The 72,089-nt window shown below is 37.0% G+C and overlaps 1 protein-coding gene and 2 long non-coding RNA genes across 3 annotated transcripts; all 3 read right to left on the bottom strand.

Moving 5' to 3' along the window:
• Positions 1-6,300: 6,300 nt before the first annotated feature.
• LOC148849379 (F-box/RNI-like superfamily protein) lies at positions 6,301-13,468 on the bottom strand. The gene is made up of 4 exons (XM_088952432.1): positions 13,054-13,468; positions 12,719-12,924; positions 11,590-11,683; positions 6,301-8,064 (listed from the first exon to the last, which is right to left on the bottom strand). The coding sequence occupies exons 1-4, from the start codon at positions 13,225-13,227 to the stop codon at positions 6,619-6,621; spliced, it is 1,920 nt and encodes a 639-aa protein (XP_088808558.1). The 5' UTR covers positions 13,228-13,468; the 3' UTR covers positions 6,301-6,618.
• Positions 13,469-52,453: 38,985 nt separating this feature from the next.
• Positions 52,454-53,156, bottom strand: LOC148849378 (uncharacterized). The gene is made up of 2 exons (XR_016101262.1): positions 53,017-53,156; positions 52,454-52,876 (listed from the first exon to the last, which is right to left on the bottom strand). It is a non-coding gene; the product is annotated as an uncharacterized LOC148849378 (long non-coding RNA).
• Positions 53,157-64,338: 11,182 nt separating this feature from the next.
• Positions 64,339-65,324, bottom strand: LOC148849377 (uncharacterized). Its single transcript, XR_016101044.1, has 3 exons — positions 65,044-65,324; positions 64,822-64,916; positions 64,339-64,618 (listed from the first exon to the last, which is right to left on the bottom strand). It is a non-coding gene; the product is annotated as an uncharacterized LOC148849377 (long non-coding RNA).
• Positions 65,325-72,089: the final 6,765 nt, after the last annotated feature.

Here is a 72,089-nt window from a genome sequence, read left to right as displayed (position 1 = left end):
ATAGATTTTTTTTAGTTTTTTAATAATGTAATCATGTATTTTCAATTTGTAACTATATTGTATTTTTTTTATATTTTATTAATTTATTCCATTTTCTTATTTCATTCATCCAAGTATCCAATGATCCAATCATTGTATTTGTAGTTTGTATCATTCAAATTTAAATGAAATAAAATTCCTATTTTTCTTCCAATTTGTTATTACATCATTCTTATTTCAATTTGGTTAAGTATTTTTTTCATTTATGTGTTAAATAACTTAGATAATTAGATTTCTCAATATTTCTTAAATTTTCAAATAGTTCCCAAAGTTCAAATGAAAGTTAAATATTTTAATTTTACACTTTTACTTAGAAAAGAAAATAAAAAGTTTCAAAAAAAAAAGTCAAAAAAATTAGTCTAGCCCGGTTTGGCCCAGGCCCAAGGTCCACCTTGTAGACCAACCTGGCACGACCCAAGCCCACGGCCCGGCCTAGGCCCGTAGCACGACACGACACAACATGAGCCTGCACAGGCCTGGGCTGTGGGCCGTGCTGGGCCGACTCCCAAAATTTTCACCGGAGAGGGCGGCGCGGCCCACACTTTGCACGGGCCGCCCACAGGCTATGTCATGCTGACCCGGTAAGGCCCACTTTACACCTCCACTTGCATTGCTTTTGGTGGCTTAAAGGTTGTCTACATTAATTTAAAGAACAAGAACCAAATTAGGTATGTATTCCAGCAACACAAGAAAATGCATATGAATGGTCTAGTAGTAAACAAAATTCAGTGGCATACATAGTTTTTCATTCTCAAAATTTTAATTGTTTTGGGATTAATGGCCACTCATTGGCATTTCCTACTAATAAATGTAGATAAGGGTGCCGTGCTAGTCCCTTGTGACAAATCTATTATGAATTGCTGAAAGAAAAATACCAACGTGACACCTTTATCTTCTCTAAGTAAATTACCTTATTGCTACAATTGGAATTAGAAAAAAACTTGCTCCTCAGAATAACTTGCCAAAATATAATAAACAGAAACAAAGAGCAAAAACGTTCATAACATTTGGAATTTTGCATCAAAAGTGTACTCAAATTTATGAAATTCCCCACGAACCCATCATAACATTTGGAATTTTGCATCACACGAATACCCCAATACAGGAAGCATCAAAAGTGGATCCTAACTCAATAATCAGAGTCTATATCCCAATAAATTAGTAAATATATAATCACGCTTATCCAAAATATCACTATAATCCATGTCCTATACCACTATCCGAAATTTGATTTCTGATCAAAACCACTTCTAGAAATCTTGAGCCAGGAGCTACATATCCATAGCCCAAACTTTCACAGGTTACTAACAATACTCAGCTTTTGCAATAAAATCCAATTGGAAGGAGAAACAGTAAAGAGGAGGAAATATCCCAAGATAAAAGAAAAAGAATAGAAACCAAAGCCAAATCCTCAGGGTTTTAGAGGCAAGCCTATGAGCAATACAGTGAGAATCATGAAGAATGACACCGATTTGAGGAGTCAAACTCTTCTTCACGAACGTGCAGATGTTCTCCTCAACATCCTGAGTGGAGATCTTCAACCAAGAGGGTGGAGTTCTCTTGTACGGCAGAACCGATGAAGATATACCCTTACCACGGCCGTGTATATGACCCATGGTGACAATGTTGACGATGTTGGAGTTGCGGCTCCCTCTTACCCCTTTCACTCTCTTTTGAAATGAGCAGAAATTATGGGTGATCATTTCAGCCTGGCCCAGTTTGGAAATTCCGGGTTTGGGCCTGGGTTTTGTAGTCAGGCCTGGGCCCACATCAGGCCTGTAAATTTTAGGGCCTGGCTTGGGTTTAATACTTCAAGCCCGACCTGCATATATTTAAACTTATACATTTTATGTATAATGTATATATATATATATATATATATATATATGTTATTTTATATTATATTATATATTTTATATAAAAATATTATAATATACATGTATAATTATATGCATGTTATGTCATTTAATATATACATATGTAATGTTTTATATACGAGTGACATTGGCCCGGAATCAAACCCGGCCCGGCCTATGATCACCCCTAACAGAAGGCTTGGAGTAGAAACCCCTAACCGAGGAAATTTGGCTTTCGCACGTGATGGTTGATGGTTTTGGGTGTCAATCCTTAAAATGAATTTTAAAATGGCTTCACTCCGGTTCAAATGTATGAATTGCCACCTTATGCCCACTTTGTCTTCCGGGTGGTGGTCTCTTTTAAACCGAAACCTTAATTCTCTTTATTGGCGGCGGTCTTTGTGACTGTCGCCTTAGATCGTTTTTCTGGTAATGTATGTGGCATGTGGTGGATCACATTTTATTTTGTTTTGCCAAGATTGGGGTGTTTTTTGTTTATATTCCTAATAGGAACTAATTGGCCCATGAAACGACTAAGAAGGCCCAAAGTGGGGAGAGAGGTGGAGTATTTTGATAATCCTCCCTCTTTTCTGAACTCTTTCTATATAAATATTTTGCTGGAATGGTAATATTTAGTTTTATCAAAAAAAAAAAAAAAAGCTTGAGTCTATTACAACTTTTTCTAAAGCAAATTTTTTATTTTTTTATATTTTGGGAATTGGAGGAGGTTCCTTAACATTTTGGTGGGGCTGGAGGGAAGGACCCACTTTATTATAGGGATGTTTATAACAAGACCCAAATCGACCAAACTGACCAACCCGGTCCGATCCAACCTGAGTTGGTCGGTTTTTCTTCATGACTGGTTGGTTTCGAGTTACAAAAAAATATAAACCAATGGTTTGGTTTGGTTTTGGTTTTCATGTGTGAAAATTGAAACCGAACCGACTTAGATATATATTATATATATTTCAGTTTTAATATATATTTCAGCTTTATTTCAGAAATATACATATTATATATAAAATATCAGTTTTAATCCATCAAATCATTTTTAATTTCCAAGCACCCAGACTTTGCTTTCTTAGACTTGAATCCATTACCATTCACACCGAGAGAATCATTCACAAAACCAATCCAAACCGATTCAAACCAATCAGATCAGTTTTACTTAATACTGGGTCAGTTTCGATTTCATTTCTAGGTAAACTGACCAGGTCGCGTCAGTTGAAAAAACGTCAGTAACCCGACCCATGAACAGCCCTACTTTATTATATTTTCGGCTCTGCCTCCAGTTCTGGCTTATTGGCTATATAAATGATGGTTTTGTGGGACGGACCCCACCCATATTGGCTCCGCCCCTGGCCTTAATTGGAGCTATACAATTGAGTAGCCAAGTCTGAACCCAACCCATCTAGCCCAAAGTTCAAAGTACCACCAGCGTGAATAGCTCAATTTTGAGCCTAGAGCATATTGGTTCTCTAATTTCCAATTTGTTATAACTATGTTGAGGGTAGAGGATTTATGGAAGATAAGATGTTTTCCAACCACTTATTTAAAGTCCGATAAGAGTGAATTCGTTAGGTGTTCAAAGAAATATCATCAACAATACAATCCCTCATGAAAGAAAGAGTTGTAGACCAAGTGTACGTTGAGAAGATAGCAAGAGCATGACAAGCGACCCTGTGTGCAGCCTTGTTTGCTGATCCAGGGGTAAACACAAATTAGAACTAACGGAACAGAGAGCAGAAAGCTCTGCAATCGGCCACAATCGAACGGACTTGCCAATGAGGAATGTAACTCTCATTCGAAAGAACTTGTATGATGGTTAATGAATCTCCCTCAAAAACTACATTCGAAAGCCAAAGCTCTAGAGAAAATTTGACACCATCTAGGACAGTCAAGGCTTCAGCTTCCAAAGAAGAACAATGAACAAACTTTTTTGCTCTACAAAATAAAAGCAAACTGTAATGGTTATGAATCAAATGCCAACTCCAATATTCGAGCTAGAGGTGGCACCGTCAAAATTCACCTTTAATTGGTTAGCTAGAATAGCCTACACTACTGTATGTGTTGGGACGTGCCTATGATTCTCTTCAATATGATATTGTGAGTCAACAACTTTACACTTCAAATAAACTATTTTGCATCGGTCTTCAATGAACAATCACCCATTGCATCGAGCCGTAGGCTGAAAGAGCAACCAAACCAAACCGCTCTAGAATGTGGACAAGAAATAAAGAGGAGGTGATCAATTGTTTCAGAGGAATGTAGGCATCGTGGGTAGATATCATCAATTTTATTGGATCGTCGTGATAACTCTGTTTTTACTGGAATGGCTTATTGAATGCATCTCGAGAGGAAGGCATGCTCTCTTGGAGGAATATGTTTCACACACCAAGGGGGTGTTCTTTTTTCGGATTTTGAGATGGGGGAAAGTTGGTCAATGGGATTTTGGTTTCCATTGACCAAGAATCACATGTTCTTTTTTCAGATTTTTGTAGGGACCGGGAAAAGTTAATTTTCCCAGGTACCACTTAAGTGATACCCACCTCTTAGTGGATAAATAACTTTCCCAACTATGAGAAAAGTTGCTAACACTTGAATGGGACAAAAATGCCCTTTTTAATAATGAATTTTTATGGCTAAATTGGTAATTGTTTTATTTACATGACAAATAAAAGAATATGGGTAAATACACTTACATGGGTAAGTGTTTCCCAAGAAAAATTTATCCAGGTAACTGCATTTATTCAGGTAAATAACTTACCAAAAAGCAAAGAGGCACAAAAAGTTTTCCAAGACACGTTCCCAAATGCCAGTGATATGGTGGAGGGTTGGACTTCTCTATTTCTTAAAAATCGATAGGCTCCTGACATTGTCAAAATCCTTTGAGGGCTGTGTATCCAGAATAAGTGATCTGTTGCAGTCAATAAGTGTAATGGAATGCGAATATCAAGTATGGATTGTACCTGATCCTCAGTAAAAATCTGTTGCAAACCATTAACTCTCTATGATCTAGTATCAACATCAATAAACTGCCCCACCTGATAAGAAGGCTTGTTATGGAATGCTTCCATCCTCCAAAGAATTTTGAATTGAAGAATCCAAGGATCGTTGAGCAAATCAATGTTCCATCCTATCCCTACAAGCCATAAGAGGCCAGATTCGAGGAGTTCAGCTTCTATCAGGGCAAGTCGGTGCTTGCACCCTTCGAGCAGTCCTTTGCAACCTTGCATTAGGAATATCTCCCATAAAATAAATCACATAACTAGGGAGACATTCCCAACACAAGGCGCTGTAAAGTCTGTTGAAACGGACTTTGCCCTGACAGAAGCTGGACTCGGATCCGAGAACATTTCTACATTTGAGCATATTAACCCAACAACTAGAGCTATCGGTTGAAGATACGTTCCAGAATGGTTTTCCATTAGGCAAATATTTAGAATGTAACAGTGAGGACCATAGTGAATTGTCAGATGTTAGGAATCTCCAACATAATCTTAATTGGGCTTTATTTCTGAGTGTAGCATCAGGAATTACAAGCCGACCCTCTTCTTTTATTTTAGTCATGGTTGACGTAGACAAAGTAATTGGGGATTGTTGAAACTGTGCTCTTTAGCATGACTATTCTTCTTGCATGAGAGAGGTATCTACCTTTCCAACTCGAGAGTCGATTTTGAATTTTATCCATCAAGAAGTCACTGGATTCTTGACTATAGCAGCCAAGGTATTTTTCATGTGATGACATCAAATGTACAATTAATAAACGTAGGATATGGAATCTGTCTCTCATCAAAGTATTGTTACTGAATAGTATGGAAAACTTTTCAAAATTAACCATCTGTCCCAACCATAAGCCAAATCGTGTGAGAATAGACTATAACTGAATAGTTTTACAAGTATCACTACGACAAAAAAGGAGAGTATCATCAGCAAAGATCAAATGATTTATTTTGAAGCTACCAAAGAGGATCCCATAGTGATCCCCATCCATGGCCAAAATGTAGTGTGCAATGCAATGAAATCGAGTTAGCACATGCACATCACAACCCAACATTTTTTCTTTTGTAAATAATCCTTTTTTATTTTGAGGTCTGAAGAATTTTGCTGACCAGGTCACCACTGCTATAAACATAAGAAGATTCATAGATCATAGAATCTTATAAAGGATACTGGAACTGGCTTTCTAATTGGCAATCTGGCATCTACACTCGTACAAATGCTACTCATGAATTCATTGTATGGTTGTAACTACTTCCTGAAATGACTTGTTTGGTTGCATATAAAAACGAAGGAAAACGAATCTTTTTCAGAAAAATGATTTCCTATGATGCTTCGATGTATGCTAAATGACTGGGAAATAGGTTATACATTGGCATGGTTTTTGTTTAGTCAAGAAAGCCGGTTATTCGAAGTCATAACTTAACAATAATGAAATACTACAATCAGTAGCTCCATCATACACCGATACAAATACAGATAAAAGAGAGAGAAATACAGCAATATCCTATCTTACAAACTACGTTAATCAGGAGGCATTCTACGTTTGGTCAACAACATTCCCCCTGACTTCTACATTGGCATGGTCTCTTTCTGTCAATAAAACAGGTTATCATCGAAGTTGAAAATAATGAACCATAATGTTACAATCAGTAGCTCCACCATACACTGATACAAATACAGATCCCGGGGATAGGAATACAGAAATATCTCATCTTACAAATTACCCTTCCATCTCATTATCATTTTCATCATCCTCTCTCTCTTCTCCACCACTCTCCTCCACTTCCAGCAACCACTGTTCAAGTTCATCTACTTCTTCTTCGTCATGGCCATACAAACCATCTGAACTATCCCAATGGTCGCTTCCCAGCTCCTCACCACGACATGCCATGTGCAAAAATGGCCGACTCCTTGCTAAAGCATCAACCATGTCCCTGTTCACGCTTCCTGTCAGTCCCAACCATCTTAACCTTGGAAAGTAAGGCTTCTTCAACCATCGGATTGCAAGCTGTGTAATGCCCCTGCAGTCATAAAGATCCAGCAAACGTAAGATGCTCCCATGCCACCCACCATCACCAATTTGCATTGAAGCTAATGCCATGATAGAAGTGTCACCAATCAATGGGCACTCCCGCAACCGGAGTTCAGTAAGCATAACCCTACTCTTAGCTAGTAGCAGAATTGCATTGTCTGAGAGATTAGGAATGTTAGAAAGGTCCAAATCTTGCAACTCCTGCCCAGAAGAACTATAAAATATAGCCGAAATGCACTTATCTGTCAGTCTTTTGCAGCCTCTAATAGATAATGAGACTAGTGATTTCATTACCCCATGTCTCAAGTATGATAAACCAATATCAGTGATATCAGAGCCATCCAAGAGCAAGGTCTTCAACTTAGGTAGAGTGCTGACGGCTTGCAATGCTTCATCCCCAAGGTTTCGACAAACTCTCAAGTCCAGATAGCTGAGATCCATGTTGGATACCAAGCGTACAACTGCTAGGTTGGTTATGAGGTTGCACCATCTTAAGCTTACACTAGTCAAAGAAAGGGAAGTGGCAGTAATGTCATGAAACACCAGATCAGTAAGTTGGGTCCCATGAAACACCCTAAAGTTGTGTAAGCTTGAACATGAATGCAAGATTGCCCTGAATCCTGCATCTGTAACACGGCAGAAACCTCCAAGATGGATACTTTCGATGTTCGAGCACTTGTCTGCCATTAAGAGGACACCGAGATCATTAACTCGCCTGAAGTATGTGGAAATGAATTCCTGGCTTCGAATTAAGCACAGGTGCTTCAATTTCCCATGCTGATTGATCTGTTGAAGGCCTGGGTTGGTGAGGTCAAATGTCACTGTTGGTTCTATCATGGGTGCATCACGAAGATCCAAATGGGTCAATAATACAAGACCTTTTGATATCGTGCCAACTAAAGTGTCAGTGATATAGTCTACAGAAAGACATAACTTCTGAATATGTGGTAAAATAGGTGATTGCACATAATTGGGACACGGATAAGATCCCACAGTTGGGCTAAGCAGTTCAGTCACCATTACTGAAGAAATATAACCAATCTCAAGTGCAGAAAGTTTTTCTGAAGCCATTGCCCAGACTCGACCAAAATTATGACGTAGAAATATTGAAACATCGAACATCAGGCTCAGTGACTAGAAAATAACGAAGGCTGGTATTAGTTAACACTTTACAGTCAAACATTTGCATATTTGTATGTCAGAATTATGATTAAAGTGTTCTAATTATGGAGTTTACAACAAATATGCATGATTGTTTCAAGTAATACAACACAAATACTATTTGCAAAATTAGGAAAAAATAAACAAGGCCATTACTTCCTAGCTATCTGGGTCTTGGGACGGGTAGACTGGTAACAAATAAATTCTTTAAGAAGACCCAGAAACGATTATTAACACAAGAAAAATGCATCAACCTCGAAAAAATAATAATATACACAAGGCTAGTTTTTACAGTTGTTGCCAACACAACATAGAAAGCTTTGAACAACACAAGAAAGATAATAGATATATAAATACTTATTTATAGTGTAATCATCAGTTTCATCCAAGTAACTGCTTTACCTGGCTCAGAACCATGGTTCCTGCCTCAGTAACTAGAGTGTTAAGACAAAATATTAAAGTGGATTTTCCCTCATGCTTAATATAGTTTCACTTCATTATTGCTAAAAAATAAACGTCCAACCCATCTATTTCTTAGGGACCGTTCGATAACAGCTGGAGCAGCTGACTTGAATAACCTTATTTTGATTGGTAAAATTTTAACTAAATAACTTATTGCTTTGTCCTTCAGTGCATAAATTATTAAGGAGGATGTGAGCTCCTTAATGGCTGAAGCTGAAGTTCATTACTATACCTGTTAATATATCGTCATTTAAAAGGAAAAAAATAATACAAACGGAATACAATGAGAGTGTTCAGAAAATACTCTGACAATTACCAGTAAAGACAAAATCTCTTCAAATAGAACATGAGTTAATTCCCTCTCATCACAACTTGAACCCTCTCCTTTGAGGGTAACAATGACTGGTAATTCCAAAATGAGTATTGTGATATTAAAAAGTATATTTATGAAAGTTTGCAACACAGTAAACAGCTAACTAATATATGAAGGTTTATGAGAGAATATTTTAGCATAGAAATGCATTGAAGCTATGCATATACCATCACAATGCTTAATTTGTGGGAAGAAGCCTTAGGAAATTGTAAAATAAGCATCAATTTGGATTGATTATGAAACCAAAAATAGGAAAAGAAAAGAAAAAATAGTTAGGATAGTGAGTTTTCATCAGTGATGACCAAACAGTGAAACACACTTGCATATACCTGACACCGGAAAATTTGCACAAACATAATTTATTGGACAAAAGCACAGCCCTAGAAGTAATGCATGCTCCAATAGCCAAAGAAATAATCTGCACATATATGTGTATATGTTTAAAAGAGATTTCCTAATTTATCATATTAGTAAATTGCAGTTTTCTCATTATGTTTGTTATCTCTATCAGCAGTAGTAACTTAGCATTTAAGGTCAATAATAACACAACATGTAATTAATGCACATTGCTACTAAACATGCATTGCACACAGTTAATCTGGGGCATTGTATCATTGCATGGGTACCACATGACAATATTCTACATCAACTTTATGAGATGAGTGGTTGGTGGGAACATGCACTGATTACATGTTTCCTAGTTTTTTATTGATAACAGAAAATTTTATTACTGAATAAAAATAAAAATTGGTACATAGAGGTGCAGAATGTGGTTAAACTTGGCTAACGACCCAATATATGAAAATTGCAATTATAACTCCCTTTGATAAACCAAACTCCAACACATTTACTCTCTGCCCATCCCTTGCCTTGTCAGCCATCTGCTAGTCCTTTTGCAGCTCTATTACCCAATTTACAATTTCTCCCAACCTTTGAATTAGCTGCTACATGTTTCCTAAGACAGTACATTTATACAAGTACAATAGATTTATATGAACTCAAGTGAAACTGGAGACTCTCTTCCACCACCTTTGACCCTTCACTGCTGGAATTCCAAAACTGGTGAACTACAATGGCCTAACCCCTTACCGGAGGGTATGTAGGCATCCCCTCTGGGGGTTTGGCCAATCCCTTTACTTCCGTCCTTCTCCCCCTCCTGGTTTGCTGCCTTCCTCAGATCTTCGGAGTTTCACCATGATTGCCAATTCCACCCACTTAGGTGCTTGCAGTATATAATTTAGTAATTAATTGAAAATGCAAACATCTTAAAGTTATATTTGAATTAAAAGGGCCATTACCCAATATAGGTCCCAACTATCTCTGTATAATACCAATTTATCGGATATCTCCGAAGAGATAAGTCCCAGATATCTGGGGTCTTGGGTTGCAAGGGGTCATGGACTGGATATGGACCTAGCCTTTGGCACTTTTTTGCACAACATGGCAGCTCTCAAACTTGAACCCACATTCTCTAGCTTGCCATCCCAAGACCATTGTACCAAGAAATGGGCTTGTTAAATATATTTGATATTTTGAACTATTTATTTATATCTGACCTACCTATTCATCCTTACTATATAATGCCAGTACTTGCCTTGGCTTCACATACAGATGACCATGCTGGTACATTTATTTTCCTCTCTACTCTACTCTAATCTAATCTATTCATCTCTCTCTAACCAAATTGCAAGTTGCCTATTTGCTGACTCTAGAGCACAGAAGAGTTAAAATTTTATGAGATTAAATGGATTTTAATGACTGGAAAATTTGAAAAAGATTTAAACAGTCAAATGCAGACTGCTTGAACAACAGAAAAATGACTAGAAAGAAAACTAAGAACTTAAGCAAAGAACTAATAATTAGAGTTGGGGTTTTAAAAATGCAAAATATCAAATTTAAGGGTAATGAGTTTTGTGCAATATAACCTTCATAGTTCCAATTTATTATCTTTCTTTCTGGACTAACTCTTGTGTTTGATAAATACATATATTTCTTCGTACCATCTAGTATTTGTCCATATTTCCTCTATAATAAGCTTCCTACAAACAATTTGATAAAACCCAAAGTAGGGGGAGCCTTTACCACAAGAGAAAAGAAAATATGATGTTTCGGGATGCTTTTTTTCTGTCCATATTTCCTCAATGTAACCTTTATATTTCCAATTTATTATCTTTCTTTCTGGACTAACTCCTGTGTTTGATAAATACATATAAATTCTGCCTACCATCTAGTATTTCTCCATATTTCCTCAATAATAAGTTTCTTGTTGACGATTTCGTAAAACCCAAAGTAGGGGGAGATTTTAACCCAAAGAAAAAAAGAAAATGTGATGTTTCAGGAGGCATTTTTGTCAGCACTATCAAGTTTCCTGTCAATGGTATGCCACATAAATGCCCAAGGTGTTTTGGAAGTTAGTTAACTGGAAATTGGGATTTTTTTTTTGAAAAAAGGTAAGGTATTGTATTAAAAGAAAACAGTATGCACCTCTTTCCACCATAGAAAGATGCTGTGACAAGTTTACATAAGCACCCTTTACATCAATGTGTTGTTTGTTAATATGGATTTTATATGAATCAGGTCTCTGCAACCTTATCAGACAAACAATAAAAGTAGCAGTGGGATGTGACTCCTCTGTCTATACTAAATTCAGAGTTTCATCTTACTTCTAATTGAGTACAACCACCAAGTAACTCCTCTAGATCAGAAATGTGGATTGCTCGTCCCCTTTTTTCAGCTACTGAACCCAAGTAGAGAGTCCTGGAGAGAAATGGAAATGAACAACAACATTGCTGTAAATATGAGAGAAATACTAAATACAGTAATAATAAGAATATTTATTTCTACTTCTTTTTAAATAATACAATGAACTGAAAGAAAAGTTTCAGGTTAGATAGTATATGATTTCCTGTCTACACATTTACAAATAACTTGACAAAGCAGATAATTTATCCATATAAAAACTAGGATTTGCATTCCAAAAACATGAATTTCATTAAGAATATAAATGCTTAAAAAAATGTATAGATAGATAGATAGATAGAGAGAGAGAGGCCCACATAGAGGAAGGCCAATCTAAAGAGTCCATCCTACGGCAGAAGATTTTGCCCTCCAATGGATGCTGAATATGATAGAGACGTTGAGTTTAAAAGCGAAAATTGAGGATATTAACAGAAGCTTTAATAATATATGCACCTTTCCAGCAAACTACGGGACGGCTATCTAAGTAAGAACGTTGACAAAGATAATTTCCACGGTTATAAGAACATAGAAAAAAATTAATTAATCAAACAGACCATCCAGGGGAAACCTTGCTTCAGCTTTATTGAGGTCATTAATCGAATAGCTATAGAGAAGTTCTGCTTCGGTCCTTATTTGCCCCTTGTCCCACACGATCACTCTTTTTTTTTTTGGATATTAGATAAAAACACAATCCCTCATTTAAGGAGTACAAAATATAATCACGGAATCATCCAGAATAAGCCTGTCATTCTTCAATTTCATTCCACTCCCCCCCCCCCCCCCCCCCAATACACACAGTACACGGACCAAGGAAATAACGGAAGTAAAAGGAAACTAGGAAACAGAACACATTGAGTGGACTTATGTATTCAATGATGCATAGTTGCATCACTTTTGATCTTTTACAGTTCGAGGTGGCGAAAAAAAACAGCCCTAAGCACTCAAGCATTGTTAGAAGATACACGCATTGAATATCCGAGATTACGCCGCTCAATTATGAAATAATTAAATAAGTAGAAAGAATTCAATGGGGGATCGAGTGAAAGAGTACACCTTAGGTCTTTGCATCGACCTCCAACCTCCGAGAGCAGCTTTCCGCTAAAATCCTGGCAATTATGAAGGCAAAGTTCATTCAGATAAGGCCGGACCAGATGCTCGATAGAGGAATCACTGAGTTGGCTACAATCAACTTTAAGGCTGCGAAGGTAAGGATTCGGCGGCAACAAAGGCCTCAACAAATCGATCGATGGAGCTATATCCTGAAATAGGGATCCGTATTTAAGAAATAAATGAACGAACAAATAAATAGGGTAGTTTCTTATTAAGCTCTGGAACAAAAAGTTTGCAGATATCGATGCCTTTCCATGATGAAGGATTATATTACTTACGAGCAGATGGAAACAAGGGAGGAATGAGAGGACTTGAGAAGCGCAGCCGTTGAAGGTCTTACATGTGGCTGCAACGGAGCAGATCGATGCAACATCGAGCTTCGCCATTATGGTTGCGAGGATAGCAGAGGGCAAAAGCTCTAGATTCTCTCCTTCTGGTATGCAGTTCTCCATCTCTTTCTCTCTCACCTGCCCGCCCGATCGCTCGCCCACCTTCCTTCCCTCCCCGAAATGAAAGGCTTCGTGATCGTGACCAGATTCGGAGGCTTTTGCAATGATCTGGTTTGGACTCTGTAGTTTGGACAATTCCGTTTACTACGAAGAAAAGAAATAGAAAAAAGGAAATAAACAAAAGACTATGACGTAGGTCCTATTGTCATAGGAAAACATTATCCATGTTCCCCGGTCCGACTCCGGATCTGTGGGAGGGAGGGTTGGGCCGGGTTTCAATTAAGCCCAACAAGTTCGAATTATTCAACCCGGCCCGATCTGAACTAAAATTTGATATACTCGGTTGGCGAGTTGGGCTCGAGGTGGTCAAGCAGTTCACGTTAAAATTTAATATAGAGAATTCAGAGTGGTTAACCTGGTGTGGTCACTCCGATGCTTAAGTCATTGGTTGTGTGAACAAACTAATACTCGAATGCAAGAGAGTTGGTAAGCACAAATTGCACGTACCTTTCTGAAGTTGGAGGTGAGGCCTATATATATAGGCGTTGTTTGGTGTGGGTTTCACGCATCATGTCCAAGATCTCTAGGAGGTCGTGCCTAAACGGTCCAAAGTCCTCAGAGGCAGCTGTGCACATAGACCAATCTTCACGCCTTGTTCGATTTCCTCCAGAACATTTGGCACGGGGGCCAACTTCCAAGAAAATCGGGAGTGATGTGTCATGCATGCAAAATTGGTCGGCAAGCATGTCTCGCAGGTCGCCACCTAGACCTCAATTAGGTCGACAAGCCCTCGAGGGAGGTTGTTCCTCATATCGAGGTCACTTTGGCTAGTGACGAGGTGCTACAGGTCGGCCCTGGGCGAGGTGCTGCAAGCCGCCCTAAGTTATGGTTGAGGTTGCCAGGTCGGTGGAGGAGGCAAGTCGGTAGGTCGGCGGCAGAGACAGGTCACCAAGTCAGTGGCGAAGATGAATCACGATATGGAATTTCATCACTTTGGTTAGGGCAAGTCATCGCCTAGGTGGTGCCTGGGTGTCATCCTATTGTTCCGAGATGCCATGTGTCATGATGTCACTGGAGGGACAAATCCACCTTCATCAATAACCTATACCAAATCTTAGAAATTTAGGTATGATGTATTTTTTGCTACATGCCGACTGTTTTTGTTTTCAAAAACAAAACCAACTATGTTGTCACACACACCCTACCCAACCCATCCAAGAGATGACCTTGTTCCAATTAGGGGTATTCATTGTTCGGTTTAAACTATAAAACCGAACTGAACTAAAATTGTGGTTTGGTTCAGTTTAATAATTTTGAAAAATACGGTTTACAATTTCAGTTTGGTTTATTAAATTTTATAAACCAAACCAAACCGTAAACCGTATTAATATAATATATAATTATATATGTCAAATATTCTAGAATTTAAGTTATAAATATATAATAAAAGATAAATAAATATATAAATATTTGAAAAAGATTAAAGATTAAAGACTTATGCTTTTAATTTTAACTTTCTCTCTCTTCTCTTAGATGCCCTACTTATAGCCCCTTTCTTTCTCATTTCTTTCTCAAAGAACACTGAAGAGAAGACAACCCTCTATATACATCGCCATCTCATCGATGTCACTCCATCGACTACTATTTTCGATTTGTTATTGCCGATCGCCAGTCACTCCTTAACCGCTCTCTCTCTCACACATGTTTTCGTCTCTCTTCCAACCCTTACAAAAAGCCCTATCATAGGAAAACCTCTTCCTTTGTTCAATCGAACCATATCCGCTATAGTTTCAGCTTGAGACTATTTTACAAGGCTTGAGTTCAAGGCTCTGGCTTGAATCAAGCTCGAGCCTTGTAAAATAGTCTTAAGCTGAGCTTAAGCCTGGTACTATTCGGCTCAGCTCGGCTCAAATCCATCCCTACTCTAATTTATGTTCAACTGTGGACATGAGGAACTAGAACTCTAGAATTGGAAGTACAAGAACAAGAACTTGAATTCGGACTTGGGAGACAAGTAAAATATCAACCATTTTTATAATTTTGGAAAAAATTATGATTTATTTATTTGTTATTATATGTTTATATATGCATGTTTTTAGGAGTAGAATGCTCAATTATATGTTTTGCATGAGAATGTTTTTATTCATATTTTATTTTTTACTGTATCTATTTAATTGATTATTTTACATTATTCTTAAGATTTTTGGTTTTGTTATACATTGTATATATTTAAATTGTCAACAATAAACTGATTTATTTTTATTGCAAATTTATTAGCATATGTATATAAAATATATTTCATTGTTCTTTGTTCAAATGTTCCTAATTTCATACTTGTTCGGGTCATACTTATTAATATATTCCATTATTAACATATTTACATACTTGTTTGGGTCAAATTAAATATGAAAAAAAAGATATATGATTTATTAATTAATGAATTCTATAATGGCTTACATATGTTATTCTCCAATTGACATTTACATCTATGTTATTCATGTTTAGTTAATTAATTTTTTTTCCATACTAGTCCATTAGTCCAATCATAGAAGGGTACAAAGTCCCCGAACCATATTAGAAATTGCACCAAATTGTAATAAAATGGTTTGGTTTTGGTTTCTATGTCAAAATGGTTTGGTTTGTTCTGATAAAGTAAGAATTTCTCAAACCGTAATTTACTGGTTTGGTCTGAGATATTCTCCAAACCGCACCAAACTGTATCGCAAACACCCCTATTTCCAACACAAAATTTTGAAAGAATTGAGCTTGAGTAGCCAATGTTTGATCCAACCCAACCCAACACGGCTCAACCTATGGATGGATGCACATATATGTATATGTATGGTGTTACAAGTAAAATGCAGTATATACAATAGGATGATATATTGTCACAAATGTGGTTTCATTAGATGTATAACTTGCTAAGGTGGCCTTTGGAGGACCGAAATCCTGATCTCTCAGGTCTAAATAGATCTTATTGGAAAAAACTACTTTTTTTTTACGTTTAAGGCAGTGTTCGGAATTGCATAAATCTCGTGGACAACAGGATTTGGTCACATTCAGCTGGGTGTGGACAGGACCGGTAACATATAGCGTGGATAGGTCCCGTCCACACCCCAATATAGTGTGGATAGGTCTCGTCCACACCTCAATTTCTCATCTACAGTAAAATCTCATGGTTAGGGACTGTCCACACTTGATTTTTGATCCCCTACTTCACACTTTCCCTAAAAGGCTACCTATTGTCTGTTTCACATTTTAATATTTTTATCAATAAAATATTATTTATTTTATTTAAAATTTTAATTTCTTAAAATTTTAATGTTTCATCAATAAAATTATATTTAAAATACATTTTTTAAATTTTTAATTATTTTACTATTGTTTTTATAAAAAATTAATATTTATTAGTTAAATATTAATTCATTGATACATTTTTCAATATATTTATCATATAAAATGCAAAAAATAGATATTTACGATTAACTGTGTAGATCAAGGTTTTCAAACTATTGTTGACCCAGAAGGTCAAACCATTTAGCCCAGGAACCGTCCATGCAAGTGGTTCCGTTTTACTCCAAACCTAGTTTTAATCAACATTTTTTGGCCCAATAATGGTTTTTAGGTGAAATGGAACTGGTAACCAGCTCCTATGTCAACCGATCTGACCATCCAATTTAGTCTGATTTTCAAAACCATGGTCTTTGATTTAATTTAATTGGTAGGGTGGAGTTGTTGATTATAGCGATTGTTGTAGGACAGTCTGTGATACGTTGATAGGGTTGTGCCCAACAATGCTCCACATCGGTGCCCCACGGGGTGTGCCCAACAATGCTCCACAAGCACGGGATGTGTTCTCAATGCATGCTGAGATGTGCATGCGGGGCACTGATGTGATCTTGTTGATAGGTGGCAGGTAGTCCATTTTTTCATTAAAAAAAATAGGTGACAAGTGGTGAAATCAAAGTTAATTTTCATATGGAAATAACCACTAACAAGATGAAATCGGATTTGCTAATCACAAAATGCACCCCACACCAACCTCACAATGCATCACAATGGTGCATTAAGAACATCTTCCTTAGTTGATGTTAATCATGAGAAGATGATCCCAATCGCTCTATGAGGTTGGTGTGAGGCGCATTCTTTAAGGAGCAAATCTGAATTCTAACCAGACAAGTCCAGATCTGCTACTCACTGAGTGCTCTAGCACTTGTGTGTTGTTGATATCTATATCTGTATAAAATGCAATGTGCCAAGTTGGCACATTCCTAGTCTATGGTTTATTCTGAAAGTCACTCATCTCTTTTCTGGTTTCTTGTCAAATGTACCTATGCTTTTTTTTTGAATTTTAAAATTGAACAAAAAAACTCAAGTGACCAATCACTTTTACGAGTTATAACACTCCTCATTAAAATACCATTAATTCTCTCTCTCTCTCTCTCTCTCTCTCTCTCTCTCTCTCTCTCGCTATATATATATATATATATATATATATATCTTCTTTCCCATTAACTCTTTTAATAATCTCTCCTTATTAAATATGCTATTAATTCTCTCCTTCATAACTCATGCCACTAATCCTCTCTCATCTCCATTACGCCATTAAATTGCATAAAATTCATTATCTTTATCTCCATTACTCCATTAATTCATGCCACTAATTCTCTCTTGTCTCCACAATGAAGGTAACCAACAAATATCTTGGTAGCCCATTGCCTTTGGGAAGAGCTAAAGTCAAGGAGTGGAGATACTTAGTTGACATAATTAAGTCCAAACTAGCGGAATGGAAAAAGCGTAATCTGTCCCATGCCGATAGGTCAGTTCTCATTAAGCCAACTCTCCAAGCAATTTCTCAATACATCATGCATACTTACCTTTTTCCTAAATAGACTTGCACTGAGCTTAACAACATCTTCTAAAATTTCTGGTGGTCTGAATCTGAGTCGAATGGTTTGCATCTAAGAAAGTGGTCCTTGTTCTATCAACCTAAAGCTTACAGTGGGCTTGGTTTTCGTGACATGGAGGCGACCGACAAAGCCCATATCATGAAGCTGGGTTGGAGGTTGCTCAAGTCCCCCTCATCCTTGTGGGTGAAGATTTTACGTGCAAAATACTTCAGAAACTCTAATTTTTGGAGTGTAAATCCAAAATCGGGAGATTCCTATATTTGACGTGGTATCCTTGCATGCAAATCTCACCTTCGCATTGGCTACCGCTGGGTTGTTGGCAATGGGTGGTGTATTGACGCTCTCTCAGACCCATGGCTGTCACATGACGTGACTCCTTCTCTTTTGTATCAATGAGTTCCACCCATTGAAAGTGGTGGAACTCATCAATCAAAACTTCATGACTTGGAACCATGGACTGGCGAATCAAATTTTTTCACCTCAGTCAACTCAAGCAATTCTATCCTTAGATCTCCCGTTGAATTGAAATGTTATGGAGGACCACCTTGTTTGGACCCTTACTCCTCATGGGCAATTTACCATTTCATCAGTTCATCAACTTCTGTTTTTGGAACTCCCTATCTCTTCAAATGCAACTTTCTTGTTTTGGGGGCTATCAATGGTCCAATTTTTGGAAACTCAAGTGGACCTATCCCAAAATTATGATTTTCATCTGGAAGGTCTTAAATGATACCCTGCCCACAAAGAATAGACTCAACCTGTGGAAAAACAAATTTGATTTTGGTTTCCCTTTTTGTATGATTGAGGAGGAATCGATTGACCATTTATTCCTTAAGTGCCCAATTGCAAAAATGGTGTGGTTTGGCTTTGAGATGGGTGTCCGGATTGAGCTTTTTCATTCTCTTCCAAAATGGGTATCCTTTTGGATATCCTTTTGGATATCCCTCTTATTCATCCCCACATCTTCCTTACCTCTTGGTCTTCTCCATCATTTGGCATCTTTGGTTGGCTCAAAATGCAATTATATTTTGGGGGAAGGTTTGGTCTCCTGATCTGAACATTGGTAAGGCCCGGGACTTTGTTGCTTGATCTCTTTTTGGTGCTCTTCCTAATTATCAAGTTTCGCCTACTGCTTTAGTTCCTCCTCCCCCTTGCAATTGGTGTAAGCCTCCTATTGAAATGGTTAAGATTAACTTTGATGGAGCCACATCTCCAGTTCGGGCTGCTTCTGGATGTATGCTCGAGCTGTACCATTTTGTACATGCTCTGCCTTGGAATCTGAGGCTTGTGCTTTGCTTGAAAGTCTTTAATTTGTTGTATCTTGTGGTATTTCCAAGGCAATTTTTGAAGGTGGCTGTGCTACTCTCATTAAATTCTTGTTGAAAGATTCTGGTAATCCTCCGTGGAGTGTATTTACACTCATTCACAATTGCAAGAATATACTGAATCACCACCTTGATTTCTCAGTAGTGTTTTCATCGAGATATCGACTAACAAGGCGGCTCATTCCTTTGCTAGGTTTGGCTTGACTTGTAACTCTGCTTGTACCTAGTCATCGGTTCCAATTTTCTTGAGAAAAATTGTAAATGATGAGTCTACTAAGATTTTTAATGAAAGTTAGGCTTTGGGCCTTTTTCTTCTCGAAAAAAATAAAAAACTAAACTTTAATTATCACTAAAGATTAATTATATGAAAATTGATATATTTAAGGATATATTATTGCACTAAATAATCTACTTCCATTTAAAATTATAATCCATTTATATTCCATTAGAAAATAATAAAAATAAGTTAGTAAGTTATTTAAATAAAATAAAAATTATTATTAATTATTTTATTGATAAAAATATTTTTTATTAATATAATAAAAATAATTTAATTAAAAGAAAGAATAAGATAAATTAAAAATGAATATTAATTTAACATTAATATAAAACTAATACAAAATTATCTAATAATTATTAGTTTTATAATTGAATTCTATTAATTTAAAACCAACTTAAGTTCCACTAAAAAATAAAAATTTATATAGTTAATTAAATTTCATAAGGAATTTAAATTTAATAAAAACTTAATATACTTAAATAAATTCAATTTTTACAGTCCTATGAAACTCCCCAGTGTTTTAAGCTTAACAAAAACTTACCTGTTATTTTGAAAAAAAGTGCAAATACCTTCCTTTAGTCATCATTCCAAATAAAAAATGTTGATGTAATGCATTAATTTTAATTCACTTAAGCCTTTTTATATTTGTCCAAGGAGACTACGAATAATTATTCTTTGAAAGTTGTCTAGCAAAATAGATTAGTGGACGATAAAGTTGAAACTTTAAATTATGTATGATAATGCGTTAACAATGATAAGGGTATTTTGGTAACTTTAATGTCTTTGCTACCAAAGAGCCAATGGAAAGGAGGTATTTGCACTTTTTCTCAAAACTATAGGGGAGGTCTTTGTTAGGGTCAAAACACAAAAGTGGTTTATAGAATTGTTATAAGAGGAATTCTTTTATAATTTGACCTAAAAATAATAATAAACCAATAAATTTTTATAATAAAAAAGCCTTTTTTCAAAAAAATTAATAAAAAATAGCATTAAAATATAAAAAATAATACAAATTTATCTAGAGAAAAGAAAATTGATCACTCTCACTAAATTGCAACTTAGATTGTAATCGGATAAACTAGACATAACCCCAAAAAATAATACTTGAATTGAACTTAGATGGACACCATTTAATTGGAAATGTCATATAGCCCCATCTTCAATTTTGCTGATAAATAAAACTCATGCATCGCATGGGTCCTTACTAGTTTATGAGGGATTCCCAATAGACATACTGTGAGGAGCGCTATTTGAGGAGCAAATCACATACATCCAAATGGAGGTAACCATTATTGCCAAAAATAAAATGGGGGTTACCACTTATTATTCATTAAATAGTTAAATGTACTCATGTAATAACACCTTTTGTACTTGCCATTAAGACCAAAAGCACCTCCAAATATCGTTTGATGAAAAAGTAGTAATGGTCTTTTTCCACGGAAAAGTCCATTAGGCCGTGTTGGTTGAAGTTAATAGTACAAATGCATGAGAGTGCAAATGTAAAACATGCAATTTTTTGTTTAATTTTCTTTTGGATTTTATTTTATTCTGTTTCATGTTTTAATTTACTTTATTTATACTGCAACCAAACAAAATAAGTTAAAATTTGAAACAAAAATAGGTCAGAATTTACACTCAGATCATTTGCGCTGCCATGGTTTTGCATCAGTGCAAATTTATTTGCATTGCAACCAAAAACGGCCTTAAGGAAAAAAAAAAAACAGTTGATGGGTGACTTTTGCCTTTTTATGTTTTTAAGAAATGCTTCTTATTATTTTTTATCCCGATTTTGCCTTTTGGCTACCCGACCTAGAGGGGGGACGGATTGGATATGGGGTTTGGAGTCACCACCTAAATTTTTTGAATTGGAAATTTAGGAAAACTCGAGATTTTTCAAGAAAAACATTTTACTTTCTTGGTGACTCGTTGACTAATGGGGATTAGATTCTTAGGGTCCGGGGACCAAGGTATGGTGTGGGAAGATGTTAGGCACCCCATACGCATTCGGTTAAACCGGCCTCTACTTTACCAATTTCCAAGGAAATTTTAATAATTTTTTTTGGAAATTAAAAAAAATTAAATAAAACTAACACACATTGAAGAAATCCACAAGACATACTCTAACCTCTAACCACATTCAAGAGATAAACACTAACTAGGTCATTCATGCAAATGGACCCAATAAAAGAGATGACTTAACCGAACAGTGAATTTAATGTTACTCAATGATTAAAAGGATGATTGACAAGTAACTTAAACTAGATGTTTAAAGAAATGAAAGTTCTAGGACACAAAATGATTGACACGAAATGACTGATGATCTTAATTTCCTATGGACTTACGCATGGTGATGCTTATGTAGTCATTTAAGAAAAAGATGAAGAATGAACGTAGGAGGGTTGACTTTGTTAAAAGAAATTGATTAAAGAAGAGAAATAATATTGAAATAAAAGAAGAAAACATTAAAGGATTAAAAAAGTAAGATTAAAACAAAGGAGCAAATGGATCATACTAATGTATCTTAGAATTACCTAAGTGTATGAATGAAATTTGGTAAATCATGTGAGTTAAAAAAAAAAAATCCACACGTTGGCATGAGTTAAGAGTATTCATTGTCGAATTGTTAAACAAATAAAAAAAAAAAAGAAAGAAAAGGGGCAATTAAGAAAAGAAGCTTTATTTCTAGCGAGGAGAAGCACACAAAATGATTTTAGACGTTACCCCATTAAGTTAATAAAAGAAAAGCACAAAATCTAAATAAGTAATAAAAAAATGAAAAAAGTGAATGTTATTTGGAGAAATTAACAAATTTTTGTTCATCTTCGGGCAACCGGTGGCTAAACTTATGCGAATACTTAGGCCCCGTTCACTTTTCGGTAAGTTACTTACCCAGGTAAACGCAGTTACCTGGGTAAGTGCATTTACTCATGTTCTTTTATTTCTCATGTAAATAAGGCAATGGTCATTTTAGCCATATAAATTCATTATTAAAAGGGGCATTTTTGTTCCATTGGCAACTTCCCCCCTAGGTGGGAAAGTTACTTACCTACCTAGGAGATGGATATACAAGAAAATAATCTTTCCATGGTCCCCACATAAATTTGAAAAAAGAACATTGGATTCTTGGTCAATGGGAACCAAAATCCCATTGACCAACTTTCCTCTCTCTCAAAATCCACAAAAAGAGCGCCCCCTTAGAGTTAAAAAAATTAAACTATCTAATGAGAGAAACTAAGATTGTAGCATGTGATTAAGAGGAACCCAGAAACAACATACCTGATGAAGGGATTCAACAAGAAAAATCGGCTTAGTAGAGCAATTCAAACATTAGGTATTGTGCTTGTTAAGCTCTTCTTTGGGATGCTTTGTTCTCCTTGAGTGATCCCCAAGCTTTAGAATGAACTTTGATTCATTTTGGTGGACCAAGGATGTTGGTTATGTAGCCCAAATGGTGTGTAATGACTGCTGAATGCTTGTAAATTTCTACTACAATGATATTGCTTCAAGAAGGCTTCATACTTCTTTTCTTGAATTAGGGCACGACCCAAGGGTGTTCTTTGGCTTCAAACTGATATGAAGGGACTCTAGGGTTGCTGGAGAGTGAGTTGGGAGGTTTTGGGACGTGGGTAATGGCTGTGGGAGTTGAATTCTCTCCCTAAACTAGCTTGTGTCTAGGTTAGATTGTGTGTCAAGGATGTGAGAAAGGGGTGGTATTTATAGATTTTTGGTGAAGATTCTAGAAGGGAATGAAGGGTTGAGATTGGGAGACTATGAAGATCAATGGCTGAAGTTTAAAGAGTTTTTGGAGGGAGATTGATTGAGAGAATGGGCTGTCAAGACAACTTTGGGAGAGATCCTCTCAATTAATCAAAACAAAGAGTGGAAGATTTCACCAATTTACCTAAATTGGACATTTTAAGTTTAGGTGATTGGCTTGATTGATTGGAAAATCTACTTGGTCAAGTCTTAGATTTTTAAGATGTTTCTAGAGGATGAGAGGATGTTTTGGTCGTGGAATGCCCTAGGTTCGAAGCAATTGTGAAGAGGATTTTAAACGGAGGGCCCGAATCGAGTCTAACTTCAGGTCTCAAGATGGAGGGGCTAATAGTGTCAGAATTGGACGATCTCGGTACCGTTGGACTCAAATTTTTGATCTCTATCCATCTGCAGGGTTGGATTTCAGATATTCTTGGGGATAGGATTTAGGATCAGAGATGATCCTGATCAGACGATCGAAATTGGTTCCGGCTTCAGGTCTTCAGATGAAGGGGTAAGTTGTTAGATTTGGGTGATCTTGGTGTTGTCGGACTTGGATTTTTGGGCTCTACATACCTATGGTGTTAGGTTTCTGATTTTCTCGGGGGTAGGATTTAGGTTCAGAGATGATCCCGATCGGAAGATCAAAATCAGTTCCAATTTCGGGTCTTGAGATGAAAGGGTAAACGGTGTCAGATTTGGGTGTTCTTGGTGTTTTCGGACTTGGATTTTTTGGCTATACGTACCTATGGTGTTGGATTTCTGATTTGATGTGAAATGAGATTTAGGATCAAAATGACTCTGATCGGATGATCAGAATCGGTTCCACGGGTCTTAGGATGATGGGGTAAACGGTGTCAGACTCGAGTGATATTGGTGTCATTGGATTTGGATTTTTGGGCTCTACATACCTATCATCTTGGATTTTGGATTTGATGTGAAATGAGGTTCATGATCAAAATGACTCTGATCGAACGATCGGAATCGGTTTCGACTTTGAGTCTTAGGATGAAGGGGTAAAATGTATCAGATTTGGGTGACCTTGGTGTCATTGGGTTTGGGTTTCTAGACTCTACATACCTATGGTTTTGGATCCTTGAGACCCCAACTTTTGTAAAATTCCAAAAATACCCCCGAGTTGGCTGAGAAGTTAGTTGAAACATCCTTGAAGCTCAAAGTGCTACAAAAAGACTAAGGAGCGCAAAGATGGAGTGTCTACATGCCTATTTATTTATTTTTTTAATTTCTAGAATGTCCCTGTTGACTCTAAAACTATCGCCCCATCTTTTTCTTCACTTTTCTTTCCATTTTCACTTCTCACCACTTGCAGAAGCGGTAGAATCAGGTCCAATTTCCAACCATTTTTTCTATTTTTCCTTAAAAAATTGATCAAATATTGACTTCCACCACTCCATCTCATCCCTTTAGTTTTTTTTTACTGTTGTTTGTTTTGAATCAAACACCTCTAATAGTGGTTTTTGCAACAATCCAGGTAAGATTCATATGTTTTCTCATTTTATTCATATAATGGGCATGGATTGATTAAAACCCCCCTTATCATTGGCTTGTTTTCAACCAAAAAATGTTGTACATGTTTTTTTTTATGTTTATATACAATGGAGGGTAATATTGTCTTTATATTGGCAAAAACCCTTTTTGAGCCAAGCAATGTTAAATAAACATTTTTTTCATTAGGAAAAAACACCCCAAAAAAGCACTTTACTTAAGTGTGTTTTTAGAAGCGTTTATCGAAAAACTGCATCTAAAAAAGCCCATTTAGAGGCAAGAAACCCTACCAAACACAACTTAAATTGTCAAAAGTAACATTTTTCTTTTTTTAACTTTTAGAGTACTAGTAGAATGGCCCATGCGATGCAAAGGAAAAACCAGTGAAAGATTAACCATAACCAGGTATAGAACTTACCAACATGTTATGCCTGAATTTGAATATTTTTAATGCATTAAAGGCCTATGATGAATGGTGAATCTGTTTATTTTTGCTCTCATATCAATAAGCACACATGGAGTAGATTCATGCAATTATGTCAAGAACATTAAGCATACCTTCCCATATATCAATGGTCTTGGTTGGGAAAAGAACAAGTTGGTTGTAGAGTTGAGAGGCAACAGTAGTTTCTTTAGGCATGCAGTTAATGTAAAGACTTGAGTCCAATACAAATGTCCAAGCACCAGAAAATAAATAAATAAAAAAAAACCTGAAATCAAGAATCATTCATAAAACAGTTCTTCTAGTTTAGAAACCTCAAAATATCTCAGAATACCAAATGAAAAGTAAATTGTACATAAAAAATGGGAAAAACTACAGAATTAATTCAAATGCCAACAAATCCATATTATCCAAGTATCAACCAAAATCTTTTGTAACTGAAATCAACCCATCCAATACCAAACAGATGGAACGGGATATGCTCATCAAACTTGGGCGCCTCACTTGCACATCCATCGTGCATTGGGAACATCTCCCATGAATAATAACTTAAAAGTATGGAAAATGTTCCTAATGCATGGTAGGATGTGCGTGTGAGGCGCCTTATGTGAGGAGTAGATCCGGTCTCCAAACAGATGTGAAAACCAACCGGCATAGAAACTCCAATTTACCAAGGGGGAAATGGATAAAGAATATCAGATTAATGACGTTTCTAACAGGACACCTATGGCAGATAAAAAGATCAATTTGTAATTGTAATTCATGACCTGAAACTAAAGAAGGAGAAATAGTTTTTTGTCTGAGCGTTCTTCCTTTATTAAGAAAACCAGGAACAAAATGATGAGTTGAGTGGTGCAATTAAGCAAGGAAACAATAATGATGTGGGGAGGCAAGAGATGAGTTGAGTGGTGCCTCTTGCCATTGGAATATGCTGGTGGTATTCTAGTTGTGTGACACATGAGTACTACCTTTGGAAAATTTCAGTTTAATGGAGTGGGCTAGGTTGGGTTTTAAGTAGGGCTGTTCATAAGAAGGCCCAACCCGACCAAACCGATCAACCTGGACCGACCCAACCCGAGTCGATCGGGTTTTCATCAGCATCGGTCGGTTTCGGATTGTACAAATTCATAAATTGATGGTTCGGATCGGTTTCGGTTTTCTTGTGTGAAAACTGAAATCGACCCGATTTAGCTCCTACTTAACTAAAAACTGAAATATCTGAAAATATATATTCCAATATCCATATCTAAAAAATATATATTATGAAATATGTTAGATATATATTTCCAAAAATATATATATTTGTATGTATATTTTTGTTTATATATATATATATATATTTATTTATTTATTTATTTATATATTTCTATCAATATCTAAAAAATATATATTATGAAATATGTCAGATATATATTTCCAAAAAATATATATTTGTATGTATATTTTTGTTTATATATATATATATATATATATATATATATATATATATATATATATATTTTTTTTTTTTTTTTCTAAAATACATATTTCAGTTTTAAATATATTTCTAGAAAACTAGGTTGCCATGGAGGGAATGGATGAACTTAGAGCCGAAACCGATCCAAACTGACCCAACCCAACTCAAACCGACCAGGTCGGTTTTGCTTAACACTGGGTCAATTTTGGTTTCCATCTCAGGTAACCCGATCAGGTCGGGTCGGTTGGAAAAAACTTAGTAAACCGACCCAACCCGACCCGTGAACAACCCTAGTTTTAAGCTCAACCAAGGCCCAAGTGTGACCCGAGCCCATGGTGGTATTCCTGGTGTAGTATATTCCCATAAAAAATGTAATGGAAATTGTTCTTGTGGAAGACCAAATTTCTTTGGACAACCTTAGGAGTTTAAGGCCGAAAAAAGAGCTTTTTGCAGCAATCTTTCTAAGAGACAGGGGACAAGCACGGATTATTGGCCTTATGGCGAAATGAAATTTATATCTCACCAATCACCACTACATGTTGCTCAGTAACCGTACAATATGGCCTTATCAAAATTTTTAGTGTGGAAGGGGCATGTTTAGGTCGGTATTAGGAAGGAAAATCATCATCAATATAATTTTGCAATAGAAAATACAAATTGAATTGTGGAAATGTTAAAATTAAACAAAATTGACATCAAGCACTTCATAGTAGCTTCTCGTGTTGCAATGATAAAAAACTTAAAAGAGAGTTTCAATTATGGAAATGGTTTCCAAACTATTTATAGAATCTGAAAGAAACATTAATGGTGGATAGGTGGTTTGAGTCACAACCGTGGACATAAAGTGAGGAAAATATGCGGAATAAGTAGTGAGTGTTATTATCTTGATCTTAGATAACATCTTTTACATGTTTTCCTGTCTATTAAGAAGGAATATATTCCACGTGAATTCTTGTTTTTTTTTTTTTGGGCCCTTTTTTTTCAAAATTTTCACAACTCTCTCTTAGGCAAAACAAAGAAAAAAATGACTTTCATAAAACCGTTGTATAAACCTTAAATATGGTGCTGCATTTTGTATTCTTCTTGGATCTCTAACATCCCGTTCATTAGAAAAGAGCTGAATGACAAAGGGTATTGGTGGTACCTGCCCAAGTTTTAGCCATATCTTCTATTGGTAACTATCAAGGATGCCAATGAAAGTCATGAATTGGCCCATTAATATGCCAAATGAAGAGATTTTTACACATGAGAAATGAAATAAACTACATGCAGGTTAAGAAAATGTACATTAAAAATGACATTAAGAAAATCGAGGCCCTAATCAATTCTCTGTGTTAGGTATGGGTTTATGCAGAGACATGTATAAAGATGTTCGAAGAAGTTTGTAAAGCTAAATGGGAATTGAATTTTAGGATTGCCTTAACCCCTTAGTGTTGGTTTTTTTGCAATTCCAAATTATTTCCATAGTCAATGAATTTATACAATTGCACTATCAAGTATGAGCAACAAAGTTAGCATTAAAACATTAAGCAGGAGCTAACCTAATGCTACCCAAAAACAGCTATGGAAAAATATTGAATTAGGAATAAACAAGTGCCATAATGCAAAACATCAACATAACATCAAAAGAGGAAAGTTGCAGAAGAAACAAATCAAAAAGAAACTTTAAGCAACTACACTTCAAGTGTTGATATGGCTGCAGCCAGGGGCAAAGCCAAGTATAAAGGTGGGGGGGTCCTTGGTGCCCCAAAGTTCTTCTTAAAACCATTATACTTCATATGGGGGTAGTGGGTGGAGAAAGTGACAAACATGTAATAAAGTGGGTCTTTTAGTAACTTTACAAAAAAACCACCATTGGGAAACTTAATACAAAGATAGCTCCCTCAGTAACTTCTTTCTCACCAAGACAATTGTCTTTGTATGCTAACATTGGTCAAATGTGAGTACTATGAAAAAAACCCACTTCTTAACCTATCAGGCAACTCATCCATATCAAATAGGAACATTGTTTGTTGACCACTCCCATATTGTTCCATCTCATCGTGTTATCTCAGGGTCCTAATCAAGTATGGAACACTCAACTTTGCAGTGTGGAGTGTGGGAATGATCCAGAGAAATAAATAGGAATTTTGAACCATCCAAGTTGAACATCTTACATGCTAGTTGTGACAAAAAACCATGCATAATTGATCCAGCCATTCCACTCCACTTTTGGTGCTCTGCAACTAAAATTAAAAATAAGAGAGAAATGAAAATAACTAAAACTTCCCTTGCTCCAAATTTTTGGATCTCCAATACTTTTCTTGCACTTTCATTCAGTGATTTTTTCAGGGTAAAATACAAAAACCCCCGCTAAAGTTTCTGACAATAATAAAAACTTCCCATATAATTTCATTTTAGCAAAAATGTCCCTCCTATTTTTTAAAAATTCAACAAATACCTCCCTTCTTCTTTCAATGATCAAAACGGAAAACGTTATTGAGATCATTTTTTTCAAAATACCTATTTTACCCTTTTTTACGAATTAATATATATATATATATGTTTTTACAAAAATAGCCTTACTTATCGAACACTATTCATCTTCTTCTTCTTCAAGAGCACAATGGCAGAATGGCGATGCATTCTCCCTCTAAACACATCACATCTTTCGGTAACTAGACCATCGAATTCGCACCGGAGATCCAGTACACCCTCTCGCTCTGCAACACCAGATCGATGGTGGGCACGGACGGACCAATTTATATCACTCTCCATCCAAAAAAGCGAAGGTGCCCATGTCTATATCACTCTCATTTGACACGCTAACAACTTACAACAGTATGGTTAAACTCTAGACCGTCCGAGGTTACGACAAAAACGAATATCTAATGGACATTTGACATTGACAAATGATGTTTGAAACATAAAACCCAGTTGCTCAATCCCAGACATAAATGCACAGTAGAAATCATCAAATCAGTGCTTTTAATTTCTCACCCTGCTCTAAAATATTGAAGTTTCTAATTATACAAAATTCTTGAGTTTTCAGTTTTAAGTGAAATTTGGAAAACAGATTGAGAAGGTGGCGTCCTCTGTTTGGGCATCTGTTTCAATCGTGAACTGGGTATAATCCGATAGGAATCCAGAACCGATGTAATGGTGCTTTTTGGCGGGACATAAACGTATTCATCCCCATCGAAGAAGAACATCCACTTGGCCAAGAAGCGATCGATACCGATGCAAGCAGTCATTCACGACGAGAAACTGGTTGTGATAGTAGCCATCACACCGTTCCTGCTCTCTGATGTCCTGCAATGTTACATACCCTTTCTCTCCATCCATGGCTTTAGAACGTCGAAAACACCCGGGTGGACCCCACCAGCATCGTGTATCACGAAATGGGATTTTCGTCCGAACAACCAATCCACTCTCTCACCCTCTATGGATTGAGATTGTCATTGATGGTGAGCGATCTAGATACTCCTGGCTGGAGGATGATCCAAATTTTAGTTACGTGGCGTGCTAGACCAAGTTGCAAAATAATAGATCAGAGAACCTGAAGTAGTTAACCTGGCGAGGTCACTCCGATGCTTAAGTTAGTACTATACTATGGATGCAAGTTGAATGCTTGAATACTTGAATGCTAGTGAGTAAATAGTCACACGTACCTTTGCCTTGGGGTTTCATGTCCTTATATAATGGAGTAGTCGTGGGCCTTAAGAAAGAGCTCCGGGATCTCCGGGCTGTACGGATAAGGTCTATTCCGTTTTTTAAGGAGAGCAATGTGTTGATAAGGTTTATCGTTTACCTCCAATTTAGGCGGAGCTAGGATGAGTCTTGTCGGGATCCCAAGAAATTCGGGGTCCACTAGGGAGGCTTTTGGAGTCGATTATGTGGCGTTTCGGCTCTTTAGCTCCAAACTGGCACTTCGGTTCTTTAGTCCCGAACTGGATTGGGTGTCGAGGTGTCTCTACACTAAGGTGGGTTTTGGGCCGAGGTGGCTGAATACTCGAGCTTCGAATGTTGCGAATTGGGTTCGTTTGGCTAAGTTGTCACCCCTCGAACAGATCACGTCTACATGTCCCCTTCTTACTAGGTCGTGCCAAATCACCCTTCATTAATTTCCCCCTACTCCTTGTGCTAGGGGTCCTGACCTGGTGCGGGGAGTTCATGATGAGTTTAGGTGGATTTCGCACGAAGTCTAGGCGACTTGGAGGGCGAATCGTTGGTCAGGCCTATTCAATCATCTGGCTCAACCATGAAATGACCCGGGTCGCGTCTCAGTCACGCACGGACGTTGGACTATTTATAAACTCCGCGGATGCCAAAGGGTGCGCTCAACTGATTTCGTCCTCGAATAGCATGCAACCGGTTTTCATGGAATCCATCGGATCGCACAAATCTCAATCGTCAGTTGCCGGATATGGTGGGTTATAAATAGGGGCCGAAGGGCCCATTATCCTCACCACAAATCGTGTAACTGAGCTCTCATGAGGTTGCGTCAGGGTCCTTCAACTCGCTATTCTGTCCCTTTGTGTCCAAGGTCGTTATCGCCTTCTTTGGTGAGTTCATCTTCTTTCACTAGTTGTTCCATTTTCCTTTTCCTATCCAACATGTCTCGTGCTAGCATAGATAGGTTACTTAGTGATTCTAGCGAGTCCGAGGGTGCCAAAGTGCGGTCCTTGGCTCCCACCGGTGAGCCCAGCTTTTTGCTAGAGAGCTCCTCTTTACACCTTTTAGGAGAAATGCCTTTACCCTCTTGCAAAAGCTATGACAGGTGTTGACACCGCTAACCTTATAAGGAGTGTTCAGAAGGGGAAGAAGAGAAAGGCCTCGAAGAAGTCCGTTGAGAGGAGGCCACCTCTTTGGTTCCTATTGATCCCGAGGTCGTAGCGCCAGAGCTACCCTCTACCAAGCTCCCTGGGGAGGAGGTTCGCCCCCAGCCTCCGGTTGTTGACTTGGACGAGGATCAAGATGAGGGGACCCCACCTCGCGAGCTTGAAGGTACTTCGGGCCAGAGCCTCAACCCCCCTCAGCAAAGGAGTGCATCATGACTTCGAGGCTCGAGCTCCTTAAGAGCAAAGATGTCGTGTTTCTTGTGGAGGTCGCGGAGTGGGCTGACATGCCAACAAGTCAGCTTAGAGGGAGGGCAAGTAGCTACTGTATGGTGGTAAGTAACCTGCCCCTTCATTTACTTTCTTATTCTTCTGTCAATGACACTTACACTTGCTTTCTATTTTTTAGGTGAAATCCACTATCCACTCGCTCATCTACCAATCTGAGATCCGCTTGAAGCAAGCTCGGGAGGCCGAAGAGAACGCTCGAAAGCTTTACTGTGAGCCGGATTTATCTCGGGGTGAAGTTCTTAGAGCCAAAAATGGAGCTCGGAGCCAGGAGGAGCTGATCCTAGTGCTGACAGAGGAGAAGAAAAAGTTCAAGGGGGAGTGACTCACAGTCCTCTCTCCAGTCGGTCGTCCTTTTTGACCAGTTCGGTGGTCACATAGACTTAGAGAAATTTTGCGTTGGAGTCACATGCTCATAAGTAGTACCTTCTTAGGTTATCGATATTCCATGCTCGAGGTACCTGCTTCCCTTCCAAAGTCTTGAGCTCATATGTGCCTTCCCCGAATACCCGCTTTATACGGTACGGACCTTCCTAATTTGGTTCGAGCTTACCTACGCTAGGCTCAGATACCATAACTTTTCAAAGAACCAGGTCACCTACACAAAACTATCATTTTCTGACCCAGGCATTATAGTACCGAGTTACTCTTTGTTGGTAGACTGCGGTCTGAATGTAGGGCAAGTCTTGCACCTCCTCTACTAGGTCCAGGTTGGTACGGAGCTCGTCATCGTTCGTTTTCTCATCATAAGCCTGCAATCGTAATGTGGGTACCTCGATTTCCAGTGGGATCACCGCCTCTATGCCATACGTGAGGTTGAAAGGGGTCTCACCCGTCGTGGTCTTGATAGTAGTTTGGTAGACCCAAAGGACACTGGACAGTTCGTCCACCCACAATCCCTTGGCTCGAGATAAGCGAGCTTTTCGTCCACCCACAATCGCTTGGGGGTGTGCCACCGAGGTAAAGTTTTGTTGAATTCCCATCTCGGCACACTAGTTTTGAAACTTAACATCTTCAAACTACTTTCCATTGTCGGATATCATCAACTGGGGTAGTCCGAAGCAGCATACTATGCTTTTCCAGAAGAAATTCTATATGTTGCGGGCTGTGATCGTTACCAGGGGTTCGAATTCCACCCACTTTGTAAAATAATCTACTGTTGTAACAAAGAACCTCCTCTGCCCTATTGCTGGCGAGAAAGGACCAAGGATGTCGATTTCCCACTATGCGAAGGGCCACGGGCTTGTGAGGTGTTTCAAATCAGCAGCAAGTTGGTGGTGGATGTTGTCATGCCTCTAACACTTGTCACATTTTTGACGAGTTCGAGTGCATCTGCCTTCATTGTGGGCCAATAATAGCCTTGCCTTAACACTTTCTATGCGAGTGCTCTGCACCCCAAGTGTCCACTGCACAAGCCTTCATGGGTGTCGCAAAGTACGTTCTCAGCTTCTGAGGGTCGCAGGCAGCGCAGATAAGGGAGCACGAAGGATCTTCTGTACAACTATCCGTCTATAAGGACGTACTTGGCTGACTAGTGCTTTGCCCTCCAAGTCGCATTGCGTTCTATAGGTAGGTTCTCATGGAGCAGATAACCAGCGAGCGGGTCGATCCAGCTCAATTCCGCTTGTGACACGAGAATGACCTCTTCTGCCCCCCCCCCCTCGAGAATGCGGGACCGATGTAAGTCCTCTATGTATATAGTTCGCATATTGTTGTTACTCGTGCAAGCTAGACGTCACAAGGTATCGACCTCAGCGTTCTCGAACCTTGGAATTTGCCTGATAAAGCAGGAGACAAAGATGTGCAGGATCTCTTTGACTTTGGCCAAGTAAGCTACCATAGTTGGGTCATGGGCTTCATACTCACCAGTCCCTTGCTAAGGTTAGCCCAGTGATCAATGCTTCATATTTTGCCTCGTTGTTCGATTCCTTGAATCCGAACTGGAGAGCATACTCCAGCTTCACCTCGCTTGGGCCATACAGTATCAGTCCTGCACTGCTTCCCTACTGGTTGGATGAGTCATTGACGTAGAGGATCCAGGGCCCCTCGTCCCAGGTCGGTTCCACTCTGACTGGGGCTGGCACCATACTAGTTGATGCTCCCGTCATGTGAGCAAGCTCAGTCAACTCGGGGGTCGTTGTGTCGAGCGTGCATTCTACTACGAAGTCTACCAAGCCTTGTGCTTTTACTGTTGGTCGATGGACCACTTCGTTAATCATCCAAAAACCTTGGGCTTGAGTAGAATCTGCCTCAGGGTTTTGTTGGTGAAAACAAAAATAGTATGGGCCTGGAAGTACGGGCGAAGTATTCGGGCTGCTATGATCAGCACGTATGCTAGTTTCTCGATCTCTGGATATCTAGTTTCTGCATCCTGCAAAATTTTACAAACATAGTAGATGGGTTGTTGTACCCGATCTACTTCTTTGATCAATACCGAACTAACCACTTCATCACTTGCAGAGAGGTATAGATTTAACACGTCCCCTTCTTCGGATCGAGTTAAAACTGGTGCGGTACTTAAGTACCTTTTCAGCTCATCAAAAGCGAGTTAACACTCTTCAGGGCGGCTATCCGGCCAATCAGCCTCTGGAACTCTTTTATTTTCCAAGGTGGTCTCATATCTAGGATCGCTTTTATTTTCCCTAGGTTACCCTCGATGCCACATCGGCTAACTATATAGCCTAGGAATATACCCAAAGTGACTTTGAAGACGCATTTATTCAGATTTAATCTCATGTTATATCTTCGTAAAATTTGAAAAACGTCTTTTAAATCATTCAACAAAGAATTTGAAAACCAGGTCTTCACGACCATGTCATCAATATAACATTCTACTTTATTGCCCATCAACGGCTCAAAAATTTTATTTACAAGTCGGTGGAATGTTGCCCCATCATTTTTCAATCCGAAGGGCATGACCTTGTAACAATATAACCCGAGCTCAGTTATGAAAGCGGTCTTGTCTTCGTCGGCAGGATCCATCCTAATCTGGTTGTAACCGGAAGGCATCCAAGAAGCTCAGCAACTCATGCCCTAAGGTCGCGTCCAATAGGCGGTCAATCTTGGGCAGCGGGAAGCAGGCTTTTGGACAAGCTCTGTTCAAGTCGGTGTAATTGACGCACATGTGCCATTTGCCATTGGCCTTTTTCACCATAACCAGGTTTGCCACTAGCTCGGGTAATGGACTTCCCTGATGAAGTCTTCCGCGAGGAGCTTCCCAACCTCTTCATCAACTACCCTTCAACGATCCGGGGCGAGGTTGTGTTTCTTTTGTCTTACAAGCCTGACTAAAGGGTCAGTATTAAGTTTGTGAGTTATAATTTTTGGATCAATCCCGGGCATCTCTACCCCAGACCAAGAAAAAATATCTAAAATTTCAAGTAAGAAACTTACTAGCTGGATTCGAAGTGGTTCGCTAATCGAGGCACCGATCTGAAGAGTTTTGGCTGGTTCAAAGGCAGAGACTAGTATGTGGACCATTTCTTCTTTTGGGGCAACTCGTTCGTCGGTATACTCCACCGGTCGCTCAAGCTCGACGTCCTCTGCCAATTTTGCTTTTCCTTTTAAGGCAGCCACGTAGCACTTGTGGAATTTGAGCTGGTCACCTCGCACGACTCCCACTCTGTAATCAGTTGGGAATTTCATTGCTAAGTAGTAAGTGGACACTATCGCACATAAAACGTGCGTGATAGGTCGACCTACTACTGTGTTGTAGGGGAAGGGAGTCGTGACTACCAAGAATGTGTGCTCAAATCGCATAATGTTTGGCTACATGGCGGCTTCCATGGGTATTGTGATTCGACCAAGAGGTATGACCTCCTCGCCGTTGAACCCTATCAAAGGTGTGTCTACCGGTTTCAGGTCGCTCTGCTGTAATTGTAATTTGTCAAAGGTCTCCTTGAAGAGTATGTCTGCTGAGCTACCTGAGTCCACCAAGATGCGTTTCACCTCGAAGTCGTTAATCCTTAGCTTCACTACTAAAGCATCATCGTGCGAGTACTGGATCACACGCGCATCGTTCTTAGTGAAGTAGATTGGTTCTTTGAGCCGATGTCACTTTGACAGGTTTTCACCTTCGTTCTCCAATTTGCGGATCGAGGTCCTCCCAGCTGCCGATGTACATCCGGCAATGATGGATCCGCCGGCGATCATGTTGATCACCCCGCAGACTGGTCTTTCCTCTAGCAACTATCACGGTGGTTGTTCATTCTATCTGCTGACCTCAGGGCCATTCCTCCTCTGGTCCCCTTGTCGATCTGCTTGCTCCCTCTCTTTTTGCAATATGTAATTCTTCAGGTACCCACGGTAGATAAGTTCCTCGATCTCATCATGGAGATTCCTGCAATTCTCCGTGTTATGTCCATGATCTCGATGAAAATGACAGTAGACATTCGGATTTAATGTTGTCGGGTCTCCCCTTAACCTGGGAGGCCATTTGACGAAGGAGGAATCCTTAATAGCCATTAAGATCTCTCCTCACTTAGCATTCAAAGGCATATAGCTCGTTCTTCCACGGTCAGGGTCCTGGAGCGCCGACCTAGCTTATGGGTGCGCGAGGGAGACCGACTTCTTGACTTGCTTCTTCCCCTGCTCGGGGACTTGCTCTTCTTTCTTTTCTGTCCACCATTGACAGTCCCTTCATTCTCTCTCTTCCACTTTTTTGGTGGTGGATTGTCAATCTTTTGGTTGATCTCCTCCTCGGTACCGATGAACTGATCTGCCAACTTGAGGAACTCAGTGATATCTTTTGGTTTGTTAGCTACCACATGCCACTTGAACTTTTTATGGGTGATCCCTTTCTTTGACGCGGTGAGTCGCACCGTTGGGTCGAGGTCCAGTATCTACAGGCAAGTATCGTTGAAGTGCTTTATATAGCTTCTAGTTGATTCTCCTTCCCTCTAAACCACGTTTAGAAGTCTTTTTTGCAACTTCGGGCACTTCTTGCTAGTAATGAAGTGTGTAATAAACAGGTCGGCAAATTGGAACCAGCTTTTGATGGAGATCGGCGTGAGGTTCCGATACTAAGTTCAGACTACCCCCCTAAACGTAGTGGAGAAGGCCACACACATGCAGGAATCGTCAGCCCCGACTAGGTGCATTTGAGAGTGGAAGGAATCCACATGATCATTGGGGTCAAACGACCTGTCATACTTATCTAACGGGGACACCTTGAAGTCTTTCGGCATTGGAGTTGCTAGAAGCTCGGGAGACAGGGGAGATGATCGGCAAACCAATGGAGGCGCAGTCTTCATTGCCACCGAGTTCACTTCTTCCTTTTCTTTAGCTTGCTTTGCTTGCTGGCTTGGCTTCGCTGGCGAGCTGTTTCTGGCCGAAGAGTAGCGTATCTTGCGACGTCGCCACTGCTGCTTCTTCACCGGCTTAGCATTGGTACTGCTAATTTCGGTCTGATCTGGTATCTCGGCATCACTATGGACATTATCGCGAGGTGGATCCTGGTTCCTTCTTGTCGGGTTCTCTTGGTTGGGGAGTTCGCACCAGCTATTAGGAGGGACGGAGGGATCCTGTCTTGAGTTTGCGCCTCGAACTCTGAGCTGGTTGTTATCTCCTTATGAGTCGTTATTTTCCTGGGAGTGTTGAGCTGGATTGGCCCTATTGAAATGACTATCCCCGAGCCTGTTTCTAAAATTTCCTTGCGAGAACGGAGGAGTGTGCTAGTCGTCTCTCCTCCCATGGGGCGACCTGACCCTTGGAAGGAACCGGCACCTACGAGGTCCCCTCATCCCGATGGAGGGATCGGTTGACGTTCTGGCTAGTTCCAGGCCAATTTAGGTTCAAGCCCTGACACAACCCTAGGTGTCAGGGTGGAATTGGTTGCTGGTTCGGTTGCAGTGGTGGGAACTGCTGCTAATACTGTTGGAACTGTTGGACCTATTGCATCTAGATCTGTATTGTCCGGATGCACTAAACGAGGTCATGGAATTGGGAGTGCCCAATTCCAGGAGGGACCATAGGTGGCTCGGAGAAAGTTACGCCCATTGGGGTAAGCGGGACGCTCACTTGCGTAGTGCTCTATAGTACAGACAGTGACGGGACTACTGAAACTGTAAGAGGAATAGTAAACTGGCCAATACATATTGTTGGACCTTGGGGGAAGGTTGACTGTTGATCTTTCCCCTCGGTGACGTTCATCTCGATGCTTTTTCCGCTGTTGTTGGAAGAATCCATTGGGATAAATTGAAAAATAAAACTGCAACTAAGATTGGGATGACCTTTCGATCGAGTTCCCATAGGCGGCGCCAATTGATGGTGCACGATCTAGATACTCCTAATTGGAGGATGATCCAAACTCCAGTTATGCGGCGAGCTAGACCAAGCTACAAAATAGTATATCAGAGAACCCGGTGTGGCTATCCCGGCGAGATTGCTCTGATGCTTAAGTCAGTACTATACTATGGATGTGAGCTGAATACTTGAATGCTTGAATGCTAGTGAGTAAATAATCACGCGTACCTTATGAAAGAGCTCTGAGATCTCCAGGTTGTGCGGATAAGGTCTGTTCCATTTTTATCGTTTACCTCCGATTCAGGCAGAGCTAGGATGAGTCTCGTCGTGATCCCGAGAAATTTGGGGTCCGTTGGGGAGGCCTTTGGAGTCTATTACGTGGCATTTCGGCTCTTTAACTTCGAATTAGCACTTCATTTCTTTAGTCCTAAACTGGATTGGATGTCGAGGTATCTCTACGCTGAGGTGAATTTTGGGCCAAGCTGAATACTCGAGCTCCAAATGTTACAAATTAGTTTCGTTTGACTGAATTATCACCCCTCGAGCAGATCGCATGCACGTATCCCCTTCTTACTAGATCGTAAAAATCACCCTTCATCAATCATATAACGATGAGCCACGGCACAAGTAATCGAACAGAGGTGGCGATTTAAAGACCAAAACATTCAAGCTACTCAAAACTTCTCTCAAAGCCTTGATCTTAAAACTTTGAAAAGCCCATTGTGGTGAGAACGCGGAATTCAGTCAACATGTTGGCTCAGTTCGCCATGCATAAAAATGATGGACACCTGCTAGTTAATACCGACATTTTCCGGTTGCTTGGATTTCTTACCGGTATGTGTCCACTCATGATTGGTGTAACTACATTGATTGAAGAAGACTTGCGTCGTCGAAGTTGACAGCAGCAGAGATGGAGAGTTGAGACATATCAGCTTTGAAAAACCTCAACCTCAGCCTCAGCTTGTTGGACCGGTTGACTGGAACCATGAACACGGGTTGCTGCCAATGTTGTTCTTCATCTGCGGAGCCTTACAAACCCAATGATTTTTCCGGGTTTAAGTTGGTGGGGATAGGGAGGCAGATCTTGCCTACTTTATAGTTGGATAAATAAAATATAGTCACTCTTGGTAGGATCAGAAAAATCATTAACGAATGAAAGGGTAAAATAGGTATTTGAAAACTTTTGATCATGGGTTTAATGTTTTATGTCAGGATGGAAGGGAGGTTTTTGTCAAATTTTTTAAAAATAGATGGGAGGTTTTTGCTAAAATGAAACTATAGAGAAGATTTTTATGATTATCAAAAAGTTCAGGGGAGGTTTTTGTATTTTACCCTTTTTTTCAACTAAAAGTTGCTTCCATCTCTAGTTCACCCATAGTTGAAATCTATCAATATTGATTAGCTATGAATCTTCTTACGAATTTGAACTGCCCAAAAACTAATGGTTGATACATTCTTGTAACCTATATATCACAGTGAAATATTGATTCAACCACCTACGTACATACCGGAACATCTTGAGTATGGAGAACTCCTCTAAGTGACCTTATATCAAATCAGCTTCCCACCAATTAATAATTTATTGTGGTCTAAACATTTCCAAGACAAATTTGATAAAATTGATCCCATCATAATTGAGTTGATGATCCAAATTCTAACACCACAAGTGGTTTTTTAGTGTATTTGCAATGTATGGTATATATATATATATATCCCCAAAACTTATATTTTATACATTGCAAAGCTAGGCAAGGCCACTCTGATAATTGATTAAATACTAGGGGTGTTCACATTAAAAGTCAAACTGACCAAACCGGCCCGACCCAACCTGAATTGGCCGTTTTTTCAAAACTACCAGTCGGCTTTGGTTTGTATGAGAAAATAAACCAGCAACTTGATTTGGTTTCGTTTTTCATGTATGAAAACCGAAATCGAACCAATCCAATATGTTTAAGTAATTATTAATTAGTCCCTACCCTATATGTTAAATGTTGATATATTTTATGTGTCTTGTTTGAACTTTGAAAAAAAAATGGTTATTTATGATAAAAACTAAAAACGTAAAACCAATACAAATATAATATAATGGTACAATATATAATTCAATTTTGTATAAATTTAAATATATATTGACAAAAAAATCAATTTTGCATAAGAACTAATCGATTTAAATATATATTTTGATTTTGCATAAAAACTAAAAAAAAAACTTAAATATAAAAAGATATTTTAGTTTAAAATATATATAAAAATCGACTAAACCGATAAACCGATCCTTTATGTTTGGGTTGGTTTTGCTTCAAGGTCGGTTGGTTTTGATTAAGTCAATAAGTAAACCAATTAGGTCGGGTCGATTGAAGAAAATGACTCAAACTGACCCAACCCAACCCATGAACACCCCTATTAAATACCAAGACATAAGTTCAGCCAAATCCATGCATTCATATCTATATCACCTACTGAATTTTTTACCTAAGCAATAGGTCTCCAAAATGCCTAGGCAAGGCATTAACTACACTAAAACATTTTTGGCCAAGTAGTTGGATTGAACCTAGATAGGGTGATATCCAAATATGAATTCAATTCATGTATGTTCAGATACCCATTTTATTTCAAAGCTCAATATATCTGTATAGAACCAACATAAACCTACAAAATTAAACACAAAACAAGGTTTTTCATTTGCAGCCCTATGGCCAAAATAAACAAAAGCTAAGACAAGGTTTTCCATTCAATAAAACTGTCAGGAACAAAAAAACTTTGAAAAATTTTAGCAATGCTTAAGATAATGAATGAGCTAAAGTAAGCCATATCTAAACTGTTTTGAATTGGCTATACAAGCCCATTTAGTCTAGAAGTGAGGATGGAAAGCAAATAAGCAATGAGTTGTTAGACACTCAGAAGTGTGTGAAACCAATTTATCTAGCTTCGGCCAGGAATTTATGGTGTAGTAGATCCCATAAAAATGTAATGGAAATTATTCTTGTGGAAGACCAAATTATGGTGTAGTAGATTCCATTCATGATTCATGATTCAATAATCTATTGTTGATAAACCAAAATAGAAATAATTATTTAATTTAATCACAAAAAGTAGGAACAAAAAACACAAAACAGGAAATCTATTTGTAAAACCTAATTGAAACCAATTGAATAATGCAGTCACATTCAATAAAAACCTAAAAGATATATGAGAATGACTTGTAACTTTAGTTATTGTTTCAGTCAAATTTCTATAAAGTATCTTGATGTTCTAGAAAAAAACTTGAAATCTCAAAATTTTCAGATTTTCACAAGAGAAAAAGAAAAAGAAAAAGAAAAAGAATCATAAGAAATCTAAGTTATAGTGAAGAAAAATAAAAAATAAAAAGTAAGAATTTTTGAAATTTCTCACTTGCTACTAAAAATCCTTACCTATCATTATGATGCACCAAACTACATTGTTGGGAGGCTTGAGCTAAAAAACCCGAAATACTGAAAAACTACCATAAATTGAACCACCGAAATTGATATTGATTTTATGCTTTGGTGTTGATGAATTAAAAAGCCTATGCCTGATCAATAAAAATCTATTGTTAAACCAAAACAGTAAAAATTTCATTCATGATTCATGATTCAATAATCTATTGTTGATAAACCAAAATAGAAAAATTTATTTAATTTAATCACAAAATAATCTATTGTTGATAAACCAAAACAGAAAAACTTATTTAATTTATTCACAAAAAATAGGAACAAAAAACACAAAACAGGAAATCTATTTTTAAAACCTAAACCTAAAAAGATATATGAGAAAAAACAAAGGTTAGAAATTACCACTGAGATGGGGAAAATCCTGACACTACTGAGAAGTGTTCCGGTATGCATTCCGATTTAGTCTTCTTCCCATTAGCGCAATAACTCTAATTATCTTCGAAATCAAAGAAACTAAACACTTGGAGTTCCATATGTGACAAGTGTCAATGCCGAAACACCCTTTGCTACTTTTCTCTTACTCTCCTTTTAGCACCAAAACCATTCATTAAATGGAGATAGAAACTTCCTATTTTCCAATGCCAATAACAGGGTGTTCGCCCAATAGGACAACCAGCATTTGCAGCCTTGTAGGGGTGAGAAACCATTCATCAAATGGAAAAGATAAACTTCATGTTTTCTAGCGCCATTTCGCCCATCTATTACGAATGGGACAAATCAAAGTGTTCATCCAAACATTTGTAGCGTAGGGGTATTAGGTGTAATATTGGGATATTTCAACTACTCTTGTCTCATTCTCTTCAGGCATTTTAAGAGGGCAAGATTAGAAATATGAAATTAGGGTGTTGTACGATTCATCCATTTTCTTCTTTTTTATAAATGGGTAAGACTTTTAGATATGAAGTTATTTAGTACCATACACATAAAAGCCTCTAATGTTTATAGTATTATTATAAATATACTAAGGTAAATTTCTTAAACTACCTTTATGGTTTAGCTAATTCACTAAGTGTACCCTTAATGTTTAAAAATTGACTAAGGCTACCTCTATTGTTTCTAACAATTGACTAATACTTTTCTTACGTTAGAGTCCGTGAACGGAAAGACAAAAAAAAACTATTTTACCCTTTATTCTTTTCATATTTTCAAAATAAAACCTTTACTCTCCATTAGTTATAAACACGTTAAACAACCCAAATTCAAGCCTTAAAGGTCTATAATTCTCTTGATTTTTTTTTTCTTCTCTTATTTATGCTGAACTATCAATTCTACCATGTAATCGAGAAGCTCATTTAATGGCAGCCATTAAATGAAGCAAAGAATCAAATAAAAATAAGCTCATTACTTCAGACTAAAAACGAAACAAAAAAACAGAGAAAACAAATATGAGTAGATGGGGTGATAATAGGATTGCCTTCGTAACCAGGGAACAGGGGATAAGAGCAGTTTGGAAATAGTCATCGACGAGATGAAAGGGAAAGGGGAATGTTGGCAATGGCCAGCGACCATTTTGACTAATAGATGGCCACATCGAAAGAGGGAGGGAGCGCCATCCATCGACGCGGCCATCACCATCGCCAACGACGACGTCGCTGCAACTACCGAAGGCGGAGCATGCGCAGGCGGGCGGAGATCTCTGCCGCCCTCCCCCTCCTTCTCAATCTGATCCTTTCAGATTGCTTGTCCGAGCGCCGTTTGGTTTGATGGACGAGAATGCAAAGGGCCTGTCGTTCATGAGCGAATGCTATTAGGTGTCGGAGCCAGATGTTAACGGGCATAGATCAGGAGCGAATGTTGTTAGGCATCAATGGAGAAGACAAGAGCCTGTCGTTCATAAGCAACCAAAATTCCTAACCCACCCATTACCCAAAAGGCACCAGCCTCAGCCGCCAGCAACCACTCCTGTAAAGCCTTCTCCTCATTCCCTTGTTCATAAGCAAGATATGATCTTGGAAAAGCCTTTCGAAGATATTAAAGCTCATTACATGCTCGAAAAGGAACTGGGTAGAGGTCAATTTGGGTTGATAGACGAGAATGCAGAGGGTCTTAAATGTGGGGTGGGTTTCAAAGGAATCTCGATCTCCCTATAAAACCCAGACCCTTTGAACCTTTGTCTAAAATCTCCCCATTTTTTTTTTCTGGGGATGTCTGACGGTGTCCGGTTCTCTCCTTGCGTCGAATTTCCACCGAACGGGAAAGACGTGAGAGTAACAGAAAAAGGTATACACACAGTCAATTTTCAAAACAGTAAGGGCACTCTTAATCAATTAGTTAAACCATAAGGATTATTATTATTATATCTTACACAGGTATGAGTATATCTTTATCATATTACATTTTATAGCATTATATCATATAAAAAGGGCAAACCTCTTAAAGTATCTCTAAATAATTTAGGAAATTAACTAAACTTACCCTATTATATACATATTCTCTTAAAGTATTCCTAATTTTCTAACAATTGACTAAATCTTCTATTTCCGTTTTTAAGCCCAATATTAATTACCCCTTTGTGATCGATTTTGCCCTTTTCTATTCTTTTATTTTTCAAAATAAAACTGAACATCCACAGCCTTCAACCTTTACTTGATTCAAGGTCAAAAAAACGGAAGGGAGATTTTTTATGGAGATGAGTAACGTCTTGCTACCCATTTCATTGTATTCTTCTACTGTGGATGATGCTACCATCTTGTCTTACCTGATATTTAAACCCAAATGATCACTCTTGTTCAAATCCACTATCCTCAAATTTAATCTCTCTAAATTATTAGAAAACATTTAGGTTATGCTTTGTTTAAAGGAAAAATTAGGGAAAGGAAGGGAAAGGTAAGAAAACATTTACAAACCTTATATAGGTTTCTTTACCTTTCCCTTTCTTTCCCTACTTTTTCCTTCAAACCAAACACATTCTTATGGAACAATAAACAGAAAATTTGCAAAAAAAAAAAACATAGAACCACCTTTAATTTTAAAATCCATAAACAAACGAGGGCAAAAGCATCCATCAAGTTCAGTCAAATCTTCATGGTTTCTGTTGTAAAAATTTTGTGTAAGAGGCATGGCCGCATAAGGAACGAATTTTTGAGAAATTTCTAATTCATTAATAGGTTACAAGTCTCTAGGACTCCATTATATAAGTCGTTTGATGTTTAGAAGTTTGAAAGAGTTGAGATTAGTGATAAAAATATGTTACAGGTGGATTTATCTTCTTAATTTCAATAGAGCTCGTTTCAAGCAAAATGGGATCAAAGAGGAATCATACCGAGTTTATGTTTGTTGTCAAAAGGGTGGATGGGTTGCTAGAAGTGGGGAGGTTGTTCTAGTTTTTTGGGTTTTCTCCTCTGAGAAGATGGAGAAGACTAGCAAGGTGTTATTCCAAATGTTTTATTTTGAAAATTTAAGAAGAATGATGGATAAAATAGTTTTTTCCATCTTTTGGTTAATGGACGCTGACGACAAGGGAGGATTTAGTCAATTATCAGAAAAACCTAGGGGACAATATGTTAACAATAGGGGTAGAGTTACTCAATTTCCTAAAACTTAGGGGTACTTTAAGGCCTTGCTCGCTTTTCGTTAAGTTATTTATCCGGGTAAATGCAATTACTTGGATAAATTTTTGTTGGGGAAACATTTACCCGAATAAGTGCATTTACCCATGTTCTTTTATTTCCCATGTAAATAATGCAATGACCATTTTAGCTATAAAAATCCATTATTAAAAGGGGCATTTTTGTCTCATTCAAGTGTTGACAATTTTCCCTCTAAGTGGGAAAGTTGTTTACTCACCTAGGGGATGAGTGTATAAGTGATACCTAAAAAAATAAACTTTCCTTGGTCTCCACATAAATATGAGAAAAGAACTTGGGTTTCTTGGTCAATAGGAATCAAAATCCTATTGACCAACTTTCCCCCCTCTCAAAATCTACAAAACAAAAATGCCCCCTAAGAGATTTTCCCTAACCAACTTGGTCACTTGAAATTTAGGGGGTGTTGGACAATGTAAGTGGTCTTTTTTAGATAAAAGCAATTTGATCAACAAAAAGAATACATTTGTGCTGATGTTACAGTTTTATATATATATATATATAAAACAAAACCATTTACATTGTTGAACACTCCCTTAAGCAAGACTTTTAAGGCCGTTGATGGTTGTTTAATAGAAAAACTTACTGTTTTGCTTTTAAATTATTAAAATAAATAAATAATAAAAATTTCAATAATACAGTATTTTACCCTTTGGAGCAAAAATATTTAGGTCCACTTGTATTTAGACTGTTCATGGGCTAGGCAGCTCGATGGCCCGGCCCGGCCCAGTTTGCACCCCAGTCGGGCTTGGTAATGTAATTAGGCCCGCGGGCCTGACCTCAGGCCTAACACAGTAAGCCCGACTCAGCATTATATATTTTATAAAATACATAATATGTATTTTATATATTATATAAAATATATAAATAATATAATATTTATTGAAATATATATTTATAATTTAATATATACATTTTTTATTTTTTCTTTATAATTTCTCTCTCTCTCTATCTATCTATCTCTATCTCTATATCTATTCAGCCGCTTCAGCAGTAGTAACAGGATGGGCTAAATTTTGGGCTTGGGCCCAACCCCGGGCTTCATACTTTTTATGAGGGTCGGGCTCAGGCCCAAGTTGTAGGCTCGATAGTCAGACCGGACTTGGGCTCGGGCCTTAGAATAATCTGTTAATACAGAATGAAAGCCCGGCCTGAGCCCACCTAGCCCGGCCCATGAACAGGTTTACTTGTATTTAGTATAGGACTATAGGTTAGACATCCAGAATTATCCACATTTTATTTTTGGTAAATAGAATTATCCACAACTATGAACACGTACAATTAAGCATTTATCATATATGATATTATGTATTTGGATTTATTTACGACCTGATCAAACCTCAAGGCAAGTGTCCGCTTATAGCATGCATAAGTCAATGAAGTTGAACTTATAAAATCTTTTTTTTTTCTCCAATTTCAAGCATTTCTCGTATTCAAAAATCAAAACCACAATTACAATGTCACTATAAGTTTTTGGGTTGTATAATTGTACATTGGACTCGGATTGGGCCTTGAATGAAAACCTCGCTGAATCCTGGTTGGACAATGTGGCAGTTATTTTTGTTTTAGAAAAAGAAAACCATTTGCATTGTCAAACACCTTCTTGGATTTTCTTTCTTCTTTTTTTTATTTATTTTAATTTCTGGTATCATATATTACCTAACCATAGGGACCATGTAAGACGCCAATAGACCATCTCAGCTACAGGATCATTGGCCTTAGACCCGAGTCTGGATTAGCATTAAATCTTGTATAGCTCTCCAAAATTACATTCACATTAGGGGTGCAAATGGATCAGATCATGATCCGATCTGAAAGTTTGATCCTATAATGTTGGATTTGGATATCCTTTTTTCAGATTTTTAGATTGGATCGGATTTGGACCACCCCCATTCATTCTAAAAGGATCCGATCCGATATATGTTATTCATTTGTTTAATTATATATAATATATATGTACATATGTTATTTATTTATAAAAATGTTATTTATATTGCATGTTTGTAATTTTTTTTATAAAAACATGTATATATTGATGAATATAGTTGAAAAATATTTGTATTTTTTGTTTTTCTTTATTTAAATAGTTATATTTTCTTTTCCATTTAATAATTTATTATTTTTTAAAAAGACTTGATCAAATTTGAATTCAAATCAATATTTATGAGATTCAATCAGATCTTCAGATCAGAATCGAATATACCCTAATTTGAATTCGACCCAATCTGTTTACATCCCTAATCCACATCCCCCCATACACACACATATGGGATACAATGTGCATTATACACCTTGTACCACAACACAATATTTTTTGACAATTTATTGATTCTTCTACTTCACAAATTTGTCATTGTTACAAATTATTGATTCCCCAGCTTCACAAATAGTGATAAATGGGACACGATAAAAGGGGATACGTGTATTGTGTGTCATAAGTAGAGGCTTTAGAAAATAAAATAAAAACAAATAAAAAATTGTGAGATGGAATAATCCATAATTTTTACTTTTACTTTTCCTAATGCTATACTTTGTATAATAAGTATTAGAAACCATCTAAGCATATTGGGGTGGTTGGGTGGGCCCCAGTTCACTTCTTAATTCATTATTTATTTTTTTCGTAAGGAAATACGGAGCCTAGTTCAGAGTGGGTCCTTATTCAGCCATAAAATTAATATTGAAAAAGTTAATGTACAATTCGGTTGTCCTAGCTTTTAAATACAACAAAAAATCAATCAAATACACATTAAATGCATATCTATACATATTTGTCTTGGATTCTGTGTAAATCATAAAAGTTAAATTCAAATAATAATGTATTATAATAATTCTATTTTTAATATAAAAAGTTAATAAAAAATCAATTAAATATATTAATTTTAGTTACATAAAAAAGAAGCAAAAAAAAAATTATTAATATCATACTTTAGACTCCATTTGCACTGTAATTTGCACTGAACATGTTTATATTTTTACTCTATCCAAACTGAGAGTTTGGAAATGTAAATTTATTTATAAATTATTAAAATATGCATATTAAGAATATAAATATATCTTTTATATTACAAAATTAAAATAAAATATTACTAATAAAGGAATTAAAGTAAAAATTGTAATGCGAGAATATGCCTACAGAAGCCTCGTTAATTACGGAACCCCCTTGAACAACGGTGCCGCAATGCACTGGAGCAAGAGGTCGCTTGCATATTTATTGGCTTATATAAATGCCTATAATTGATAAATGATTTCATATACAGCATTCAAAATGTATGTGGGGCCCCGGCCAAACATGTTTGCGTTATGACAAATACAAAATAAAAAGGATTTTTTTTAACGTGGCTAGTTTTTGTCCCCTTTTACCATCCAACCAAATATATTTTGTGAGAGTTATCTTTATAAAATGTGTACATAAACATATTGTGTATCAGGGTTCGACTAAGATATGAAAAAGATATGATATCCGAAAAATAATTAACCAATAAATTGAAATAATAAACGTGGTAGTGAATCAGGTGTTATTTATTAAAATTCATGGGTGGATTTTGATTGATTAAAACTCTTTTCATATCATATATTTCTTATATCATAGATTTTTCCGATTAAAAAAAGTCTTTTTGATGTTTTCCCCACATTTAGACATTGTTTTACTACTCATCTTACATGGGGAGTCTGTTGACTAATGATGCCTAGCTGTCAAAAATGTTTAAAAACATTTTTCAACAACTTTAAGGGAGATGTAAAATATGTTTATTATTAAAGAGAAATTGTCCAAATTCACCATGAGTTTTCAGCATTTTTCTTAAACTCACAACAACTTTTCAAAATGTTTGAAACTCACCATGCCACTAACTTGATGCTAAACAGACTAGCGGGTGTTAATATATTACCATTTTAACCTTCATAGAAAAAGATAAAATTCTACAAAATAAATTAGCGGGTGTTAATATATTACCATTTCAATATTTAGACATGAAAAAGGAAAAAATTCAAAAAATATTTTCCAATGTAAAATACATAAAAATATAGAAATTACAAAAAATATAAAGATTTCAAACAAAATAAAAAATTATTTTCAAATAATAGAAACTATAGAAATTGAAAAATGAAATCAGAAAATAAAAATTGTAGAAAATACACCAAAAATTATAAAAAAACACAGAAAATACAAATAAATAACAAAAAATACAGGAAATTTTATAGATTGTAGAAAATAAAAAATGTAAAAAAAAAACAGAAATTATAACAAAATACTAAAATTGCAAAAAAAAAAACAAGAAAATTAAAAACTGAAAAAGACCATTTTTCCTCTAATTTGCCATTCAAGGGTTATTTGGTCATAAAAATTGTTATTTATGCTGACATGGCCACCTCTATTAACAAGCATTAGCGGTGCACTAACGAAAGGTGAGTTTTGGAAAATAAAACTTACTGACATGGTGAATTTTAGACATTTTGAAAAGTTGTGGTGAGTTTAAGGCAAATGTTGAAAACTCATGGTGAGTTTTAGACAATTTCCCTTAAATAAATGGGGATGGAACTAAACATCTCCTAATCTTTTATCCCAAGTACATGGATTTACTACATGAATCATGTTTCATCAGTAGGCTATGTTTGGTTTGAAAAGGAAGTTTCCCTCCCCTTCCTTTTAAACCAAATACAGACTCCGGGAAGTTCATAGCTCATAATTTGGCACATTTCACTATTTCAAACTCTCATCCCAATTATAGGACCAGTTAAGAAGGGTTTCAGCTTTGATTGAGCTGCACTGACCAAATCGCTTTGGAGAGGCTACTTTGCTACTAAAATTAGCTTCATGGAAGAATGGATATCATAATTGAACTGAAGCATACTGGGTTTCACCAAACATAGCTTTTAGACCTTTCTACGGGACCACCTTGCAAAGCTAAAAACTGCAATATAAAGGCCCTTCCAAACAGGCACATAATCAGGACACATAATGCAGACCCTAAGTCATAGAAATAGGATTCAGTCATCACATAATTGTTCGTTCTCATATCTCGTCATCAATAGAAACATACAAATAAGATGTTCTTGACGCACGGCTGCAAAAGGCCTTGAGCTTTGTGTGAGAATTTTTTTGTGAGTTCATTGATTGGGTTGAATCTGATCCATTGGCGGTCCTATTCAGGACTAGCATATCATAGCTTGTTGCAGTAGACACTGCCATTGGTCAGTCCTCCGGCCTCCTTAATGGGTAGAGATCTATTACCAATAAAATGCTCCCAATACTGTCCCAACAGGATACTGCAACGGCAAATTGAAAACATCTCCCTTTTTTTTGTTAATTGGATGGTGTTCCAATGTAGAAATGCAGTGGAGAGTTGGGAGATGTTGGAAGCATTTTGTTGGTAGCAAATCTGAACCTCTTTTAACAAAACTCTTAAATCCTTAGGTGGACTGGGTTGTGACATGGGCCAAGTTGATTGGATTATACAAGATTCCCTATAACTTAGTCTATCGTATCTCAACTTTCTCAACACTCTTAAACTAGGGCAGTGTTGTCACTTGTCTTTTGGCTAATGGGTCATGAGTTTGGATCTGCTGCTCACCAACCTCATAGCACATCTTAGCTGTATATTGGGAATATCTCCTATACTTGTGTGTTGCTATTCATGAAAAGATGTATGAAAAATAAATCCTGATTCCTGGATCATGACAAATCAATCAATTAGTTTGACCGTTCTATTCATTCAAATAAAAATATAAAAAATTAAAATAAAATTGTTAATCATATCTTTTAAAATTATTTTTACATTAAAATAAATAAATAAATATCAATATTATTATAAAATATAAACATTTAAGGTAACTATTTTTTTTCTTTATAGTCATTATTGGACTATTGATAAGAATGGGAGGTCCAAATGGTCCAACCATTCAGCCCTGTCCGAATCTGAACCAAGCGAGGAGGGGGCAGCACTGCAGGAGGAGCATGACATGCGACTATGCGAGGCGATGAGGATTAAATGAGGGAATCTTTGTCTGACTAAAAAAATAAAAGCAGGCAGCAATGCGTATAAATGTCTACAGTTTGTATTCTTTATTTCTTCATCACCACGCGAATCGAAATTTACTCCTCTCCTCATTTAATGAACGCCCAACACCCCCCCCCCCTCCCCCCATTTCCCCCATTTATTCCTATCAACCAACTCCCAGCGCCAAAAAGAAAACAAAACTAATGAGCCCAACTATAAAAATAAATAAGAAAAATAGAAAATCAAACGATTTATTTTTCTTAGCCTTTTACCTTTACATTTTTGGATCATTTGATTCATAGTTGGAATTGAAATTAAAATTATTCAGAATTCAAATATGATCTATTTCCATAATCTGTTTGGTTTAGAAAAGAATTAAAATCAGCTGAAATAAGATTTCATTAAAGAAGGGAGAGGGAGTGGCCATTTCCTCAAATTGGAAATGTCATTCCTATGGGATTTCGATTCTTCCCAACCAAAAAGTTAGATCCAATTCCATACCCATAAAGGGGACCTTACATTTTTATCAAAGTTAAAAGAAATAAATATTTAACAAATAAAGATCAAATGCAGGAACATTTATGCTAAATTACTGATCAACCAACAAAAGAAGAAAACCATAGTCCTTGGCCTTTAATTTTTAGGCCCCGTTTGGTTCACAAGAATAAGGGTCTGGAATCGGTTTCCAAATGGGCTATTCAGATTTTAACTGTTTGGTTTGGTAGAATTGGAATCTCATTCCCATTCCTGTTGGAATGGCATTTTCCATTTGAGGGAATGGTCATTCCCTACCCCTCCCTTGGGAATAAAATCCCATTCCTGTTGAGTTCAATTCTCATTTCCATTCTTATCTAAATCAAACAGATTATGGGAATAGATCATTCCAATTCCGATTCTGAAGGATTTTGATCCCGATTCCTTAAAAAAACTCAACCATGGTTACAATTTGTTGAGACGAGTGAGTGGCAAAAACGAATAGTGGAGTTAGCACTGCTGAACCTTTAGAAATTATAGCAAACACGCATAGTACATAAACCAGTACTCACGGATCCGGGGTCATGTGGATCCGACCCGGTTTCTTGATTCCATGGATTCCCATGCATTATTGATTGTATTGGGTAAATTACACCAGTTAGAGATAGAAATTTAGTAATAACGCAGAAAAAAAATATAATCTTCCAATAAAAAAAGAGAATCTTTACATCAACAAATTTAATTTTGCTAACCCAATACCCGACCAGAATACATAGGACTCAGTTTTCGGATCGGTTCCATACCGAGAGAACCACGTCAACCTCTCAGACTCAGACTCAGACTCGTCATTCATCACTCATCAGAGTTAGAATTGATATTCGGACATTATTAACCTTATAACCTTCCCTAACAAACATAGAAGAAAACAAATAATATGAGCAAGATATATATAGATCAAGGTAGCATCATTCAGACGCCATCCTTACCAGTGGATTGGAACAAAGTGGATGATGATGATGATGATGATGAATCAATGGATTCCATCAGTTCTAATCCATTGGTTACAAACAAAACATGACCATGAGGTATCGTGGATCTGCATCTTGAAAAATTAAAAGAAAGCCCTGAACAATTCAATAATGCAGAAACAACAAATAGCCATATAATATAAAACTGATCCATGGCCTTTGTTCCATTGCCATTAAAGCGCGATGCATGTGTAGTGTTCGATGAAATACAAACCTTATCTGTTGGTTACAGGGTTTGTCGGAGAGACGATTGAACTTGAGCAAAAGAATAAGAAGAGGGAGAAATGAAAGAGTACTGAGATATTGGCACGGCTCAATCAAAATAACACACCTCTACGTGTAATACACTGCATGTGAGGTTGTTTGTCTGAATGAACCGGGCCAACATCGCAGTAACCATTTCAATATCGTAACGTAACCTGCAGCTCTCTTTCTTTCTTCTTCGATCTTTCTTTTGGTGGCCACCCTCCGAACAAGGAAGGAAAGCAGGACGTAAAGATCAAACAAAGATATAGAAACAGAAGCTAAAAAACGAGAAAGAGGAGAAGGAGGAGGAGGAGGAAGAGGAGAGGAGGCGGGAGAAGTGTTTGAGATGAGTGGTGAAGAGAGATGGGAATGTCTTGGTTGAATTTAAGAAGGTTGAGGGTCTGCAACAGCATTTAAAACCCTCGACTACCAGACCAGAAAAACGGGCCAGAGCATTAATAGGAATCCCGGCCCATAATACTCTCTCTCTCACTGTGACACAGTCTCTCGTTCTCGTCTCGGCTACCAAACCAGAAAAGCAGGCCACAGCCATTAATAGGGAACTGCCTCATAATATTCTCTCTCTCTCTCTCTCTCTCTCTCTCTCTCTCTCTCTCTCTCTTTCTCTCTCTCTCTCCACACACCCCCACGATACAGAACCAGAAGGGCAGGCCACAGCCATTAATAGGGAACCGCCCTGTAATATTCTCTTCCCCCTCTTCTTCAAGGAGATGTTTTTTGAGCATTGAGGAATACCATATATAGAAGGAAATCACATCAAATTAACAAGATACGACTTCGTTGTTTCAATTCGTTTAATCTGAAATAAGAACAAAATCAAATTATAGAAAAAAAATTAAGAGAGAAGCATTGATGAAGATGCTTGTTACTCAGTTGTACCTTACGATAGACACATTGACTCATCGGTCGAGATGGGTCAGTGATAAGTCCCCTGGGTCTGGGTGTATCACGGTCCACAGCCTAAACAATTAGTTTCATTCATACTTTCATCCCAGCAATAAGTTACTTTTGTAGTTTTGTTACTCTCTCTCTCAGAGTCCACTCTCATAAATCATTACATTACTTCTGACAAATAGGGTTTTAACTTTTTAACAGCCCCAACTCCCAATGGTTTCTGCCTCAAAGCAGTCTAATGGATGCTTATGAAGAAAATGAAGCCGGATTTATCTTGTATGAATATCCAAATTACACCCAGGACAGCCATTCCTTCTCCCTCCATTGGCAATCAAATCCCATTCCAGCTGATTTTAATTTTTATTTTGATTTCTGTCTGAATCAAACAAATTATGAAAATATACTATTCCGATTTTGATTCTAGAGGATTCTAACTCTTATTTTGATTTTGATTGTGACTATAAACTAAATAGACTCTTAATCTTTTATTCCTTGGTTTTTATTTTTATTTATTGGGTTCAGAATTCAGATGAAATTATAACCAAAGGCCCTGTTTGGTTTGTGAGAATAAGGGTTTATAATTGAAGTTGGAATTAGAATAGGTCATTTAGATTCTAACTATTTGAATGGGTGGAATTGAAATCTCATTCCTATTCCTGCTAAAATGACATTCTCACATGGCCATTTTCTCCCCTCATTAGGGAATGAAATACCATTCAAGACTATCCTAATTTTTATGTAAACCAAACGGATTATGAAAATAGACCATTCTGATTCCCATTCTACGGGATTTTGGTTCTGATTTTGATTCCGATTTCAGTTGTGATCCAAATGGGCCCTAAATCTCTTGCTTCAAAGCTATCAACCATCTATTACGATTTACAAATGTCTTATACTTTATTTTGTTTTGATGTTTTCTTTTTCAATTTCTTATTCTTTGTAAAAAAAATAAAAAACGGAACTTGATATATAGTTTTTTTTCTTTTTCTCCATCACCTGAAGGATGAATGATATTTTCAAACTTTAAGGCAAACGACAGTTAATACTTTTTGAGAGGTAGTCTATGGCTCCTTATTCATTTTTTCTTTTTCTTTTGAGCATGGAAATAGGATCCCTTTTCTCCATCGTTTTTTCCTTGTATGTAAGAGAGCAATAAATAAGAACGTATCAACATTAAATATGTTATCTGGTTCACGAATACCTCGTTCTTCTAATTGACTGGCCTCTGTACGTCTATGTTTATTGGCCGTGGTTCAATAGTAATTCAAACAGGGCTAACTCTCTCTATGAAGTTAGTTTCTGAGACACCCTAAATCACTAAAATTTACTTGCCCAAATAAAAGAATCGCTATATTTTAAATGGGGTTTTGCCCAGAAGCCCAGACTTTGCAAATTTACCGTGTGTGCCAGGAAGTCTGACTGATTGGGAGACACAGACAAGTAGGTGGCTCAGGCAGTCGACCACGACTTGAGAGGGATTTTAAATTTTCCTGCCTCCAGCCCAAAATGGCACCGTTGAAACCTTGAATTATATACTCTCCCAAGCTAAAACAAAAAACAGAAAAGAAAGCAAAAAAAAAAAAAAAATCCTTACAAACAATGGTAACCATATAAAGCATTGTGCTGTTTGTCATGTCATGTTCAGGGAGAGAAGAAGAAGAAGAATAGAGATGGTTTGTTATTATATATTCGAAAATGTTTCTACTATAATACTAGAAAAGACACGATTTTATCAAAAATAAATAAAAAGAAAGAAAGACATGGTATCCGAAAATTTTTTGACCAATCAACCAGTATCATAAAAGTAGTGGTAACGAATTAGGTGTTTTTTTTCAAAATTCATGAATGTGTTTTGATTGATTGAAGCTCTTTCGGTCCCACAGGGGAGGATTGGATTGCAGGGTGACAACCAATTGTTTGATAAGGCCTCCTACTAACTGTAGTGGAGACTTGGGATTGAATTCCAATTGCACTGGGTTGGGGGATGGATTACCCCCTTCCCATGGTTATATAACCCTTAAAAAGGGGAGAATGATGGTTCAGCCCAGGGTCAGAATTTTTAAGCCCAAAATACAATTGGGGTGAGTGCCAATTCAGAATTAATGCCAATTCATGGCGGGCATTAGTGTATAAAATAAGAGTTTTTAACACTTTGAATATTTATTAACTCTGCATAGGTAATGGATATCTTCATGAAACAATCAACGCCCCAATAATCTGAAATTTATAGATTTGCGTGCTATTGTATCTTAGAGGTAAGGTTTTTAGGATTCCCGGATTGTAAAATCCAATAATGCCATCAAATGATCCCTGAGCTGTTATAAATTCTATGTACTCATGTACCTCATCATACTAATTGGTTTCATCATATACATTGGGGAAATGCTCACCTAGACTGAAAGTCTGGTCATGCCTGCAAACGGGTCGGATCCATCTAAATTTGAATATGAGCCCAGTAGCATTTAATCTCAAATCGGATATTATCCATTGTGGTTTCCTTTTCCCTCTTTTTGCGCGGAGGAGATAGAGGCTAAAACCAAAATTCATTCAACCAGTAGGCTTATTTTGGAAATAGCATAAATATAAATATGTAAAATATAAATGCATACAAAATATAAGGTTTTGCAGTTTAAATTTATACTTATTTCAAATTGAGCTTAATGACAATGAGTCTTGACACAAATAGAGTCATTAAAATAGAGCTAAAAATAAAGATTTGATTGGGATCCGATTAAAGGAATTAGAAATTATATAAACATTATAAATCATTGTTGAAAATGAATTAAAAGTCATTTTCACGAAACCTGAACTTGAACTCATGATTAATCCACTACTATCATAAAAGTGGTAATTAATCAGGTGATATTTTTCAAAATTTAGAGAGTTTTAATTGGTCAAAGCTCTTCTAGCGTTATGTCTTTTTGGCATCATAGATATCCCTTATTTCACTTATTTATTGATTCGATGTGGGAGATTTAGGGTGGTGCATCAAAATATGTAGCTATCAAATGTTCACAAACCTGGAAGGCTGAACTGTTTAGAGAACAAACCTGGTAGGCTGAATTGTTTTTTCCTCTACATCATAACCCATAGCTAATTGGCGAGTCAATTTGTTGGAAAATAATAAAGAAGGTAGATGGAACTTATTGGTAATCACTTTCCAAACCAAGAATTTATAGGAGTGTGATGTTGTAGAACTACAAAACTAAGAGAAGGAGGGTTGAGTCATGCCATTTGGTCACTCTCCTTAAAACCGCAGTTGCCCCTTACAATGCAGTCGGGTGATCGCAAATCGGTTGCCAAGATAAAACAACCCACAGGCCACTGATAGACATGCACTCGCTTACCAAACCTCCGCGAACCACTGAAAGATGATGCTCAGATTTTCAAAGAAGACAGAGAAGAAGAATGTCGAAAATGTTTATTGTGTGTGAAAACTGGGTCGACCAATACTCCTATTATAGAGTGCTCCTAGACCCGAATGGACACAGAGGTGTCCTTTCAAATAGGAACCTCTTCAGAATAGTGCACCTATTCGAAGAGGCACATGAAGGAAGAGACATGAAAAGAAAGAGAAAAAATGTTTAAAAATAAATTCAAAATTCAAAAGTTTAATTTGGTTAAAAGAAAAACTGGTTCGGTGCATTGTGCGCACATAAATGCAAACGCGCCCCGACCCGACTCGACTCAGCTCAACTTGGGGTGTGCATGTGAAAAGCACCCCCAACTCCCCCTCACATGCATGGGGTATCTATAGTGCTTTCCTGCAAAACTATAGATATACTCTACCTCTATTCCTTTCCCAAGCAATGTGGGACAAGGAGTCTTTCCATGCACTTCAAGAGTGCGAAGAGGAAAAGACAAAAATAAAAAATGAGAGAGGAAAGATATTCTTGAAATTTTGAATCTCCCTCCAACAATCCCCCACAAGATTCAAAATTACAAGAAGATCAAACAATTTGAGCATCGTAGTGAAAAAAGTATTCATGGCGATGTCTTTTGGACTTCAATCATCACTTAGGTATGACAGACTATGTCACAAAGTATGAGTGGAGTCAGACTCCTTCAGCCTTTCCTCTTTGTTGTAACTAGCTAACCGGACAACCAACTCAACTTGCTAGTTCTTTAGTGGTTCTTTTGATTTGGAACATTTCGGCTTTGCTCCCCTTTTGGAATCATGAGTGTTTTAGAAAGCCAGTCCTAGATCTCTCTTAGAAGCGGCTACACTTCACACTCACTTAGGTCAATTATTAGCATGCACTACATACACTATTCTTAATTGATTAAGAGCCTCATGCTCAACCTCCTCAAACTATAGTGAATCTTACCTTGGCATCTAAAATGAGACACAAATGATAGTACTTTCTTAAGTCATCTGACGACTCGTTTTTATCCATTCAACCTAATTTCAGGGACCTCCTTTCACATAGGTTGGGTGTCTATCACTAATGACTTATGTAATGGGCTTCAACCCCATTCCTACCGATGCCTCATAAACTACCTTAGAAGTATGTGGTTTGGTTAACGAATCTACACGGTTCGTTTCAAATCTTATAAAATCCAAAGCAATTTTACCTTCGTTGAGGTATTGTCTTACCAGGTTATGCTGTAAGTGGATGTGTCTTCTTTTACCGTTGTACGTCTAATTCTTAGCTTTGGCTATTACTGTTTGGCTATCACAATGGAGAAATATAAATAGAACTGGCTATGGCCAAAGTGGTATATTTGCTAGTAAGTTCCTTAGCCACTCTGCCTCAAACCCCATCAATTCTAATGCAATAAACTCGACCTCCATTATTAAACTTGTATTATATGATTGCTTTACCGATTTCCACAATACTGCTCCTCTACTTAGAATAAACACATATCCACTAATGAAAGTACTATCCTTTGAATCTGAAATCCAACTCGCATTAGTAAAACCTTCTAAAACATGTGGAAAACATGGGTAGTGTAAACCAAAATTTATAGTTCTTTTTAAATATTTTAATAATCTTATTAAAGCTTCCCAATGTTCGTTTCTAGGATTATGAGTATGCTGATTTAGTTTTCCCACAACTATAGCCATGTCTGGTCTTATGTAGTTCATTAAGATATAGATCCAATTATACTTGCATACTCTTTTTGTGAAACAAGTTCTCTTACATGTTTCCTTAAGTGAACATTACAGTCAAAAGATGTTTTAACCGGTTTACAATTATAGTGTCCAAATTTTCTAAAAATAATCTCTACATAGTGTGATTGAGAGAGAATAAACTTTCCTTATTGTTTATGAATTTTAATCCTCAAGATTACATCAGCCTCACCCAAATCCTTGGTAATAATTTTGGACATTAGAAATTGTTTTGCTTCTTTTACTACCTCTAGACTTGTTCCCATTATTAACATATTAACAACATATAAACAAATCATGATTCCTTTATCCTCAACCGTTTTGGTTTGAAATTCAATATAAAAACCCCTAATTTTAGGGTTTTCAACCCACTTTTGTATATTAACCAAGTAAAATTAAATGAAAATATAAGAGATGGGGTTAATTCAGTCAAGACTAATTGTCTTTTAGACCATGTATATAGAAAGCCTGTTTGGGAGGGCTTTTATGGTGATTGAGCTATATTGATATAGTTGCTTTTGAGAAGCTACATACGAGCTATGATAGCTTTAATAGAAAGTTGACTTTTGGGCCAATGTAAGCCTATTTTCAACTTTCTTGATTTTTATCTAATAGGGTTTCACAATTTTATGGATTTTTTAGCTCACATTACCTAGAAGTCACTATATGAAAGTCCTCCTAAATGGGCACAAAGGCCTTCATGAGCTACAACTTGGATGGCCAGAAGTGTAAATAATAATAAGGGCAAATTTCTTAAATTACTACTACTGTTTAGCTAATTGACAAATTGTACTCCTTGTTAACATCTGTTAATATCCATCAAAATCTACACACACATTACACCATGTGACATAATTTTTTTTAAAACCCAATATTACCCTTCATTCTTCTTCTGTAATCCAGGTAAAAATCACTACCCGTGAGTAAACCTATTCATGGGCCAAGTAGCCCGATGACCCGGCCCGGCCCGCACCCCGATCAGGCTTGGTCATGTAATTAGGCCCACAGGTCCGACCTCGGGCCTAACACAGTAAGCCCAATTGTGTTACAGGCCAGGCTCAGGATTTGTCAAAAAAGCCTAGCCCGAGCCCGACCCATCCCGACTCAGCATTATATATCTTATAAAATACATTATGTACTTTATATATTATATAAAATATATAAATAATATAATATTTGTTGAAATATATATATTTATAATTTAATATATACATTTTTTTTTATTTTTTCTCTATAATTTATCTCTCTATTCAGCCGCTTCAACAGTAGTAACAATATGGAATAAATTTTGGGCTCGGGCCCAAGCTTGAGCTTCGGACTTTTTATGAGGGCCGGGTTCGGACTCAAATTGTAGGCCCGATGGTCGGGCTCAGGCTCGAGCCTTAGAAAAATCTATTAATAGAGAGTGAAAGCCCGGCCCGGTCCGGCCCATGAACAAACGCAGTAATTAGATCCTTATTCTCGTCGCCCAGAGACAGATTTAGTATCGCGGTGGCACTATTTCTTGAAGAATCAGAAGAACAAATTAGTGAGATTAGAGGTCTTTAGTATCCGTGTCCGCTTGGCTTTGTAGGGCGAGCAAGCTGGACTCGAGTTCTTTGCAACTCTTCTGAATTCCAAGAGGCACAACTAGGAGGAGTTGGCTATTCGCAGTTTCCCACTTTCTCTAAAAATAAGTAAACGTGAACCTTTAGGATTACAACCACACAAACTAATTAAGGGTCCGTTTGGTTCGTGATCGAAATCGGAATAAAAAATGGAATGGTTTAGATTCCGATTGATGTTGCTTGGTTCATGAAGAGACTGGAATCGGAATCAACCATGATTTCCAATTTTACCGCTAATAAAAATTAAAAAAAAGCAAAAAATGCATGAAAATACCAAAAAATACATAAACTGCAGAAATTTTGCAGGAAAATGTAGAAATTACAATAATTTTGTGGAAATTTTGCAAGAAATTGAAGACAAATGCATGAAAATACCAGAAATTTTGCAAAAAATTGCAAAAAAATGCAGAAATTACAATAATTTTGCAGAAAAATTCATGAAAATATCAGGAATTTTGCAGAAATCGTAAAAGTTGTAGGTAAATGCAGAAATTACAACAATTTTGCAGAAAAATATAGAAATTACAGAAAATTTGTAGGAAATTGCAGAAAAAAGCATGAAAATACCTGAAATTTTGTAGAAATTACAATAATTTTGCATAAAAAATTAGAAAATGCATGAAAATATCAGGAACTTTGCAGAAATTGCAAAAGTTGCAGAAAAAGGAAGGAATTACAACAATTTTTTAGAAAATTATAGAAATTACAGAAATTTTGCAGTAAATTGCAGAAAATGCATGAAAATACCTAAAAATTTTCAGAAATTGCAAGAAAATCAGAAAAATGCAGAAATTACAATAATTTTACAGAAAAAATCAGAAAATGAATGAAAATATCAGGAATTACAATAATTGCAAATTTTTGCAATTATTGTAATGAAAATATCAGAAAAATTGCAATTTTTTGCAAAAATAGCAAGAAAATCCCAAAAATGCAGAAATTACAATAATTTTGCAAAACAATATCAGAAAAATGCATGAAAATATCAGGAATTTTACAAAAATTGCAAAAATTATAGAAATTACCTGAAAAATATAGAAATTATAGAAAATATCATTTACTTTGCAGGAAAATGTAGAAATTACAATAATTTTGCAGAAAAGTATAGAAATTACAGAAAATTTGCAGGAAAATGCAGAAAATTGCAAGAAAATCAGAAAAATGCATAAATTACAATAATTTTGCAGAAAAATGCATGAAAATGCTAGAAACTTGTTACCTTTGCCAACCTATCAAGCCACTCTCTTAACTTTTTAATCCTCTTCTAAAACCTAAGTACAAGGAAAAAAACAGAGTTGGACAATAAGACAAAATGAACAATGGGCAAGCTATAAGAACAAAAAATAGAACAAACTCTTAGAAAATTCTACATAAGAAGGGAATTTTCCGATAAAATATATTCAAAAAACTCTTTTCTAGGAATTCAAGAGTGTTATACCTGATATATTTAAGGAATCATGGATGACAAATGTTGATCTCTAAGGCAACACTAACATTGCATTTCTTGCCAAAACCACACACTTCCTCCCCTTGATTACCATTCATATCATGAATGTATTAGAAATAGAATGTGTTACTAACAAGTAGGGGTGATCATGGGCTGGGCCGGGCTTTGCACTTATGATAAGGTCTATATTTTAGGCCTAGGCCCAAGTCTATAAGGGCCCGGGCCAGGCTGGGCCTGATTCCGGGCCAATGTCACTCATATATAAAACATTACATATCTATATATTAAATAACATAACATGCATATAAACTTATTTTATATATTATATAATATAAAATATTACATATAATATAAATTATACATGTCATGTTATAATATTTATGTATAAAATATATAATATAATGTAAAATAACATGTATACATTATACACAAAATGTGTAAGTTTAAATATATGCAGGCTGGGCCCGGGCCGGGCTTGAAGTATTAAGCCCAAGCCCAACCCTAAAATTTGCAGGCCTGATGTGGGCCTGGGCCCAGGCTGGGCTTAAACACAAAACCCAGGCCCAAGCCCTGAATTTCCGGGCCAGGCCAGGCCGGGCTGAAATGATCACCCCTACTAACAAGCAAAGGAAAAATTCACAAAAAATTACTTAACAAGGTGTTCCTAAACTTTAGCATCCTAACCTCTTCATTTGGACATGAAGGCTTTAGACCAAGAAGTAGACCAAAGGAATGGACTCCAAAGTGCTGTAAAATCCTATAACAAATCCAATTCCAGGACAAAGACACATGAGCTTAGTCACATAATCTAAAAAGGAATTACACAAAGAAACCCATGTCCTTTAGATGATAGAACATGGGGTACTGCTTGACAAGCACGAGGAGGGTGCAGAGCAATTGACTGCTATGACATGCAGAGCAACATACACATGTGGTGCCCTCAGTTTAGAGGAATTCATCCTGTCAAGAGAAGGTGGTATAATCATATTTTTTCTTGTTACCATATATTATTTCCAAACTTTACCCTTCTTGTTCATTATTTCCATTGGCTATGCTAATGTACTCAAATCAATTTTTTGTGTTTAATCTTATCCTTCTACTTCATTTCAGTTAGTAATATATTCAATTCATTGCAAATAGTGCACTTAATATTGTTTGATTTCCAAACTTTTCTCTTCTTGTTCAATATGTGTGCTAGCTATCTTAATGTAATATTTGATTTTCGGTATTTTGTGTTTTCTTGTCATTTTGCTTCATTTTAGTGATTAATATGCTCAATTGGTTGCAGGGAGAAGGAAGAGCATTTAGTGCTAGTGGGGATGTTGCAGCTGTGGTTATGTGCCCATAAACAGAGAACTCAGTACTTTATTCTCCATTGTCCCATTATCTAAGTTCTCAGATGTTATGTGCCCATAAACAGATAATTTATGAATAGCAGTTCACATCTTAGGATTTCATTAAACTTTTGGTAAACATATATGTAATATACATGCATATGTATGTATGTATCTATATACGTATATTCATGTAGGTGTATGCGTATATCTTACTTATTTTCTTAGGAAATATGATTATAAGATTGGAATCACTATTTTTTGTTTGTTTAAATATTTTTTCCTTCCTCATGAGTTATAACCATTTGCTTCATCCTACAATTGACTTTTTGCAGGTCTTTTCCATGCCAGAAACAGCACTAGGACTATTTCTAGATGTAGGAGCCTCTTATTTCTTATCCAAACTCCCTGGCTTCTTTGGTAAATTTTTTCCATCTCTATTTTACCTATGTGTTTGTCAAATAGTTCTCAGCCAATTATGTTTCTAAGAAATCAGGGATCCTTAGTTCCTTACTTTCAAGGGATTGATAAAAAACTCTTTCAAGAAGTATGGTTATTTCCTTCACCTTAACTATTAACTAGAGCTTGTTTACTCTATCTTAAATGGAGCTTATGGCAAATAAGTTTATGGTTCAACTGCAAATAAAGAGGGGCCACTTAATATTCATCAAAAAAAAAAAAGAGGGGGCCATTGATTGATTCGATGATAAAATCTTGGGCCAACATGTGTGAGAATTTGAATTTAGTCTGAAAGTGAGTTGTTCCAAGGAACAAGGGGTGGTAATGGGGGAGAAAAAGCCTGGTTTGAATACAATGGCGTGGCATAAATCTCAACAAGTTTGGATCGAGAATTCGAGACGAAGAAAAAATAGAGTAGCTTGAAATTAAACTTTTCATAATAACCAATGAAGAAAAAAGAATACAACGGTGCGGCATAAATCTCAACAAGATTTCACCACATTGCACCCATTCCTACAATCTCAATGACAGTACCTAACGAGATCTGACCGATTATCCAATCTGGTTTGTACTGATTTCTAAATTGTAAAATAGAGCTTGGTTTGAAGAGCAAAACGTGGATTGACTGATTTGAAGAACTCGTTAATGTCAGCAGTGAAGAAATAGATCAATCCCGAATTAGAACAGGGGCGAATCTGCAAAAAATAAAAATCATATTGTAGTCAGTTAAAAGAAAAAAGAAGAAGTAAGAAGGAGAGGAAGAGGAAGAAGGGAAGAAGAAGATCCTGCATCAGAGAAGATCCCACATCCCGGATCAAAGTATGTGCAGTTGATTTGGAAGAAGAAGAAGGAGGAGGAGGGGAAGAATCGAAGAAGAATGGGTTGGCAGTGATCTTACCTCGTCGGAGGGCAGTTCGACGACGACGAGTATCTTGGATTGATTGATTGGAAGAAGGAGGAGGAAGAACCGAAGAAGAATGGGTGCTTCTTCCTCTAGGCGATTAGGGTTGGAAACAATGGGGGTATTTTTGTCAAAAAATATAATACCCGGAATGGGAATGTTGAGATCAGAATCTAAGAAAAAAAGCAAAACCTTCATTATAATGTACTTTTCACATACCTCTGCATGAGAAACTAGAGAACCCAATATTTGCCAAAATAGAGAAAAACTGATATCAGGAGCAATGTTTTAGTTGTATTGAAGACCAAATATCATGTATTGTTTCTTTATCTTCTACGGTCTTCTGTGCTCAGCCGATGAAACCGAAAATGGTATAGGCAAAGCGCTTTAACGATAAAAAACGAATGAGTGGGAGAGCGAATGAAAGGGACGGAGAGAGAGAGGACGCGTTCCATTCTGCATCTGCAACAACTTGCAATGGCGGTCATTGTTTTAAACTTAAGCCCTGAGGCGAAGCGCACAAATTTTGACTAAGGCTTAGGCATCAAGTCCGAAGACGTGAGGTGTAAAAAGGCATAATGATTAATTAGTGATTTAATGCAAAAAATATATTTTTTTTAATTTTATAATTTAAAACATATGGAAAAATACTTCAATAATTATGGATCAAATAAAAAAAGTAAAAATGAAAAACTAAAAAGCAAAAGGGATTAATTAAGTTTTTAATTTCTTTTGAATAAGTCAAGTGGGATTTTTCTTATTGTTCTAAATGTAATGTCCCAAGTTTATTATTTTTCTCATTTCTTTTCCTACTTGAAATCCCAAGTGGGATTTTTTTTTTTTTTTTATTATTATTATTATTATTATTATTATTATTATTATTTACATAGATCAAATCAACTAAGTTGCTTCCTTTCTTCTAAATTATTAATTTTTACATGAAGTATAAAATGTTTATAATTGCTAGTTGATTAGTAATTATTTTATTTAATGCTTAAATGCCAAAACTTATTGCTTATAAACTTCTAGTTCAAAGATATGTCTACCTTCTATCATTTTAATTTAGTATATTATATGTTATTTTCATCAATTTACAAACTTTAATTATTTTTTTCTTAAACTTTGAGGCTTACACCTTGCAACGCCTCAATAAGCCTCACCTTTTTGGGTCATTATTCATCAAATATGACTTTAGCCTTTTAAAACCTTGGTGGTAGTGATAAAACAAGGGAAGGGAAGAAGAAAAAAGAAAAAAAAAAGGAAGAAGAAAAAGGAAAAGGAAGAGAAAGAGTGCCGGAAGAGTTAAAGAATAGGGGTTGTTGCACTCTGTTCTGTGTTGCATTGGGAAAGATGATGAACAGTGAAAGATTGGGATCCTTTAATGTGTTCTTTTTGTTACTTTTGATGCATGGACTATGACCCAAAAAATATATCCTTGGGTACCTTTTATCTCAAGAAAATTGAGTGTTTCAAAGAGGAAAAGCTTGGTTGTTGAACCCGAACCGTAGAGAAAAACCTGTTAACAGAGCCACGACACTATTGAAATCCTCGTTGTCATTGTCTAACCTCCTCTAGAATCCAAAACTTGTTAATGGAGTTGCTCGAAGGAAACTAGTTAATAAAGAGAAAAAGAGGAAGAACGAAGTCACCGCAACTAGTTTACCGATGACAAGGAGACGAGAACTGTGAGGAGAGAGAGAGAAGTGAGGAAACTCGCCGGAGACAGTGGCGGAGATAGAGATGGAGACGGAGCAACAATATGCTTCCTCTCTTCCTGAAATTTGGGTTTTATTTTGAAAATTTCAGCAATAGTAGAGGGTAAATTTGATATTTTGTTTTTTTCCCTTAGCACTTAAAGATGATGTCAATTATCTGAAACAGTAGGGATGGTCCAAGACAATAGTTAAATAGTAAAGGTATAGTTAGTTAATTAGCTAAACAATAGGAGTAGTTTAAGAAATAATAATAATAATAACAATAATAATAACAATAATAATAATAATAACAATAATAATAATAATAATAATAATAATAATAATAATAATAATAAAGCATTGGCTTTAAGCTTTCCATGCAACAATTTTTCTTATCAATAGAATGCCAATTTGATTCTCCACACCTCTTACACCCTTTGAATCTCTCTTTGGTTTGGTCCTGACTACACAGACTTGAATTTCTTTGGTTGTATTTGTTTACCCTAGTTATCTTCAATTCTTCATACACCACAAATAAATTGGGTTTCTGTTCAACCAAGTGCTTTGTTTTCTGTTTATAATCAACATCACAAGAGGTACAAGTGTATGGGCCTTGATTTCGGATTTCGAGCGTGTCTACATCTCAAACCGTTTGATGAACACACATGTCCCTTTTCTCCCTCACTACTAAAACTACTTCTTAACCCTCCACGTTTTCTTCAGACACCATCACAGATTGAACAAGGTTTGGCTGAGCGCAATGGCTATTCAGCAGGCTGTGGAACCAATGATAAGGTTCCATTCCAGTAATAAATTCATGGGCCCCACTAGGAACAGCCATTGCGTTCAGCTAATCCGGATTCTCACAAATTGGCTATCTAACTCTTGGCCCATGGATATTATATGCTCAGTCCTCCCTCCACTTTCATCAACTTCACACGTGGAGGCCATGGCTACGTCTACACATGACACATATTCACTACCTTTAATTTGTAGCTAATTCCATGACTTTACCAAGTCCAATCTATCCCACTACACTTAATCGTGTAGAGACTACCCATGTCTACCCACAACACACTGCCTCCATGAATTGGGAAAATTTCCCCGTGCATAATACTATGTAGGAGGATGAGATGTTCCCCATGTGTGGTTGCGATGTTATGTGGGTAGATGTGGGTAGATTCTTGTGGGCAGGAGATCCAGGATCACTTTATCCAAGCCCATAAATGTCTTCAATGGAGAGAAGTCGTGGGTAGTGAGTTCCAGTTACTCCAAGATCAAGGTAAATAGACTTGGTTACAACCCACCCACATGTTAATATTGTGGGTTGTAAATATGTAGATCATGTCAAATGCAATCCATTTGGGTTTGTTAATAAGTACAAAGAAAGGATTATTGCCAAGGGGTTCACTCAATAGCTCGGAGTTGACTATATTGATGCTTTTAACCTTGTTGTTAAGTATACAACAATCCATGTTGTGTTATCTATTGTTGTTGCTCAAAATTGGCCTCTTTGTTAGTTGGATGTTGAGTGTATCTTTTTGCATGGTGACCTCCATAAAGACATTTATATGGCCCAACCCTAAGGTTATGTTGACCCTAATTATCCATCTTATGCATGTAAAATGTGCAAGGCCTTCTACAAACTTAGTCAAGCCCTCTAGGCACTTGGATTTGTATGAGAAGTTTGGCTCCACCCTCATTGCACTTGGATTTATCATCTGCTCCTCAGACTAGGAATGGAAACAGGGTGGGGATCATATTCCCTCCCCGTCCCCGATTCTGAAATTAACCCCCATCCCCAACGGGGATGGGTTCCCTACGGAGACCTGAATCCCCGAAATTGTTTTAGATAATAGTATTTTTTTGAAAAATAAATTTATTTAAAACAAATACAAATTTTAAATTATAAATAATGTTTTAATATATATATATATATATATATATATATGTAATCAGGGTTGGGACGGGACGAGGACCTCAATCCCCATCCCTAACCCCGACCCCGATCAGGGATTCCTATTAATCCCCATCCCCATCCCCGCCCCACCAAAACAATCCTCATCCCAACCCCATCGGATCGGGGAAGTCGAGTCCTCGTCGGGGATGGGGATAATTGTCATCCCTACCTCAGACCCATCTCTCTTCATTTAGCATTACCATGACACACTAATCATTTCTATATGTGGATAATATCATAATCACATAGAACAAATATTCATTTATTACTGCTCTCATACATACTCTTGGCAACTCATTTAAGATGAAAGATTTAAACCATCTATCTTTTTTTTTGGGGGCATATGGGTTCAACGCGAATCTACTAGACTTTTTCTATCTCAGTCCAAGTATATTTTTGATCTACTTGAGCACTTACACATGGTGGGCTGCTAACCCATTATTAGTCTTGCTTCTCTTGCCAAGTTTTGCGTTGATGCCAACCCTCCTCTTGTTGATCCAACTTCTCTACAGAAATCTGGTAGGGTCTCTTCAGTATGTAACATTGACCAGACCTATCGCCTTTCTAGTGAATTAGGTCTATCGATTTCTGAAAAGGCCCATTAAAGCCCATTTCACAACTGCTAAAACTTGAAAGGCCCATCAACTATGCTTTCATCTTCAGCTAGGCCCACTTCATCTCTATGCATATTGTGATGCTGACTAGGCGGATTGTCTCCTTTGCTGGTGATTCGCTAATGGTTTCAGTGTTCTCTTGGGTCCAAATCCCATTTATTAGTGTGCTTGGAAGTAGAAAACTATTGATTGTTCCTCCATTGAGGCGGAGTATAGGTATTTGGCCCATACTGCAACTGAGTTCTATTGGTAATGTTCCCTCTTTCGAGAGTTGTACATTCCTATCCTTGCACCACCAATAGGGGTGGCAATTTCTCATCCAACCTGTTGAACCCATCTAGTTTCTAATCCACCCAATACATCTATTTACTTGGTGGGTTGAAAATGGGCTGATCACTCATTGAGTCAATTTAAATGGATTGGGTCGGGGTTGGGTTGTGGATAACCATTGGGTTAACCACTAAAGATACAAGTATGAATTCATTAGCCTTTTTTCTAATTTTTTTTATTTGAGTGAAGTAATTTATAATTAATGCATTAATTTTCTATTAATTATTCATTAAAATTACGTTTGCCTCAAATCAGCACAATTCATCCAAATTGACATGAATCCAAATCAACCCAATCGGAGTTCGCATTAGTTCAATTTGGTTTGAATATAAACAGACTCGATCACCTTGGTTCAAGTCATTTGGGTCGACCAGCCCAATCCAAAACCAACCAATTTCAGATGGGGCGATCTAGTCTGACCCGAATCCAAAACAACACCAAACGAACTAGCTCGACCCAACCCCGAGATGATTTGACCCAAAATCTGACATGTATGCTTTAACCCTAGTTCGGATGAACCGACCCGATCAGCTTCCCTTGACCCACTTTGGACAAGTCAGATTGGTTCCAAACTTGTGCACAATCCAGTATGGCCGGTCCAAGTCAATCCACCATTGATTGAACCAGACCAGACCGATCTAAATCCAAATGGTTCAACCAATCTTGATGTATTTAGCTCGAAGACAATCCAATTAGATAGTTGAAGTTGGTCTATCGATTTTAACATAATTGGTTCAATCAAACCTAAAACCTGAACATACTCAAATGGCTTTACCACTTGTGTAAAAATAATATGGCATATAATGTGATTTGAACCTTCATCACTTGTGTAAACAACAACTACTATTACCACTAAGCTATGACCATCTTATTTGTCAAGTGGGAGTTAATTTTTAGCTTTAACTACATAAATATAAGATTAATGGGTTTGGGTGAATTGGATTGGGTCAAAACGGATTTGGATTGAACTCCCATTTAATTTTATATAATTAAGTCATCAATGGGTTGGTTGGTTGGATTGAGGCTCAACCCAAATCCAACCCACCCAATTGTCCCTACTAGACCACCAATAATTTAGTGTCACAATACATCAACCATTGCACCAACATCCAATCCAATGTTCCATGCTCATTCAAAGCACATAGAAGTTGACTTCCATTTTGTCCGTGAAAAGGTAGTGCATAAGCAACTGGATGCATGTTTATCATGCTTTCTATGATCAAATTTCTGAACTCTTTACAAAAGGCCCCCCATTGTCGCACTTGTTTCATCTACTAAGCAAGTTGAATGTTAGCCCTCCACGGCTCCACCACTAAGCTTGAGGGAGGATGGCAAGATTAAAACGTAGAAGACGTGGGAAGCTTCATTTGGAGCTTCCCGAAATCAGCCCAAAATGGGCTTCCTGCGTCTTTTCGGCACCCTGTCTTTTGGCGGCGAGATCTTCTGCGTGCCAAACAGGAATAAACCGATTTTTGGTCTTCCCAACTTGTAAGTAGCCAAAAGACCGCGCAGAAAGATGCGTCAAACGAGGCCTTAATAAAAATAAAGGTAAAATACAAAAACCTTCCCTGAAGTTTTTGACAATCATAAATACCTCTCATATAATTTCATTTTAACAAATACCTCCCCTGAACTTTTGAAAAACTTAACAAAAACCTCCCTTCTGTCATTATTTAGATTGATGCACCAGTTTTTTTCCAAATACCCATTCTACCCTTTTATAAATTATTTTACATACAAAATAACTCCATTTGAACTCAACAAAAAACATATTTCAGTAATTTTGTATGTAAAATTACTGAAATGATCGTTAAAAGAGGTTTTGTTGAGTTAAAATGGGGTTATTTCAGTAATTTTGTATATAAAATAATATATAAAGGGTAGAATGGGTATTTGGAAAAAACCGGTGCATCAATCTAATGTTTTCTGTCTGGAACAGTGATGGAAGCGAGGTTTTTATTGAGTTTCTCAAAAGTTCATGGGAGGTATTTGTTAAAATGAAACTATAAGGAAGGTTTTATGATTGTCATAAACTTCAGGGGAGGCTTTGTATTTTACCCTAAAAACAAAAAAGCAGTACTAGTTAATGTTAAATATCTACCAGAATAGCGGAAAACAAATGTGATGAAATCCAATTTAAATGGCTTTATTTTCACCTTCCATTTTTGGGTAAAGTGATCACTTTTGGTGGAGCTACGAGAAACAACATGGCATATGCTGACTGTCTATACAGACGGAGAGAGTAGTCCAGGGTTAACTTTGGCTGTTAGGGCCCAACAACATAGGTTGTTGAGACAATTTATGGTTGGGCACGTTTTGGGCAGTTCACCAATTCACGCCCATGCTTTGGTTTTTAGTTAAAATAAATTAAAATTTAATTACTAATTTACCCATTCTCATGGTAACGTGGCATTTCCAAAAATTCTCTCAACAACATAGGCTGTTGGCCCCCAACAGCTAAAGTTTTTCCAGTAGTTCCTGGGAGGAGTTGAGATTGGCCCTCACAGAGTGCGCCCACATGCACATTTTAACGTACATTGGGAACACTTTCCTGTACTTGTCATGGGTAGATGTTTCCACTGGAATATGTTGTGGGGCATGCTCTATGGATTGTCAATGCAATGGGATTCGATTCCATGTCAATGCTAGAACAAACCAGCTAACACA

This window comes from Nelumbo lutea, chromosome 6, assembly GCF_056320005.1.
Source record: "Nelumbo lutea isolate HS-2025 chromosome 6, American lotus-T2T, whole genome shotgun sequence".
NCBI lineage: Eukaryota > Viridiplantae > Streptophyta > Magnoliopsida > Proteales > Nelumbonaceae > Nelumbo > Nelumbo lutea.
The sequence above is the reverse complement of the archived record's forward strand: the minus strand, read 5'-3'. Positions and strand labels throughout refer to the sequence as shown.

Coding starts and splice junctions, on each gene's coding strand:
- LOC148849379 (XM_088952432.1), bottom strand. CDS start 13,227: ATGGAGAACTGCATACCAGAAGGAGAGAATCTAGAGCTTTTGCCCTCT. Junction 12,925..13,053: donor TCCCTTGTTTCCATCTGCTC/GTAAGTAATATA, acceptor TCCCTATTTCAG/GATATAGCTCCATCGATCGA. Junction 8,065..11,589: donor GTGGTTGTACTCAATTAGAA/GTAAGATGAAAC, acceptor GTTATTTTCTAG/TCACTGAGCCTGATGTTCGA.